This window comes from Chenopodium album, chromosome 1, assembly GCF_948465745.1.
Source record: "Chenopodium album chromosome 1, dcCheAlbu1.1, whole genome shotgun sequence".
Lineage (NCBI taxonomy): Eukaryota > Viridiplantae > Streptophyta > Magnoliopsida > Caryophyllales > Amaranthaceae > Chenopodium > Chenopodium album.
In genome coordinates, this window is record NC_137834.1 from 65,423,410 (window position 1) to 65,495,498 (window position 72,089).

General features: G+C 36.3%; 2 protein-coding genes across 2 annotated transcripts; both read right to left on the bottom strand.

Annotated features, from left to right (window-relative positions):
* Positions 1 to 23,181: 23,181 nt before the first annotated feature.
* Positions 23,182 to 24,569, bottom strand: LOC145634412 (protein FAR1-RELATED SEQUENCE 5-like). The gene is made up of 2 exons (XM_081685836.1): positions 24,446 to 24,569; positions 23,182 to 23,801 (listed from the first exon to the last, which is right to left on the bottom strand). The coding sequence occupies exons 1-2, from the start codon at positions 24,567 to 24,569 to the stop codon at positions 23,182 to 23,184; spliced, it is 744 nt and encodes a 247-aa protein (XP_081541962.1).
* Positions 24,570 to 26,954: 2,385 nt separating this feature from the next.
* LOC145557322 (MLO-like protein 4) lies at positions 26,955 to 51,789 on the bottom strand. Its single transcript, XM_081618515.1, has 15 exons — positions 51,307 to 51,789; positions 51,108 to 51,165; positions 50,373 to 50,599; positions 50,176 to 50,292; positions 49,187 to 49,229; positions 48,547 to 48,638; positions 46,174 to 46,248; positions 45,296 to 45,381; positions 35,150 to 35,199; positions 35,009 to 35,049; positions 34,683 to 34,853; positions 34,563 to 34,598; positions 33,913 to 33,980; positions 33,410 to 33,470; positions 26,955 to 27,490 (listed from the first exon to the last, which is right to left on the bottom strand). Exons 1-15 carry the CDS (start codon positions 51,421 to 51,423, stop codon positions 27,092 to 27,094), a joined length of 1,641 nt encoding a protein of 546 aa, XP_081474641.1. The 5' UTR covers positions 51,424 to 51,789; the 3' UTR covers positions 26,955 to 27,091.
* Between the last annotated feature and the right edge of the window lie 20,300 nt (positions 51,790 to 72,089).

Below are 72,089 nucleotides of genomic sequence, written 5' to 3' on the forward strand. Positions count from 1 at the left end.
TGTGTCATTGGTTAATGAAGTTGGTGCTTCTTTGGCTAAACTTTCTGCCAAATTGGTTAAAGCAAAAGAAATCTTCCCTGAAAACCAATTGGTGAAGAAAGTAGATGAAGTGTTGGGAAAGATGGCACGAGAACAATCAATTCTCAGCCAAGATGAAGAAATATATGGGTGTTAAGTAATTAGGTTTTGATGATTGTAAACTAATGATGATTATCTATCTAACGTGTTTGTTAAGTTATGCATAGAAAGAACAAGTTATTCTTGGAACAGGATACAAGGAACCTGAGCAATGTCACATATATATATATATATATATATAAGGAACCTTAGCAATATATGATAAGCAATAGAGAAACAAGAACAATGATGAGTGTTATGGTTGATAAACATGATGATGGCTAAAGAACCATGAAGGTAACTATGTAAATAGGTGTTTGCATATGTTAGCTTCATAAGGTAAGTACATTATGCATACATGAGTTGTATATGTGTAGGAGTATTTACATAAGCTTTAAGTTTAATTAGTTCTCTCACTTGAAGTTTGTTTATGACAAACAAACTTCAATCTAATGTTTCTCTTAAGTGTTTATGTGAAGACAGGAACTGACTTAGGTGAAGTCAATGGGTTGGAACATAGAAGACTTCAAGAGGAACAAGAGAGAATGAATGAACCTAAAGCAGGTTCTCCCACAAGAACCAAACCACGAAGGAACCAGAAGATATTCTTTAACGAGATGCAGAAGGAACCTTTGGCAGGCTTTGCCACGAGAGTCGGAGCATGTTCCCTAACAGGTACATGAAGAGTTCCATGTTCCCTAACAGGTACATGAAGAGTTCCCTAACAGGAACTTAGTTCTCTAACAAGAACTATCTAAGTTCCCTAACAGGAACGTTCCCTAACAGGAACTTAACGTTGCCCCGAGATCTAGAATACATCAATACTACAAGATTCCAGAACAAGAGCTTCAAAGAAACAACATGAAGACGGAGAAATCGAAGTATATCGCTCTAGGATTCATGTAAGTATGTTGGACATAAAAGTCAGTCTAGAACAAGTTTAAAGAACCAAGGTGAACTAATGATAGTCAATGACATTAGAGTTACTGACTTGTCAGGAACTCAGAGACTGTCAGAGTTCCGAAACCTAATCGAAACTTAGGTTTGCACGTTGTTAAAGGTCGCAGGTCGAATTTAATGATATAAATATTTACCTAATACGTGCATATATTTTAGGGATTTGGTTTTACAGAATAAAAATATTTATTTTCTAATAAATCCCTTTTGAAAAAAGATAAGTTATTTTTGGAAAATATTTTCAGTAAAATAAGTTTTAAATAAAATCTAATTTTATGGAAAGTATATTTTTTGTTAAAAGATATGGTAAATATATCTTTTGTAAAAAGATATGGTAAGTATATCTTTTATAAAAAGATATGGCAAGTATATCTTTTGTAAAAAGATATGGTAAGTATATCTTTTATAAAAAGATATGGCAAGTATATCTTTTGTAAAAAGATATGGTAAGTATATCTTTTGTTAAAAGATATATTAGTATATTTGGAAAATATAAGATTTAGATAAAATCTGATTTTATGGTAAATATATCTTATTATTATTGATAGAATATATTCTTAACAAAAGATATATTTTTGGAAAACTTATTTTTGGAAAATATCTTTTATGTCTATCTTTTAATAAAACTTATCTTTTACGAAAAGGATGATTTGGGTGTACTACAAATATGCTCATATGTATTCATTCAAAGTCGAGGCTGGTGAAGCTTAGTGGTCGTGCTTAACGGTTTCATCCTTCACCACGAAGCTAAGTCAAACCTCCAGGTCGAAGTTCCAGTCAGGTTTCGGTTACATTTCGTCCAGTAAGTTCCAGACAGATCTCGAGTGTCCAGCATACTAGTTTTATCTCTTTATTCATTGGTATGTATTTAGAGTTATTCTTTGAGATCTTGTAATTGGGAAAAAGGGTTTTGAGTGTTTTATGTATTGGGGTGTGAGAGTTCGTGAGGATTCTCGTTATAATTATATCAAGAGTGCAATGTGTGAGCTTCTAGGTGAAGCTGTGAGTTTTGTACTTAGGTGGTACAAGTATTTAGTACTTTGGCAGTACGTGTAGTGCTTTGGTGGTACGAGTGAGTTTAAGTGTGGTGCTTAGATTGGGTAGGATAGTGTCCTATCAAGTAGCAAGTCCAGTGAGGAACTTGTGAAATAAAGGTCCGTGTCTAATAGGTTGTAACTTGGTGTTTGCCCTATTATAGTGAAGTGGTTTGTGTTTGAAATCCCTAAGGTAGGGTCGAGGTTTTACTTCTAGTTGGGCCCTGATGGTTTCCTCGTAAAATTCGCTTTGCATTGTCTAAGTTCCTAACAGCAATCAGTTTTATATTCCGCGAAAAGTAGGCACTAGGAACATACTACAATTCACCCCCCCTCTTGTAGTATATCATCCGAAATAACAATGGGTCAGAGGATTTTTTAAATGCCATTGCACAAATTGAGAGGGACCTTATAGAGGCAAGCAAGGCAGAAAAAAGGAATGAAGGAAAGGAGAAGGAATATAATATAAGAAAAGCATTCAGTTTGGGCTTGAACTTGACTCCCCCGACTCCAACAAATGGTAAATATATTACTTGAAACTTTAGTAACTAATTAATACATTAAAAACTTTTATTAAGTTTGAATTTCTTTGATCATAGTAGCACAAATTAATCTTGGAGCAACAACTGATGCAGTTATTCCTTCTATGGAAGTACGAAGTAAGAAACTTCTATATAATAAATGTATGCTAAATATAATATTCATTTACACTAATAACTTATTGTATATTAATCAGCAGAAAAAGTTGAAGGTTCAACTTCAGAAAAACCTCAAGATGGAGGAATTTCAAAAGAAGGTAAAATGTTCACTTATATAGTATCAAATGTACATATTAATCTTTAATAATATTAAATTTTTGTATGATTTAAAGCAATAGGCAAAGGAGAAGGTTCAAAATCAATAGCAGCAGAAGAAAATATTCAAGGAATTTCAAAGAATGGTACAATGCTCACTTATAAAAACACATATAATCATATTCATAAATACAATGTTCATTTATAATTATAACATTTTTTTTACAGCATCTAGTTCAAAAAATGATGCAAAAACTGATGATCCCAAAACACCATCTGAAATGGGAACTGAAAGCAGAGAAGCTACTGATGATTTTTCTAACATCTTAAAATCCCCAGCATGTCCAACCATTGAAAATGTGTTGGATGACTCAACCAAGAAAGGAGGAAGCAAGGGGTAAAATTTGAAGATCTGTCTTTTTAAGAATTATGTAATTTTGATGGACATGTAGTTTAAAAGAAGAAATGTAATTATTTTGGACAATTATGGTTATGTAGTTAGTAATGGACATGTAGTATTATTTTGGACAAGTATGTACTTTATGTATATTAATTTAAGTGTGTTAGTAATATTCTAATTGTTAATGATTTTTGATATTGTTTTAAAAGGAAATAATTTTAATTTTATTTCTCTCTTCAATACTAACCATGATTGATATTTCAGAGAACAACAGGAGAAATATATATTTGCTTCAAATGTCAAGGACAGGTAAATGATCATTACATAAATATATATATGCTCTTTTTTATTAAACTAAATAATCATTTATAATATATGTTATATTTAGTGAGTCAAAGAAGGATTCAAAAAAAGAAGAAGCAGAGAAGATTCAAATTGCCAAAAACTTAACAAATCAAAGGTAAATATTCATTTTATCTATATAAAGGAATAATGTTCATTTTATCAATAAATTAAATGATCATTTATGGTTCACAATGTATTTATTGACAGAGAAAAGACTTTGGAAAGCAAAAGGTCAGACAAAACTGAGAAAGAAAAAATTCAAATTGAAAAGGAAAAAGAAAAAAGGTATAAATTTTAATTTACAAATATTTGTTCATTATATTAAAGTTCATGTTTAAATTAGTAAATGTTCAAATTAACTCTAAACTATGTCCCATGAAAACAAAAGACCACAGAGGGAGACCTAAAATATTCCTCTTGCTTTCCGATTTCCGTACATGGTCAAATACAAGGATTTGTTCAAAGATGAAAAAACAATGAACAAACTTGTAACTAACTTTCCTTTTAGTGGAAAAGATCAAAGGTAAAAATGATTTACTATCATGAAAGTTATAACATTATGTTTGTTGTATAAACATATAATTTTAAAAATGTAAATTTTGCAGTGAACTACTATACTACGACGGATTGAATTTGATCAATAGGGGAGAAATGAAATCTCTTGAAGGTGATACAGAAGTAATTAATAATGTGATTGATTCATGGGCCACAATACTGAATCAAAAAAGCTCAAAAAACAAGATCTACTTCTCAACATTTCCACATGTAAGTTTCAATTTTAATGGAATATATATACATTTTTACTATACAAAATGATCATTTTCATTATAATTATATAATATTTTAAAATGATCATTGTCATAATATATATGTACATTGTTAAATATATTAAACTGATCATTTTCATTATACTAAATGGTCAATATTATATATTAAAATAATCATTTGCATTGTTTGCAGCAAATTATGTGTGCAAATACAGTTTGTCTAGAAGGATCAACAATGGAGTTTAGAATTGAATACTTCAGAGAGAGAATAAACAATGAGTTGAGGTTATACAAAATCAAAAGCATTGTTGGATATCAACAGGTATTAATAAATATATGCATTAATAATATGTTCATTTACAATAACGAAAGTATATAATAATAATGCAAATTATGTACAGATTTTTTTTCCAGTGGCCATATACAGACATTTCTATCTTCTATGCATTGATCATGTCAATGAGACAATGCATATCATTGACAACAGAAAACTACCACAACATCAAACAATTGTCACAAAGTACGAAAACCAACCACAATTGGTGGTAAGTATAATTATTACTTTTTCTAGTTATAAAAAATACATTTTTGGAATATCTTTTAATAATTATTTATATATGTTGCAGTTAAAAGGATATGCTGAATATATATGAAGAAATTGGGATATGAAGATGCAGATTCTATTGAGAAATATAAAGTGGTATTGCAAAAAATGAAGTGGAGAAGCAATGAAGATCACACAAATTGCGGAGTATACATAATGAAACATATGGAAACTTTCACTTGTGATCCAAATGAAGAATGGATTTGTGACTTAAAAGCAAACAATGTAAGTAAATTTCAACAAACAATATGAAAAAACTTTAAAGTCAGTTAGTATGACATAATGATCATTTGTGTAATAATTAATGTTCATATCTATTATGGAAAATTTTCTGAATCAAGTAAACCAAATCAGGAAGCTCATAGTACAATACACTGCTCAACTAATGCTGAATGAAGAAAACAAGCTGTAGGGAATAATTTCAAGCGTTAACCCCCTAGCTTGAACCCCACTGTGATCATACACTAAAGTACGGTGGCGTCCAAAAGGGAAGAAGATAGAGCAAAAGAGTCGCCAACAAGTTTTAGGAACTTGTAAACCGTTCACAGGGTGAAGGTTACACCCCTTAACGATCTAAGAGATCGTCAACTCCATAAGGTCTAGAACCAAATAAGGGTTCGGGGATGAAGGTACAAATCCAACCTAAAAAAGATTGAACCTGCCCTAATAATAGGCCTCTACTTTATTCAGATCGTATTCATGTGCGCTTTCTGATTAACATACAATCAATAGGATTAACCCTAAACCTGTTTATCTATGTTGGTTGAATATTAATGCACAAATAAACTATTATTGGTGATCACTTGAATTATAATCAAATTAACCCTAAACAAGATTATTAATTATCTTATTAAGCGTGATTACAAATACCAATTCCCTTTAAACATGCATAAAAAGCGTGATCAAGCAATAACAATAAATATCAAGCAACATAATAATAATCATAATTATAATTAAAATAATTATGATCATAAATTATAATAATCATAACAACAATCATATTAATCATAATAATAATAGTTATAGCAATAATAATCATAATAATAATAACATTCATAATCATCATAAATTATAATCATTATAATCATTATCATGTTCATGTTAATAGTAAAGCATAATAATAGCAAGATCCTAGGCATGATACTAACAAGATTAATAACAAACCCTAGCATGTCACTAAGCAATAAAAAATCAAATCTTTAACCTTAACATGATACTAGCAATCATAAATATTAGGAAGAACATAAGAGGCATCGTAACAATCATATTTAATATTAAAATTACCCTAGACATGATACTAGGAATATCATAATAACAATGTAAACATGATTTCTACATCATAACATCAATAAAAACCATTAAAGTACTTACTTTGATGCCTCGTATCTCTTTCTAATAACAAAATACACACGTTAGTAACTTCAAGGTAAATAATAAACAAAACAATTAAATTAAATAATTCAAAGAGAGATTTGGGACCAAACCTGTTTAGGGTAAAAATACCCCAGGTACGTGGCCCAATCTCATAGTGACACGTGGCCCAATAAACAGGTGACACGTGGCCCTATGAGAATGTGACACGTGTCCACTGGTCATAGTGACACATGTCAGCCATCTCTAAATGCCCCAATGCTAAAATCAGAAAGAGAAAAGGGCCCTGATGACCTCAGGCCCAAATCCCGAGAAAACCTTGAAAGCCGTAAAACGGCGCCCCTTACGACACGTGGCGACTTCTGATTGCGCAGCCAATCATGTCACGAAATTCTAGGGTATAAACCCTAGAGGGGTACATGTTCTCACCCCTATAAATACCCCAATCATTTATGATGGGAGGGGGATTTTGCGACATAACATAAATACAGAGCATCAAAACGCTCCAACTTCTCTCTACTTTCTCTCTCTAGCCTTTTCCGTTTCCGTTCACTAACTTGAGCGTCGGAGGCGAATATTCCGTACACCGGAATATTCGTTATTTTGCAGGTGTCCGAGTCTCATTGCCAGCAGAGCGTGACCAGTATCCGAGGGAATCACAAAAAACCCCGAAACATCTGGCGCCGTCTGTGGGGATACTCGTCCGTTATGGCAATAGACGGTCAGGCACCTAATTCTGGACCTCGTCCAGGCGAAGATGGATATGTAGAGGACATACATACTACCATACACTCAAGCAATCCTTTGACCGCCTCATTTGAAGAGGCCGAACAACCTTCCCCGGCTGCTTTAATGGCCGAGCTGACTAAGCTCCGCAAGGAGTTAGCGGCTGTCCAGCAAAAAGGGGGAGGAAGTATCTCTAAGAAAGCAAACAACAAGACCAATGCAACCGATGCTGGTAATACCCCATTCCGTCGTCCGCACGGAAGATCTCCCCGAGTCCCTCGGACCAATTTCTCTGACCTGCTGGCGAAAACACAGTCGGCTGGGGGGAAGGGCAGACAGCCAAAAAGAGTAGAGGCTGAACCGTCCCAGCGTTTTAAGGATGCAAGGGATTACATTCGGCACAAACAAAGGGAGAGGGCCGCATACTCTGACACGGCCTCTACCCCAACCATGCCGGAGGGAGTCTCCAACCAATCTTTCTCCCAATACACCAACACGGCTGCTTCTAGCAAGAGTCATACTATTACTCCCCGACCAGTTCAGCCGTTGCCATATCAGCCCCCTCAGGTACTCAATGGGTGGATGCAACCAACTCCCCAAGTTTTTGGGCAAAATGGGCCGTATGGTCAGATGTTCGGCCAGACTCCCTACCTGGCTGGAACGTCCGCTCAGCCTCAGCCCATTGACTGGCAGATGCGTTTGTTGAATTTGGGAGATAAGCCGCCTCCGTTTTCGCAAGACATATTAGCATCTCCTCAACCAGCAAAAGTCAAGAGTGTACTAGTGGGTGCCTATGATGGTACGGGCAACCCAGAAGAGCATGTTACCTCGTACAGGAATCTGATGTACTTGCAAAGTGTAGATGATGCTACATGGTGTAGATGCTTTCCGGCCACTCTCAAAGGGGTAGCTCAGGATTGGTTTAACAGCCTCCCAGCCGGGTGCATCAATTGCTTTACCACCCTCAGTTTGTTGTTTGTGGGAAACTTCTCATACAACATCCCACCAAGAAAGACAAGTCTCAACTTGGCTACAATTGTCCAAGAAAAGAATGAAGGACTACGTTCGTACGTCCAAAGGTTTAACCAAGAAAAAGCCCAAATTCATAATCTTCCGGACGAAATGGCTTACTCAGAATTTCTCCGGGGATTAAGGCATAATGGTTTTAAGTTTGATTTGGTAAGAAAAAAGATTCGGTCATACGCAGGTGTATTGCGGGAAGCCGAAGCCTATATTGAGGCCGCGGATTTTTGTTCGCTCACCAAATCAGAACAGCCGGCCAAGGGGGCTGAGAAGAAACAATCTTCTCGGCAAGACTCGGCCGGTCGAAAGAAAGAAAGAAACAAAAGAAAAGAAATCTGGGTAGCTGATGACCAGCAACCCAAGTCAAAGAAAACCAAGACATACGAGCCTCAGTATGAGTTCAACAAGGATGGGTACTCTATTTTGATGGAGATAAAAGACAAGTTTGAGTTTGAGAAGCCTCAGCCTCTGAGAGGCTCAGCCCAGTACAGGAACAAAAACAAGTATTGTCATTACCACAAGGATGTGGGTCATGACACGAATGAGTGTATCAATTTGAAGAGACTGTTGGATAAGTTGGCCGACAAGGGTCTACTGAAACCCTATGTGACCAAATCCAAATTCACCTTCAAGCGGACAGACAACATGTCCGAGAAAAAGCAACAAAGCGAAAAGAAAAATGACAAGGAAGATGATGGGAATAGCACTGATTCAGGTTTTGTGGCCGTCATATCAGGAGGCTTTGCCTCAGGCGGCCCTACCATGAAAGGAATCAAGCAGGACGCTCGAAACCTGTCAAATGTGATGCAAATGGACGTTGTTAAAGCCGAGCCATTTCCTGAAGTGATCATAAGTGAAGCTGACCGTGGTGAGGTCAGAGCTTTGCACAATGATCCCATGGTCTTTGTAATGAAAATAGCAAATTTGAAGGTGGGACGGGTATTGATTGATACGGGCAGTTCGGCCGATATCATAAGTCTCTCTGCCTTGAGGAATTTAAGCTTCCCAGAAGATGCTCTCCAAGATATAACTCATCCTTTAGTAGGATTTGGGGGGAATATCATTCATCCAGTCGGACGGATTGACCTTCCCATCCGTTTCGGGCAGAAGGGGGAAGGAAGAGACATGGTCGTCCGTTTCCTTGTGGTAAAAGAGTTGACTGGGTACAACGTAATCCTTGGCCGCCCTACTCTCAATGCAGCCAAGGCGGTCATAGTGCCTCACTTGATGTTGCTCAAGTTTGAAAGGTCAGACGGAAAAATCGGAACAATTCAAGGAAGTCAGAAAATGGCCAAGGAATGTAATCAGCTGGCCGTGAAGCCAACAGCACGCGGCCCAAAGTTGTCCGAGGTAAAGGAGGAAGGAGCCTCACTCCCAGCATACCAGGTCGGCCAGAAGCGTAAGGCGACCAGGACAGAGGAAGCCTAGCAACTAATGACTGTCGGCCGGCCAGATGAGTTGAGGCCCCAGCCGACCGGCAGCCACCAGGATATAGTGCTTGACTCCAACCACCCAGAACGGACAGTTAGTGTCGGCACTATAGCCTTGGAATTGCTTGGGGATGAGTTAGTGCGGCTGTTAAGAGAATTCAAAGATGTGTTTGCATTTGAAGTTGGTGAAATGCCAGGAATAAGCCCTGACCTGGCCGTGCACAAGTTGGCCGTGAATCCTTTGATAAAGCCTATCCGCCAGAAGAAGAGAAATCACGGAGAAGAAAGGAATCAGGCGGCCGCAGCAGAGGTAAAAAAGCTGCTGGACGCCGGTTTCATTCGGCAATGCTTTTACCCAGATTGGGTGGCCAATGTAGTTCTTGTGAAAAAGCCGAATGGGACTTGGAGGATGTGCGTGGATTACACGGACTTGAACAAGGCGTGTCCTAAGGATAGTTTCCCCTTGCCTAAGATCGACCGCTTGGTTGACTCTACAGCCGGACACGCCCTCATGAGCTTCATGGACGCATACTCCGGATTCCATCAAATTCCTTTGTGGGAAGAAGATCAAGAGAAAACAGCGTTTGTGACCGAGCAGGGGTTGTACTGTTACAAGGTTATGCCATTCGGCCTCAAGAATGCCCCTGCTACATTTCAGAGGCTGGTTAATACAGTCTTCAGAGACCAGATCGGCCGTAACATGGAGGCGTACATTGATGACATGATTGTCAAGTCAAAAGAGCCGGCCGACCATCTCAAGGATCTACGAGAAACGTTCGCCGAACTCAGGCGGCATAAGATGATGTTAAATCCAAAGAAGTGTGTATTTGGTGTTGAGTCCGGCAAGTTTCTCGGATTTTTGATTGATCAACGTGGAATCGAGGCCAACCCTGAAAAAATTCAAGCCGTCCTTGACATGAAGTCTCCAAGAACAGTCAAGGAAGTGCAAAGACTGACCGGTTGTTTAGCAGCCCTTGGAAGATTTTTGTCAAGGTCAGGGGATAAGTGCCGTTACTTTTTTCAAACCATAAAGAAGAAAGCCATGTTCGAGTGGACAGAGGAGGCCGAGGAAGCATTTGTACAGTTGAAAAATCACTTGCATACATTGCCTCGCCTCGTCAGTCCGTTCAAGAATGAGAAACTATACATCTACCTTGCCATCTCTGAACACTCTCTAGGTGCCGTCCTTCTCGCTGAAAGAGACGGCCATCAGGTCCCAGTGTATTTTATCAGCCATGTACTTCACAATGCTGAGCTGAAGTACCCTCCAATTGAAAAATTTGGCCTGGCCTTGTACATGGCATCTAAGAAGCTGCGGCCATATTTTTTAACACATTCAATCGTGGTCTATACAGACCAACCCTTGAAGAAGCCGTTCTCAACTTTGGAGGCGAGCGGCCGCATGCTCAAGTGGGCCTTAGAGCTCAGAGGTTTTGACCTTGTATTTGAGCCAAGGAAGGCAATCAAGGGGCAAGCCTTTGCAGATTTTTTGGCTGAAATGACACGGCCTGATCTTCAGCCGGCCGGGGACCGAGTTTGGAAAGTGTTTGTGGATGGTAGTGCAACAGCGACCGGGTGTGGCGCTGGTATTATATGTGAATCTCCTGAGGGAGACAAGTATGAGTACGCGTTGAGGTTTCAGTTCCAAGCGTCAAACAATGAAGCTGAGTACGAAGCATTGTTGGCCGGCCTAAGGATGTGTAAAGCGGCCGGGGCAACCAAAATTGAAGTATGCTCGGACTCCCGGCTAATAGTCCATCAGGTCAATGGTGGCTTTGAGGCCAGGGAGCCGGCCATGTTGAAGTACATGCAGCTAGTTAAAAATGAGGCCGAAGGCCTAGAGCTTTTCTCTCTCAAGCAAGTTCCCCGTTCAGAGAATCATCAAGCGGACGCCCTCTCCAAATTGGCTTCCTCGGCGTCATGTGATACTCCTAGATCAGTGTTTTGGGAGGTAAAGGAAAAAAGGAGCATTGATGCCGAGCCCGTTCATATAATTGATAGAAGTTCAACCTGGATGGACGGAATCATTTCCTACTTAAGGGATGGAATACTTCCGGACGATCCGAAAGAAGGTTGGCTATTGAAGAGGAAGGCGGCCTGGTTTGAGATGAAGGACGGAGAGCTATTCAAAAGAGCCTTTGTGAAGCCTTACCTTAAATGTATAACTCCCGAAAGAGGGCATGATGTGTTGGATGACCTTCATAAGGGGCATTGTGGTTCGCATATTGGAGGCCGAGCCTTAGCTGAAAAGGCGACACAGTTGGGATATTACTGGCCGAGCCTAAAATCGGACGCCATGAAAATGGTGAAAAAATGTGACAAGTGCCAGAAATTTTCAACCCTTATTCATCGTCCAGCAAATAGCCTATCAGCCATCAGTAGTCCACTCCCCTTTGCCAAATGGGGCATGGACATTTTGGGACCGTATACTCCTGCATCCGGCCAGAGACGGTATGTATTGGTGGCAGTAGACTACTTCACCAAATGGGTTGAAGCTGAGGCCGTCCGGGGCATTAAATGGACGGATGTGTCGGCCTTCATTTGGAAAAGCATTATCACTCGGTATGGGGTGCCTCAGTCAATGGTGTTCGACAATGGACCCCAATTTGAGACGCGTCAACTCAAAGAATGGCTGGGCGACCAAGGCATTACCCATTGCTTTGCCTCGGTCGGCCGACCACAAGCCAATGGTCAAGTTGAGGCCTATAACAAGTTGATTGCAAATGGGATCAAGCGCAGGCTTGAAAAAGCAGGCGGCCTATGGGCAGACGAGCTGGTCAATGTACTATGGTCCATACGGACAACAGCAAAGAGTTCTACAGGGGAGACTCCATTCTTTTTGGTCTATGGAGCTGAGGCCGTACTCCCAATTGAAATGTATGAGCCCACTTTGCGGGTAATGCTTTATGATGAATCGGCCAATTGGGAGGCCATGAAGACCGCCCTAGATTTCCTTCCGGAAGCTAGGGGCAATGCGGCGCTTAGGCATGAAATTTATCGCCTAAGGATGACAAGGGCATATAACCGCCGAGTGTCTAAGCGGCCGCTCAAGATGGGGGATCTAGTGTTGAGAAAAATGGAAGCTGTTGGTCGTGCCAATGAGGACGGCAAGTTGACTCCAAACTGGGAGGGACCGTACAGAATCAGGGAAGAAGTCCGAGACGGCACATATCGCCTTGAGGCAATTGATGGCCGTCAGATCCCACGGACATGGAACACTGATAACTTGAAAAAGTATCATGTTTGAGCTTGGTTTCTTTAAGTACTTAGCCAAAAAGCTGTTTATACAGCTAGGTCTACTGACCGAGCCTTGTAATTAAAGCCGTACGGCCACAACAATGTACTTTTGACAAAAATTAATGAAAGTCAGGCATTGTTGAATTGTTTGGTGTTTTTATGTTTAAAGGCCGAGTTAATAAGGAAGCAAGGTTGCTTCCAATAAAGTAACGCGGCCTACCATTCTTTTTGAATGGCCGAGTTAACAAGGAAGCAAAGTTGCTTCCAATGTAGTAACACGGCCTATCATTCTTTTTGAATGGCCGAACCAAAAAGGAAGCAAGGTTGCTCCCAATATAGCAACTCGGCCACACAAAAAAAAAAAAAAAAAAAAAAAAAAAAAAAAAAAAAAAAAGAAGAAGCTGATTTAATTCAGAGATCAATGCGTCCGCCCAAATCTAGGCGGACGATTGAGGCAAGGTATCCCGAACTTGTGTAGAGAACAAGTGTCCTTTATAAATAGGGCAAGGGCATACCTAGGCATTTAGCCCGGCCAATCAAGGAATCTCTGAGTTGAGATAATACTCAGGATTTCTAGGGTAAGTCCGAGCGATAGATTCAACGGACCACTCGTACAATGATAGCCGAACGGCCGATTAAATTAATTCGGTGCTTCACCTAGCCCAAGGGCAATCATTACTATGATTTGATTAACCTGCTAGCCGTCATGCCCTTTTAAGGCATAAAAACTACCAAGTTAATCAAACCACTTAGAAAATGGACTAGGCGAACACCGAATAAAGGGGCATACCCCTAGAAGCGTACGAAAAGGCATAATACTGAGACGTACGGAAAGCTTGCAAAAAGCATAAAATTTGCAAAAAAATTGCCAAGTATGAAACAGAAGTAAGAGCCGCCATAAGGCGGACAAAGCTTTCATTAATAAGACCGCACAAAGGCGGCCGAAATGCTTACATAACCGCTTGTACAGGCGGCCTCAAAAAAAAAAAAAAAGTACAAAATAAACTAAGTACACAGTAAGCTGAAAAAGAAAAGGAAAGCTGAGCAGACGGCTGCTGGAGAACCTGAGCTCTACTTAGCCGTGTTATCTGTGGCAGGCTCCTCCGCTATCTTGGCGTCCTTGGCCGGGGCAGCCTTCTTGTCCGCCTCCTCCTCCTCCTCATCCCCGTCCTCTCCGGACTCGGGGGAAGTAACTACTAGTTCTGGAGGAGGCATGCCGGCCTTCCTTGCCTCTTCTTTAAGGCAGACGTACTGAAGCCGCTTTTTGAAGCGTTCCTCGTAGTAGGCGGCTTCACCTTCGTCCACCATCAAGTTGAAGGCATCATAGAAGTATGCCTTAAGCCTGTCTTCTGCATTTTGCTCGATGCGGATGACTTCTTCAACGCTGATCGGCCGAGGAGTTTTAAGTTGCTCCTCATAGTCCGCAAGGGACTTCTTTAGGGTTTCCACCTCGGCCTTCAACGCGTCCGCTTCATCTAGCGCAGACTTAAGGTTGGCTTGTGCCATCTTCAGTTCGCTCTTCAGGGCCTCGGACGCCTCGAAGCCCAACCGCCATTTTTCCTTTTCCAGGACGGCCTCGTCCCTCTCAACCCTCATGGCCTCCCTGGCCAAGGACTCCTGTTCGAGTGCCTGGCCCAGTTTGACCAGGTCCTCTGTTTGCCGCGCCGCTTTGTCGGACAGCGCGGTTATTTGGGTCTCAAAGTGTACCCTTTGGACGGCGGCCGTCCCAGTTACAGCGTCCTCAGCTTTCCTGATTTCAATCCAAGCGTTCTTCAACCGTTCATTCTCCTTGTCCTTCCAATCTAGGAAGGCGTTCAAACGGAGGAAGAGCTGCGGACAGAAGGAAGAAACTCAGTCAAAAATATAAAAAGTTGGCTAAGTGTTGGAGAGCAAAAACATAAGGAGATAGAAGTCTACCTCGGCACTGCAGTTCAGCATGGGGCCGAGGAAGCCTTCGTTGATCCCCCGCAGCTTATCACGCTGCGCTTGTGGGACCGCGCGAACCATGGCCTCGCGCATGGCCTTCCTGTCCGCGCCAGTCAGTGACTGGCCGGGTACCCTCAACTGCATCTCCTCTGATATATCTGCGGACGACCGTGTAAGAGAAGTTAGCTGAATTTTACAACAGACTTATAAAAAGTGAGGAAAAAGATGGCTAACCAGTGGAGAAGGTTGGAGGAGAACGGTTGGTGGGAGGAGGCGGTAAAGGAGCTTCCTCCTCTTCCGGACGGCTCCCTTCAGCGTCGCTGGACGGTGGGTTGACCAGCACCGTCCCGATCCAGCGACCGGTCATTTGTTCTGGGGTTAACCTATCCCCACCGTCCGAAGGGACGGACTCCTCACGGACCTGACCAGCAACAGGTTCCGTGGGCTTGGAGGCCCCGCTTTGTGTCAGCCGGGGTTGTTCTCCTTTAGACTGCGTTGTAGCAGTCTGCGACTTTGCCATGGCCGCTGCTTGAGAAGACGTCTTGGAAGCAACCGTCTTTCTCCTCTTGGATGCGTTCGCATCAGGAGTGGACGTGGCCGGCTGCTTCCGCCTGGCCTTCGGGGTGGAAGAGGAGGTCTGCAAAAACACCAAGTCAGAACAATTTGATGGCGTCCGTGCGATTTGGGAAAGGAGCTCCCTGTCAGCATGCATGAACGGACATAGAGCGTCCGTGCAAACTCAGGAAGTAGGCTCCTTCCAATATAGCAGAGCGGACGCATTAAGAAATGAGAAATTCAAAAAATAAGCTAAGTGTTTACCTCTTTGAGTTGCTCGTACATCTTGAAGCGAGCCTTGTATCTGGCCAAGTCCACCTCGGACATCTCAACCTCCGCTTTTTGGGCCGAGTCAAGCATAGCGTACGCCTCCGCTGCAAAAACAGAAGGCAAAAGTGTTAGAATATTTTTCTGAAGAATTCTATGTGCGTACAGAAAAGTTTATATATCTAGGTGCCCACCTTGGGGCATGTTCTGGTACAGGCCGTACGCAGACATGAAGATAGGGTCCCTAAGCCAATTGGCAAGTGGAACCCAATGGCTAGGGACCCGTTCAGTTTTGTTGCCCCGCCTGACTCGATTAACTTTGAAGTACTCGAGCTGGTGTTCGTGGCTTGGGTGGATGGGCGGCTTGTCAGGCTTGAGGTCTCCGCGTCCGAGTTGAATAGGCTCTGGACGGCACCTGTTCATGCGGAGGTTGAACTCCGCGTCCTGAGTTTTGATACGGTAGAAACGGTGCTTCCAGTCCCTCCACTTACTGACACGGTCGACCACGACCATGTAATCCCTGGTTGCACTCAAGATAAGCCAACCATCCACCTCCTTTTCCAGCCGAGTGAGTGAGTGCATCTCACAAAAGACCGCAAAGTCTGGTGTAAATTTCTTAGCGATGCACGTCACTAAGTACCCAAAGATGTTCAACCAACTGTTTGGCGTCAGTTGGAAGAGGCCGATGTCATACTCGTCCAGGACAGTCCGGACGAATGGGTGAAGAGGGAAGCGGAGCCCTACATCAAAGGCGGCCCGGTAAACGCAAAACGCTCGTTTGCGCGGCTTCTCCTCATCCCAGATAGCCACAGCAATGGCCTTCCTGGGGACTTGAATCTCGAATCCCTCCCCCAAATGGAGGGACTCCTTATACTTCTCAAAATCTTTCTTTAAAAACTTTAGGGCTGTCTCCCCAATTGTACAGGCGTACGGGTCCCTAAAGTTATCAATGTTGGCGACGGTCTCTTCGGCCGCCTCCTCGCCCTCGGCTGTCTCACCCACGGCCTCTTTTTCAACTTCCTCCTCTTCCACTTGGTGAGAAGGGGCACTCCCAAACTCTGAAGACAGCACTCTGTCCAAATCTGCTGCCTCGGCCGAGCTTCGGCCCCTTGAGCTTGGGACGCCCATCGAAGAAGGAACGTCCTCCTCGACCATTGGACGCTTGCCTTTATCCTTGGCAGCGTCCGCCCCATTTCCCGAAGGAGGGGCGTTGCGAATAGGCAGAGCGGACGGTTCACGGATTGAGATTCCTGTCAAGGGTCTGTCCGCCCCACCCAGTTGAGGCCGAGGTTGAGAAGAAGGGACGGACGAACCAGAAGCGTCCGCCCCCGGGTTGGAAGGGTTGTCCATACAGGCTACCAGTTCAGCCCCATCCATGACTGAATTGGCAAATTGAGGGAACCTAAGTTCCGGAGCGGGTGCGGACGAGGCGCCTTCAGCTCTAAGACGTTCCTCGAAGGAAGAAGTGACCTCCACGGCCAAGTGATGAGAGCCAGTGGAGGCGGTCGTTGTTTGGGCGGTGGAGTCAGTCTCCACCATTGTACTTGGATCACTAGGGTCATAAGGGACCCTAGGATGAACCAGACTTCCGTCTGGGTTCCTGGCCGCGTTAAGCTCACGCGTACGCATGGTTCTCGCCATTGCCTGTTGGGACAGAGAAGAATAAGTGGGGGTGAGTATGTACGCATCAGACATAGACTCACTCCAGGGAGGAGACAACTCTTCTCCGTCCACTCTAGATTCCTCAGTCCCAGGCGAACGGCCGGCCTCATGAGAAGAGTCGGACGAAGCCGAGTATGGATCCAGAATTGAAGTAAAAGAAAAAGAAAACTAGTAAAAGAGAAGATGTAGACGGCCTACCTCTGTACGTTCTGAAAGTTCTGAAGGTGGTGGTGAAGTTCTTGAAGATTGACCGGAAAGCTCAAAAATGCCCGGAAAACTCAAACTCACGGCGGCGCTCTTGAAGATTAAGGGAAAAATAACTTTCTCTCGCTAGAACGCTCTGACTTCTCTCTAGAATTCACAATTGGGTAAAGTGTGAAAATGAGAATTCACCTCCCATATTTATAGAGTGAATTCAGGAGGGCAAAATGGTAAAACCATCTTTCCCGCCTAAACACTCAAACGGTAATTTCTTGAGAAATCACTCGAAGAAAGGGCCAGGACGACGTTAGGGTTCTGTTAACTTGTGAAAGAGACCAGATGAACAATTAACACCTTCAGCACTTAGTCTCCAAAAATTGAGAAAATCTAAGAGGAAAAGCGTCCGCCCAGTTCTCAGACGTACAAAGCATGATTAGAAAGCCAGGAAGTACATCTGAAATCATGGAAGCCCAGATTACCCCAAAGAAGATATATGGTCGTTCTGGTCAGTTAGGAGATCAACTCCTCCCAGAGTACCAGGACGTCCAGTCCCATTAAAGTGGTCGTTCTGGTCAGTTAGGAGATCAACTCCTCCCAGAGTACCAGGACGTCCAGTCCCATTAAAGTGGCCGTTCTGGTCAGTTAGGAGATCAACTCCTCCCAGAGTACCAGAACGTCCAGTCCCATTAAAGTGGCCGTTCTGGTCAGTTAGGAGATCAACTCCTCCCAGAGTACCAGGACGTCCAGTCCCATTAAAGTGGCCGTTCTGGTCAGTTAGGAGATCAACTCCTCCCAGAGTACCAGGACGTCCAGTCCCATTAAAGTGGCCGTTCTGGTCAGTTAGGAGATCAACTCCTCCCAGAGTACCAGAACGTCCGGTCCCACTAAAGTGGCCGTTCTGGTCAGTTAGGAGATCAACTCCTTCCAGAGTACCAGGACGTCCAGAGTGCAAGATCAGAGGAGGCGGCCAGTAAGTGTACGAGCCACCCCCTCTGAGGGGCAAATGTTTAGGGTAAAAATACCCCAGGTACGTGGCCCAATCTCATAGTGACACGTGGCCCAATAAACAGGTGACACGTGGCCCTATGAGAATGTGACACGTGTCCACTGGTCATAGTGACACATGTCAGCCATCTCTAAATGCCCCAATGCTAAAATCAGAAAGAGAAAAGGGCCCTGATGACCTCAGGCCCAAATCCCGAGAAAACCTTGAAAGCCGTAAAACGGCGCCCCTTACGACACGTGGCGACTTCTGATTGCGCAGCCAATCATGTCACGAAATTCTAGGGTATAAACCCTAGAGGGGTACATGTTCTCACCCCTATAAATACCCCAATCATTTATGATGGGAGGGGGATTTTGCGACATAACATAAATACAGAGCATCAAAACGCTCCAACTTCTCTCTACTTTCTCTCTCTAGCCTTTTCCGTTTCCGTTCACTAACTTGAGCGTCGGAGGCGAATATTCCGTACACCGGAATATTCGTTATTTTGCAGGTGTCCGAGTCTCATTGCCAGCAGAGCGTGACCAGTATCCGAGGGAATCACAAAAAACCCCGAAACAAAACCCTCAGAAATTAAACCTTTCACGTCTAGGGCGAAGGCAACTTCGAATATGGCTAGGTGTTTCTAGATCTTGTGAATGCGGAATTTTGTATGTAAAAGAAAGTTGTAGAAGAAAGAAAGAAAGATGAATTGATTAAGGAAATCTTGATGAGAATTAGCGAATGAAAACTGATTGTAGGTGAATGAAAACGGATTTTTTACGACGTTATTTATAGAAAAAATCAGCCAAAAAGATAAATTAACAAAACAGAGTCCTGGCGCAACTGAAACAGAGCTAGCGCCAACCCTAGCTAACTGGCGCCAGGCGCCAACACTAGCGCCAGGCGCCAATGGTTGGCGTCAGGCGCCAGGCCTAGCTCCAGGCGCCAATGCCTGGAGCAAGGCGCCAGGCTTATTTTTGACGCGTTTTCGAAAATCAAATAAGTTTTTCCGTACTGGAGGATAAAATCGTATATTTTCCTCAAAAATGCTATTTGATTTTAATTAAAACTCTGAAAAGTCAACAAAAGTCAATTTATCAATGCTAATTGAATTAGGAATGAAAAGAACCTTCTAGAAGAATCTAGAAGACTAAAACCATTCCTAATTGCATTAGGAATGATAAATCATATTAGGTCCTCCTCTAGATCATTGGGCCGTATATAAGGCTCAAATCGGGCCCAGTTTGGTAAATTGGCCATAACTTTCTCAATATTCATCGGAATTGAGCTTATAATATATCGTTGAAAAGCTCTTGTCAAGCCCCATCCAACTACACTAATATTGGACCCATATCATGGACCAACCAAACTGGATTGGCTGTTTTCTTAAAATAAGTTTTCAAAAACAGAGAGAAGAGAAAAGAAATTAAAACTATCCGCAACACTAAACTTTCCACACTTTCGCTTCATTCGATTATGATTCGACGCGAAAGGTACTCATTACCGGGTTTGGTTTTGGGGAGACACAAATGGGTGTCTACACAAGCAGTCTCAGAATAATAGAAGAGTAGCAAGAAGATTTGCAACAGCTTAATGCAAAATGTTCACATATAGAAAATTATATGTTCATACATGTTTGATGATTTTTATACACATAATTTTTTTTATTTTTTTATTTTTAGTAAAGATTGTTCATGTATAAACAAAATTTATTAAGTTTTTAATTTTGAAGTTTTTAATTTGTGCTTAATACATGTTTCATGATATTCAAGTTTTACATAATTAATCCAACATTCCACCTTAAAATTGCAAATTTTCTATAAATGATCATTATCAAATACTGTAATAATCAAATTTGATGATTATCAAATAAAATGATCATTTTTAAATAAAAATGATAAAACTAATGACTATTTACGAAATTAAATGATCACTTACACATACTAAATAATCACAATTAGAAAGCTAAAAATAGTTTTAAACAAAAAGGTTCAAATAACAATTTAAATCAAAAATAAAAACAACTTGAAGCAACAAGCAACTTGAATCTCTTTAAAGTTGAGACAATTAAAAATATTTAAAATAGTATACTGATTTACTCTCCTATTTCCCATTTGTAGCCAATCTCTTAGCCACACTTGTATCAAGAAAAGCTAATAACCTATCATATTTAGATGAAATATGTGGAGAACCGCCTTAAGTACTTCTTCGAACAGTAGGAGCATCATGAACATTTCTTGAAACACTAGGAGAAACTTGAACATTCCAAGAACTGCCTTGAATACTTATTGGAACATTAGGAACATCATGGACATTTCTTGAAACATTAGAAGAAGCTTGAACATTCCGAAAATCTCCTTGGATACTTCTTGGAACATTAGGAGCAGCTTGAGAATTCCTTGAAACAATAGGAGGAACTTGAACATTTCTTGAAGCTTTTGGAGGATTTTGAACAACTCTAGAAATTTTAGAAGGAGCTTAGGCTTTGGTCTGAGCATGCACAACTGTGGCAAAATGTACATTTCTTGGTTTCTTTGCTGGAAATTGAGCATTATTTGGAACATTTTCAACATCTTGAGCAATTGCAACTCCTTCACGAACATCAATATTTTTACCCTGACGATCAAAATCAAAACACTTAATGAACACATACAAGAAACTTAATAAACTTATACAAAAATAAAACGTAGATAAATAATATTTCACCTTCACAATAGAGGATATGTCTGGATCAACAGTAAAATTTGATTGCATAGAATTTTCTCCATATTCCTGAAAATATTATAAGCGCAAATTAAAATAACTAAAATGTACAACTACGAATAAATAAATAATCATTTATATAATACCTGTTCAAAGTCATTTGATACACTATCATCTGAAGAAGAAAGGATATATTCTACAATAACTGATTTTTTATTACCAGCCTTGAAAATAAAATAAAATAAAAAACTTAATTAAAATAAGTAAATATAAATAAAAACAAAAATAAAAATTAAATTAAAATGTATCTGACCAGGTGGATTTTTAATCAAAATTAACTCATTCGGATCTGTAAAAGAATTAGCATAGGAGATAGGACACCCATTCTCATCCAATTCTTGAGGTAAAACAAAAAATCTCAATTCTTGAACATAAATAATCAATAACAAAAACACTAATATTCATTATTACCTGAACAACTGCTTGACCTTTAAATCTTTTATAAGGAGTGTATACTGACTTTTTCTTCATCCACTGACCCCTGGCTTTGTTGTAAGCCTTCTCTAAATTACTCTTAGGCCTATAATTCCTCTCACCAGTAGGCCTTGATTTTGGCGGATTCTTAACTTCGTGATCAACAATTTCAATACCTTCAACCGGTTCACCAAAATCAATAACCCCTATAACACTCTCAATCTTTTCTTTTAAAAGATTCAAAAAACATTCAACCTCAGCTCTAGCATTCAAAGAATGTTGACAACTTATAACCAACTTAACAACTTTCCTTAGTGTTTGTGACCTCCAAACACTTGTGGATACTACATTAGACTTCAGCGTCGGTTCATCAAGACCATGACTACACATAGTAGCCTTAGTCCACCTGTTACATATATACTCATCTAGAATCTTAGGAACACAGTTCATGTGATATATCCGAAGAGCATGAGAACAAAGCAAACCCATCTCACTAAACAACATGCATGTACAACATATTGCATGTGTTTCTTTATTAAAAACAACCTCGTGCTTGATTATGTCTTTCCCAGGTCTCCACAAATGATAACTATATTCAGGAAAATTCAAACCAACATCCTTATGATCACAAGCAGTACCCTTAATGAACTCTTCCTCAAAAAGCACATAAGCTTGAATTGTATACAATGATCTAGCATGAACAAGGATCCCAATGCATGCAAAGGCCAAATGACGATTACCTCTGATTGTATTATAATTTCTCCCTTTTTCCTTACTTCTCCACTCTTGAACCACATCAAGAAACACTTGATAGAAATCACATAAACCTTGTGTCTTGTTAAGCCTTTGAGAAACTGATTTATTAGTTGTCTCACTACGTTGAGAAGAGAGAACACCTCCAGACCAATGTTGCTTTGAAAAAGCTGGACACCACATCTCTTTAATCTTATACAAATCACTTAACCAATCAAACTTTGCACAACCATATTTCATCAACATTCTGTATACAAGACATGATCATTAAGTATATCAATAATGATCATTACAAATAAACATGTATAAACCACTAAATGATCATATCATATAAACAAATATAAAAATTATAAAATAGCAGAATGAAGTACCTTTTCCAATAATGCTCAAATTCAGCTGGAGTTTCACAATACTTCAGCAAATAACCAAATAAATCGGTGAAACCATCCAAAGCTCTCAATGCCCCAATGTGTTTCTTGGAATTTTGTTCAATATGCCAAACACATAATCTATGATGAACACTTGAAGGAAAAATATTTCTTATACCAGCTGCAATTGCTTGAGCTTGATCAGTCATTATCGTAATAGGACATTTCCTTCCCATAGAAGTTAAAAAAGTATCAAATAACCACTCAAATGATTCTATTCTTTCATTAAGTACAAATCCCATGCCAAACATAACATTATTTGCATGATGATTCATACCAACGAATGGAGCACAAATCATCCCATATTTTTTAGTCCTATAAGTAGTATAAAAGACTAACAAATCACCAAAATAATGATAATCTCTCATCATCCTTCCATCTCTCAAAAAAAAACTAACCAATGCACCATTTTCATCTTGTTAAAAGTCTGCTTCATCAATTTGTCTTTTTGCAAAAAATTTGATTAGTTGATTGCTGTCCCCTCCCTCAAATTTAGCTCTCTTTTCAGCCGAAATAGCATTATAAGCATCAGGAGCTGTAAAACAAAGGTTTGGAGACCCTCCAACCTCCTTCTTCAAAGCTCTCAAATAATCAGAAACTTTAACTCCACTCAATCTAAGTGTAGAAATGAAATTAATGTGTTCCTTAGAAATATCCCTTTGAGACCTTATTAAATGTCTCTTGTCAACAGGAATCATTTCATGATTATGGACTATTTCATGTCTTGTACATGTATATACACCTAACCGATCAATACTAAACTGAATAAAAGCTAAGCAACCAGTCCTTATATCAATTCTCTCATAGGATCTTTTATTCCTACACTTATCATCTTTAAAACCCTCATTAGTACAAACAAATCTTTTCATAGAAAATGAATCATCTCTTCGCCTCTTACTTTTTCCAATTCTAATTCCAAAGCCCTTTCTAAAAGCATATTCATTAAATAATTCATAAGCCACATCTTCAGAAGGAAATTGCTTCCCAAAAAATTTAGAAGTAGTTGCTTCTTGAAAAATAATAGCATCCTTTTTTTCCACTGCAATAATAAAAAATATACCAAATGAACATATACAATAGCAATAATGTTCAATTACATTAAAGAATATTATAAATAACAAAACAATAAACACATGTAAAATGTTAATGATTATGTATCTTTACATAAATGAACATATTTTTAAATGATAATGAAACATACAAATGAACATTTATAATTACATACATAATTATAAATTACATTTACTACACATATAAACATAAATGAACATATACATAAATGAACATTACTTTTATACGACGCGAAACAATAATGAAATCAATTGAATAGAAATTTTTATAAACTATACATATTCATTAAAACTGGAAAAAAAACATCAATAAAATAACAACATTACAATTAAAAACAATAAAATCAAAACAATACAACCAAAACTATAAATTAAAAAAATTACATAAATAACAATGAGATCACAAATTATAATCAAGCATTATATAAGTTATAATGCATACAATTAGCAATAACAATCACCAAAACTATCAGATCCAAAATTATAATCGAGCATAATATAAGATAAAGTTCAAACAATAAGCAAAACTATGAAATCAACAATTAAAATTGAACAATTACACACGAAAAACAGAGCTGAATCAAATCCATTAATTGAGTGACAAATTACTCACATTCATTCGTAAACGATTCGAGTAAACCAACTCCAGGAGGAAAAATAGAATCACACTCACGATCAAACGCAATTGAGCTTGAATCACACTCACGATCGAACGCAATTGAGCTAGAAAAATCCATGGAAGCAGAGAGAGAAAATTGGGGAAAAATAAAAAATGTAGGAGAGAGAAAATGAAATCAGAAATATAAGAATGAAAAAAAGAGGAAATTAGGTTAGGAAAATCATTATATAGTTGCTTGAATACAAAGTTAACGAAAATGTAATAAAAAAAAGGTACAAAAATGAAGAAGATAAAAAACGACGTAGTTTCATTGGGGGTGTAGGGAAAGTTCACTAAACTAGAGTCTAGGGAAAAATTTGTACCTCATTATTCATCGGAATTGGGCTTATAATATATCGTTGGAAAGGTCTTTTCAAGCCCCATCCAACTACACTATTATTGGACCTATATCATGGAACAAACTAAACTGGAATGCATGTTTTTCATAAATAGGGTAAGAAAAGAAATATTTTCAAAAACAGAAAGAAGAGATATTTTCATAAAAACATCCTCATCACTAGACTTTTCACACTTTCGCTTTGTTCGATAATCAAATGACATGAAAGGTATTTATCACTGGGTTTGGTTTTGGGGAGACACATATGGGTGTCTACAGGCTTCATAAAGTTTTTTCTTTTGCATAACCAAATCCACGTTTTTGGAAGAAAGTTGTCAATCAATGCAAGCTGATATTTTCTTTGATTGCCTGAATATTAATGTTTATGCAAGTTAGGTGTAAGTGTTTCTCTTGCAAATAGTATACATATATATATACATACATGTATGTAATTACATACAGTTGCAAATAGTAAATGCTCCTGAAAACTTTTCCATTATTATATGCATATGCAATGTTAAATTACTTTTGTTAGTATATAATATGTGCTCTAATGATTTTTGGAATAATATTTAATCTATTCCTAATTAATTTTGTGGATATTTTTGCAATATTGCATTGTTGAATAATTGCATAGATGTTTCATGCAGAAAAGTTGTGCAGGAAAAAACGAAAAGTTTAAACACAACCCAATATACACATTCCATTAATTTATCAAACTATTTTCCCTAAAAAACCAAGGTCGTAAAAGAGTTTAAACACAACTCAATATAAACATCAAGAAAGGGCAAGTCACTCCACGTGCATCGCACGCGTTGGCTGCCCTAGTAGATAAAAAAAAGTTTTATATGATATAATTCATATTTTTGGTTTTTTTTTTTGGTACATTATATGTTCCGTGTATGGAGAAATGGAACAAGTAATAAAATACGGATGGTGTACATATTTCATTCGTTTTTTAGATGTATCATTTGTAAAATTATGAAATTTTAGACAGTGTTTGGAGATTTGAGAGATAGAGATCGTGGGAGGACCCATGTAGTATGGATTAAAAGAAAAGTAATGCACCTAATTTGAAAATTTCTTATTCATAAAATGGTTCATAAAAAAAAAAAAAAAAAAAAAAAAAAAAAAAAAAAAAAAAAAAAAAAAACGGCGGATAGAGGTGAACCTAAGAAGGCACAAGGGTCTCTTTGATTCAGCCATAGCGACTTGATTGTACTCCACACCAACTGCCGGTGCTTTTTTTTTTTTTCCTACTTCAACTAAAAGAGATCTGTTGTGTATGTAACAAGTCTCTTGTTTTTTTTCCCCCTACTTTCACCAGAACGACCCTCTTAGGGTCTTTTTTTTTTTTTTTTCCTGCTTCCCTTTTGCTTCTACTGTATGTGTGTACAAATATATTAATCATGCATTCAATTTTTTTTTTTTAAAGTCTCTCATTAATTATTTATGAAATTTTTTATAATTTTTAAGTTGTAAAATAAATATATACTCATAATTTAATGATATAAATTATAAAGATTTTATTGCACATACTTTCATTTCAATACATGTATTTTAAGTACTTTATTTACTATTTAGTTTTATATATATGAGTAAAACAATAAAGAAAATTTATAATATATACTTGTACAAATTACCATATACAAAGTACTAGTACTAGATTTTAGAACTTTTATTTTATTTTTGTATTTTTTATCTTGTAAAAAAAATAAAAAAAATAAAAAAATAAAACTTGTGAATGTTAGATGCGGATTACGTAGAAAGGTACTTTTTGAACATGCAAGTACTTTAAAATTTGATCAACCAAAATAAATGTTTAGAATATAACTCATTCTTACCCTTTTTTTCCTCTTATTATTCAATGGCTCAACGCTGCCCTTAGCTAAAATTCCTGGATTTGCTACTGACGGCGGAAGTATATATTAATGTGTTACCTTCTTTGTTATAAAAGAATTCAATTAAAAGATTGGACACAATATAAGAATTAATGAAAGATGAGAGTTTAACATATCACTAATTCAACAACTTATTTTGCAATTCTCTGAATGCAACTAAACTTCGTTGGTAGTTGTATCAATATTATTTCAAAAAATGAAAAAAAAAATATATATATTAAAAAAAAAAGTTATAAATTTTCAACCTGGTGGTTAATACATTTGAGCTAGATTATACGTAGTATAAATTATGTGCTACTCTAACAATGAAAAGAATTACAAAACGAAATGTAACAAGCATTAGAAGAACCACAACCTCTACATTCAGGTTTTTTGTAGCAAATCTGCAAGAGTCTCAGCCTTTCCTTCATTATCATTACTTAAGGGCTCGTGATCAGGTGTATCTAGAAACGTATTTTCAGCTGACTGAGAAATATACTCTGACATACGGAATGAAAGCTCGTCAGGGACAACTGAATCTTGCGGTCCTGCTTCATTTGGATGCTCTACCTCTGTAATTTTGACCTCATTTAAAGAAGCAACAGAAGAGCTTCGTGATAGCGTGAGGGATGCAACTGTCGTTACTTCATCAATGTCGTCAAGGGAGCAAACTGACCTTGCTGCAAGTGAACGTCTTGACTTCTCCTTAACTCTTTTACACCAGTTGTGCAAGGAATCTCTCACACTTTCTGCAACCAAGGCTTTCTTGCACTTAGATCCCATCTAGCATCGTCAAAGGTCAACAAAAGAATTAGACTATTATTCTACCATTTATATTAGTTAAGTGGCAGTGAACAAGTTATATTGTAGTTTCAGAAACCATGTTAGTGAAGTCGAGAGAGTATGGCTAGTTCTATCATAATGGGGTTCGGAGTCTGTTCAATGTGCTGTAGCAGCAGAAAATTTTGGAACAAATTGCATGTTGTACAGCTAAATCGATTGTTGAATAACATGACATGTAGGCAATTACAATCACATTAAAGCAATAGCCTTGGTTGTAATAGAACTCGAACTCACTGCATCACTAATGAAAACCTTTTCCAAAAAGTTCTATATTCAAATAATTTTGAATTTATTTATTTATTATTATTTTTTTTTTTAAGGGTAAGTAAGTAGTTTTATTGCTCCAAAACTATTTTATAAACCAGTCCCTAAAAAGGGAGCAGAACAAACTGCCTAGAAAAACTCGGAGCAAGCCTATACAAATTGCTCCTGTAACCAATCCCTATCTACACTATTGATTCTTTTCGACTTTACACTTAACAATCTATCTCTAATTTCTATTTTTACAAACTTTACAACTGCATGTATGCACAACACCTTGGACTCCCAATGTGCAGTATTCCTAGCCTTCCATATCCAATAGACAGCTGCTAAAGTACAAACTCTCAGCAGGCATTGCTGAAACCCAGGCTTACAGCATCTTGTTCTTCTCACAGCATTCTACAGACTATATCCTAACATTAATCCAGCTACTAATCTCATCCCAGATCCTTCTACTATACAGGCATTCAAAAAATAAATGAGCATGAGACTCATTTTGAGCCACAATAGTAAACACTTAGTAGAGGCAGTTACACCAAACTGCTGCAACCTGTCCCTAGTCAATAATCTGCCCTGAATAGCCGGCCATGCTATGAAAAGATGCTTTGGGATAGTCAATCTTTCCCAAATTAGCTTATCCCATCTGCATCTTTCAGCATCCTACATCAGTTCCCTATATACCCTGCTGTCTGAAATCTGCCTTGCCCAAAGGAACTGACAGAATATACACTCTTGAGTTTATCTTTCACACTACAAATCTTCCTCCAATACCAACTAGAATCCATACCAGGCTGATAATTATACCAGTTCAGCTCTTTTAAATCCACCACACTTATCCATTTTACCCAAAGGTCTCAGCATCCTACAGACCCAAACCTCCCTATGCTTTCTTTCTACAGACTTTATCCGAAGCAACATAGCCAGGATTATGATGCAAGCTCCCATGCCAGAGAAAGTTTCTACAAACTCCATTGATCTTCTCAAACACAGCTTTAGGCAATATCATGATTTGAGCCCAACCTGAATACCCATTAACACTGAATTCACTAAAACTGCTCTGGCAGCAAAAGAAATATGTTTAGAACCCCAAATTCTAATTCTTGCACACATTTTATCTACCAGGTGCTCACACTCAACAATAGTAACCTTTTAGAACAAATGGCAACACCCAAGTATCTAAAAGGAAGGCTGCCTTTACTAAACTCTGTCATGCTCAGGACTTCTTGCAAGACATTCTCAGTCATTCCAGCATGATAAACAGTGTTTTCTAAGGGTAAAGCAGTATCTCTTGAGAAAGCATTAAACCCTCTCATCATTAACTTCACTGATTTTAGCTCACCTCTACAGCATAGAATCAGATCATCTGCAAAACAAAGGCGAGTAAGACCAACAGCCTTGCACCTTGGGTGAAACTTGAAATTGGACTTAGTGCTTATCACTTTCAGAATCCTAGACAAGTATTCAATGCATGAATAAACAACAAAGGAGAAAGGGGATCTCCTTGCCTAAGCCCTCTTTTTGCATTGAAAAAACCATGCATAGATCCATTAATTTTCAGTGAAAATTTAGGAGTTCTCACACGGTCATGACCAGCAGAATAAAATGCTTAAAGAAGCACGAATCATTCATCATTTCTTCAAGGAAATCCCATTCAACTGTGTCATATGCTTTATTCAAATCCAGCTTGATAAGACAACTAGGTGCTGCAGAATCTCTCCCATACTGTCTTACAAAGTCTTGACAGACCATGATGTTATGCACAATGTGTCAGCTGTGTACAAAGGCACTCTGGTTCTCTGCAATAATCTCAGGAAGCACCATCTTCAATCTGCCACACAGAACCTTTGAAATGCATTTGTAAATAACATTACAGCATGCCATTGGTATGAACTTTGTCACATTTACAGGACAATTCACCTTTGGAACCAAAGTAATGGCAATGTTGTTAATTTCTTTGCATTTTCCCAGTCTAAAGAAAATTAAGGACTGCTCCACATACTTCATTGCCAATTATATCCGAGGTAACCTTATAGAAATTGCTTCCAAATCCATCTGGACCAGGAGCTTTATTTTCATTCATTGCAAACATTGCTCTTTTAACTTCATCCTGAGTAAAAGGAGTAGTCACAAGGGAACCCAGCTCCATAAATCACACCAGTCTGAATAACAGCAGCATTTGCAGGGATCTTATTATCACCACTTGTTCCCAGCAAGATATTACGGGGACTTCACTCATATCAACCTTGTCCCCATTAAGGGCCTGTTCTCTTTTACTGAATTCAGCTGAACTGAACTGAACTGAGCTGAGCTGAGCTGAGCTGAGCTGAACAGAACCGAACTGAAATGAATATTTTATAAGAGAAGGAAATTAGGAGCTGAGCTGAACTGAACTGAATTGAATTTCAACGTATGAGAACAGACCCTAAGGTTCTTTATAGTGTAAACCTTGTTCTGCATATTCCTTTTCCTGGGAGCTCTATGCAATAATGCTGTATTTTGATCACCATCAGCAATCCGATCAGACATTGCATTTTGTCTCATAAAGGAACAATAAACTTCCTGAGCTTGAGAGAATAATTCTCTAGCTTTCTGTTCAGCTTCTCTACTTGCTAAATCTCCGGGGTTAGTGGGTTACTATGAAGAGCACTCTGGCAAGAATCTAGCTTTTGGTTAGCTAGATTGTATTGGATTTCAACATTTTACATTCAAATTTATTTAGCTCAATCAAGCTTTTCTTCACAATCTTCAATATTCTCACAACTATATACATAGGTCCCTTCCACTTCATTTTGCCAAGCTTCAAGCACCAGATCGCTGAACTAAAAGGTTTCTTACTCCACATATTGAAATACCTAAAAGGTTTCTTCCCCATTTGAAATACCTAAAAGGTTTCTTCCCCATTTGTTGCTCAGGATACACATGAAGGATACACACGATCAAAATCCCCTTCATTACTGAAAAACATCCAAGAGGAACAAATTGCACCATTTATAGTTCACTAAGCCCCTATCTAACTTAGAGAATACTCTGGCTTTCCCAATCTGCTTATTATTCCAAGTGTAAAAGTTACCACTATACTTCATGTCAGCCAAGTCACAATCATCAATACAAGCTCTAAAATTAGCCATTTCATTCCAACAGACAAGAGCTTCTATTCTTTCTTCTGCTTCCAAAACACAATTGAAATCCCTAAAGACAATCCAAGGACTATAAATTGAAATACTGAGAGTCCTAAGATCATTCCAAAGAGTCATCCGTTCAGAATTAGTGTTAAAAGCATAAATGAAAAAGCAATGAAAACTCTCATTCCTGCTTTTAACATTGACATAGCAATGAACCAATTGACTAGTGCACTCTATTACATGGACTCGGCAAAAATCATCACGTACCCGTGTCGACACGACACGAGACGAACACGGGTGCGAAATTCGGGTCCGACTCACCTGATTGCACTCAAACACGGCAGTTTCAGTTGACAACTTGAGCTTCATGTTCTTGAAGCTTCAAAAATGGCAGCAAGCTTGAGCAAAAAGACCGTTCAAATTTACTCCATTTTAGAGAAGAGATAGGAGAGAGGAGAGAGAAATCAGAAATTTATGGTTGAAATTAAATGTTTGACCGACACTAGACCCCAAATAACTTTCTTTCTTTTTTTTCTTTACCGTGTGGACCCACACTCCACTATCTCAATTCAGTTTTTTATTTTTAATGTACTCCCTCATTCACTCATTGTAATACTTGTATTCCTTGTATCTGATTACACTACAAATTATTTTATTTTTTGTTCACTGTTGATAAAAACATATAAAACTATAATTTTTTTGCAAAAAATGTAAGTGCCGTGTCCCCGCACCCGTAGAAATTGACGAATTGGACACTCGGACACGGACACGTGTCCGACACACGTACCCGAGTCCATGTAACATAGCTAGTGCATAGCAAGATATTTACATCAAACAACTGAGATTTCCAGGTAACAACAATTCTTCCCCTAGGATGCTTACTATTGTTGCAAGTAAAACTCCACCCTTCAACCACACCAAGATAAAGCTTCCCCATATTGTGAGACTTTACCGTAGTTTCTAGGAGCCCAACTAAGCCACATTTATTAGCAACAATGAATTGCTTTATCTTTTGCTTGCTGGCTAAGTTGGCTCCCCTAACATTCAAAGAAAGGACACTATCCATGACTGTCAAAGGGTATTCCTCCCTCTGCAGCATGAACATGTTCAACTTCTTCTTGACCTATGCCATCCAAGATAGCAAAAGCATTCTTAGTTGCCACCTTTTCCACCTTATGTGGGCTCTTCCTAGCTAACAAGTTTCTGGAAGACCTCATTCTAGTTTGATTCAACCTCATTGACTTCTTCCTAGCTAACAAGAACTATTGCAGTACTAGCCACTGTCACCTTCTCATGATGGACAGTTTTTGGGATCAATTTTGCTTCTTCCCCCTACACTTCTCAACGTTATGCCCAAGCTTCTTGCAAGTGAAATACACAACTGGTCTCCATTCATACTTCACTACCTTAATCATGACTAGCATATTGCAACTTCTCCCTTCCTACAGTTGCATTATCCATTTTCACCCAATTCCCTAGTTTTCCAACTTTTTTTTTCATCAATTTTTCACCCCAATACTTCAAATCCAGGTTAATGAGTTGAACCTAGATAGGAATCACCTTTAATTCTTCCTGAGTTATAACCAAATCAGCAGACCAAGGTTTCAGAAATACTGGTTTATTATCGAAGAACAATTTATGTCCATTCAATACCTTGTCTCTGTTTTCCATGGTAGTGAATCGAACTAAGAAAATTCCCTTATCTTTCAAAGACACCTTATCTACCCCCATATTCCTCCAAACCCTCCTACAGAAACCCTCCATGCTCCATTACAGCTAAAGGTGGGTTAGCAACACAAACATAGCAAAGAACCAGAAATCAATTTCTTCTTGAATATCATCCAAATCAATTTTAATGCAACTAGAATCATCAGAATTAACCCCAATTTCATTATTATCAACAATGCCCAATTTATCATCGAATTTTTGCAGTAGATTTTTAGAAGCCGAAATCGCATGCAAAACAGGGGTTCGAGTATCTGGGTTACCTTGCAATTGCGACGAGATCTTTGTACTCCCCTTAACTGCACTAACCAAGTCTGAAAATGTTTGTCTCACCCTTTCCCTTCTCCAGATCCTCCAGTGAAGCTCGAGGTGAAAGAATTTGCTCTTCCATGAACTTCTCAATTCTGGGTTTCCGTTTCCACCATCTTCAATCTCTTTAGTTCCATGCTTTTCTTTATTCTTCTTACTGTTTTTAAGTTTTTGTGAGTATTTCTGTTTGTTGTGTCCAATTTCCGAGGAAGATTGAGTACGAGTACCCACTGCCAAGGCTGCCAAGGTCGCACGCGCCTTAGAGAGAAACCACACGCTCAATCTCCACCCATTCGATCTTCCTCATCCTCATTTTTCTTATTTCAATTTTTAATTTTGAATTGTTATTAGTTCCTTTTATAGATGAATTCAATATAAAAGATGTAAAATGTCCTCAACATAGGGGAAATGAAAATCCTTCTACAAATTGCAACGTGCTCACCTGTGTTATAATAACACTAAGAGGGACAGTACTGTAGCTGCACCAGATTTGAATAAGAACTCTGCAGTTAAGATTGTAAAGGTAGATAATAAGAATATACGACTTGCAGTATTTAGTAACAGCATCAATGAATTTTTCAGAATAAACCAAACGTTCACTTTAATTTTTACAAGTGTAAATTCTTCCATGCGCCAAGAGAACATAAGATCTGGCTATAAGACACCCAAAGTGTCACAGTCTGAGTACCTAAATCTCAATAGTTTGATATGATTAACTACCTTATGTCCTTATATGATTTTGTTCATTGGCCAAATGTATTTAGACAGCTTCTATGAATTGAAAAGTCAACGCAACTGCCCAATAATTGTGGAGTGCATGACTATTTTTTTTTTTAATAATTCTAGCTGTCTTGGCATATGAAATTACAGAACAATATGTTTCCATTCTTTCTATAAATGAAATGTGACAAGAAGCAAAAGGAATGACATTTATAATTTACATACCCAGAAACCAAACGGATGATTACCATAGCATGGTTCTTCATAAAACAAGACCGCTGCTCAAATCCCCACTGCAAAGGGAGAAAAAGATAACCAGATTATCATTCAAAAGATTGCAGAGGGGTGATTGAGTTGTTCCCAAAATTGCTCGTGAGATAAATATCTCAACGTAAAATTGTTATTCATAGAGTAACACTCACTTCTAGACTTCTTATATCACAGAAGAATTGTAAGAATTTTTGTTCGAAGAGACATGATGGATACATGTCGTATCATTGATCGTGAATTTATAAAGTAGCATGAATCAAAGTCTAGAGTATTGTGATAGTCTTCCGCGATTAGAGAAGAATCCTTCATTTTTGTTCTATCTCGTACTTGATCTTTTAGTGTCTACTCGTTGAGCATTGCAAGAGCAACACCATAAGATAAATTTTATCCCAGAAACATATATGACGTTCTCTTTGCACTGGTTAGAGGCAGATCTAGTATCTGTGGTGAAGGTGTTCTCACATGCCTCAATATTGTTTAATCGCAATTTCCCTCTTATTCCTCTGAATCACCCCAAACACTAAAACAAATTATAATAAAAGCATACGTGTACAAACATATATTGCGTGTGTGACAAGAAGTGGGGAGTTGGGAAGAAAACTCACCAAGGACCAGAGAAAAGTTGCCATTTCAAAAGCATTCTGCATGTACCAAAGAAAACAAGCTGTAAGGATGTAGTAATACATAATATAAATAGCTAGAGAATAATACTGAGATCAAGTTACCTGGAATGAAATGAACTGAATTAACCATAATATCATTTCTGGCTTCCCAAACCAAAATAGCTCATCACGTGGCTTCACCTGAGTCCTGGTAGATGGACATGTTGGTGCTGCAATTTCTAGTGCCAAAAGGGAGACGACATGCTCAAGTTTTGTACCAACCAGCATGACAAGCTATAGGGAAGAATGAAAGTATACATATATCCATTATCCACAATTTAAATAACATCAAAAAGGTGCTCATAATTTTCTTAGGAAAATAAGCAGATAGAGACAAAAAAAAAAAAAAAAAAAAAAAAAAAAAAAAAAAAAAAAAAAAAAAAACTTACAATTACAGGGATGAATGAAAGCCAAAAATAAATGTTCAGCCCTGCATATTACATCATAGATTAAAGTTCAAAGAGAATTATAATATAACAATATGTAAGAAATTGGGTTAAAGTCTTATCTTCTTCAATTAGAAAAAGTACCGTGAACATTGAGCAGGATGCATAGTATTGCATAACCCCATAATGGCCAACTGCAAAATTAAAGATATCTAGCTTAAGATCTTAAAATAACATTCCAAGAAAAGGGAAATTATTAAGCTTCATTGTATTAGACGTTCCTCTTGGACATAACCATAAAGCATTGATATACATTTAACCTTAGCTCACCGTTAATGTTCCAAGGATGACAACTTCAGAGAAGTTTTTCTGCTTAAACTTGTTACAACTGTATTCCTATAGTCCTATTCCTCTCATACACATGCTTATGTTAAAAATCAAGATCAATTTTTATCAGCTAGATTTGAATGCTCAAAGCTCATATCCAAGGTCAACTCAACTTATAAGCTCAAAAACTTGAAGTTTGACTCAAGCTTGAGAGTTTAGCCTGATCGACTGAGGCAGCATAAGTTTGGCTCAATTTAGGCTCAAAAGGTGAAATGAAATGTTGCTTATTATTTTATTAAAAACAAAAAAAAAAAAAAAAAAAAAAAAAATTAAAAAAAAAAAACAAAAACAAAAACAAAAAAGTTGTTGAAAAGGATTAAAAAAAACAATCATCCACCTTTTACAAGAAACTATTAAAACCTTAAAAAATCTCCTCATAAACATACAGGATACAAGATTACATTAATGTGACTCAAATTCACATCAGTTTTAAGGAAACTACCAGTTTACACAAAATAAGTCTTGATAATGAACACTATGGATTAATTTCCATGTCACTCCTTGTAAAATAAATATATAAATAAAACAGCTTTTTTTTAACTAATTGTAAACCAACAATATTAAGACTCAACTTTAATTATTTCATGATTAAATCCAATTGAGCTGTCACTTTGTCGATTCTTTGGAAATATTGTAATAATGATTTCCTGAGGTTGATTTCATCTTTTTTTTTTTTTTTTTTTTTTTTTTTTTTGCCTTTTCCGGCAAAATATCAGGATGTAAGTAGTTACATTTCTATTAAAGAAAATAACATATAGTACCTAATGTATAAAGAGTGTTGAAGACAAAAATAAAATAATAAATAAATAAATAAAATAATAATAATAATTGTTGACACCGAAATTTTGTTAATTATTAGGTGTCAGATATATGTAAATAAGGAGATAATATCAAAAATTATAAGATATTTATCTTCAGAATCTCATAGATTATTATCTTTTACTCTACGACACTCTATATAAAGAGGGTCATTTATAGGGTTTAATTAGGCTTAGATGGAATAAGTCACAAAGACCCCATCTCCTCCCAGTCGTCGTTTCTAGGTTTAAGGAGACTCAGATGGAACAAGTCACAAAGACCCCATCTCCTCCCTACTACCAAACATTGACAATTTTCGCTCTTCATCTCCGCTCTCTAAATTTCATCTCCGCTCTCTAAATTTGTAAACCATAAAAATTCAAACCTGCAATACATAATTAAAGAGGTTGAAAAATAGACGGGAACAATTGTTTCATTGATAATTTATGGGTTACAACTTTCGTAGATTTCTTGATTCCTCTCTCCAAAGGGCTAGGGTTTGATATTTGTTTATAGTACGGGGCCTTGTCGGCTTAAATCCATATTATGTACCTACAATGTTTGGTAGTAGGGAGGAGATGGGGTCTTTGTGACTTGTTCCATCTGAGCCTCCTTAAACCTAGAAACGACGTCTGGGAGGAGATGAGGTCTTTGTGACTTATTCCATCTGAGCCTAATTAAACCCTATAAACGACCCTCTTTATATAGAGTGTCGTAGAGTAAAAGATAATAATCTATGAGATTCTGAAGATAAATATCTCATAATTTTTGATATTATCTCCTTATTTACATATATCTGACACCTAATAATTAACAAAATTTCGGTGTCAACAAATGCCCCCTCGAGACCTGTTGTGGAGATTTGATATCGGATGCAACTTGGTCTCGAAATTTTCTTGTAGAATTTGAAAGCAAATTTGGTATGCCCCCATTAAATCTACGAATTTTGAGACTTGAAGATTGGAGATGAAGAGCGAAAATTGTCCCACCGAGCGTGCCAATTTGTAAACCATAAAAATTCGAACCTGCAATATTTAAATAAAGAGGTAGAAAAAATACAGAAACAATTATTTTTATTGATAGTTTGTGTATTGCAACTCTCGTAGATCTCTTGATTCCTCTCTTTAAAGGGTTAGGGTTTTGTATTTGTTTGTAGTATGGGGCCTTGTCGGCTTATTCCATACTATGGACCTACAATGTTTGGTAGTAGGGAGGAGATGGGGTCTTTGTGACTTATTCCATCTGAGCCTCTTTAAACCCTAGATTCAACCCTCTTTATATAGAGAGTCGTAGAGTAAAAGATAATAATCTATGAGATTCTGAAGATAAATATCTTATATTTTTTTATATTTATCTCCTTATTTACTTATATCTGACACCTAATAATTAACAAAATTTCGGTGTCAACAACAACAACAACAACAACAATAATAATAATAATAATAATAATAAAAGGACTCCTCAAAAAAAAAAAAAAAAAAAAAAAAAAAAAAAAAAAAAAAAAAAATAATAATAATAATAATAATAAAAGGATGTAATAAAAAATAATGAAGTATCCTTACCTTATATCTTTTTACTCCATGGAAGGATTTACACTATTCACCTTCATCTATGCATATATCGACGTTTGTACATTCTTTTGAACCATACAAGCATCTATAACGATCCACTATAATGACCGCCAGTACTAAAGGTTGCCTTATACGCTATAATTGGAACAATCAATTTTTCTGCCAAGTTTAAAAAAAGAAATGGGAAATACACTGGATTTTCCTTCCACCAGGGCATCAGATTTAGCAGGTTCTCCTTGAAGATCAAATCATCTTGTCCTATCCTTACCTTATTAAGATTCAGATTTCTTAGTTTCCACTTGTCCTATCAAGTTCAAGTTAGAGATACTCCATACCTTGTATGAGTCGTATCAAATTTACAAACTCAAAGCTGGTATACCATGTACTATGTTTTTTCCATAACAATTGAAGAAACTAAAAAAAAATTACATCAAGCTTTCTTTCCCGGTTGAAGAAGAATGCGACTTGACATAATCACCATTAAGTTGATTATAGATATGAGGTATCTCTAACTTATTGTTCTCCTCATTTACATATGGAGCAAACAATTTGTGACACGTAATCTACATAATCCTGTAATTTAGGGTCCAAAACTGCTATAGCTAGAGTTGACAAAAGCAAGCATGACACAACACAACCAGAACCTGACCTTGTAAAAGTTGGATTGGGTTTGGTTTATTAACAGATTGGCATGAATGACCTATCTAATAAATGGATTAGGTGAGAAATGAAAATTCCAATCAAAAAATAACCAACCTTAATTCATTTGACTCACTCAATCACCAATTTATTCAAAATAAAATTTAGGAACCATTACAGGAACTTTGAACTCATTTGTTATCAACACGAAAACAAGCTAGACCTTACATGACTAGTTTTCCAACTCTCGATGCTAGCATATTACATGCAATGATGCACCCCAATACTGGAAAATAAAACAAATGCAGCAGGAAATTTTTTTTCAAGTCGGACCTGGATTTAGAGCTTGACTTTTTTTTTTTTTTTTTTTTTTTTAATCTATGTCAAGCTTTTTTTTTTTTTTCATCTATGTCAAGCTTGAGTATGCAACTTGTGAGTTCAAGTCAAGCTTAACGGCTAAACATGACTTATATATCATCAAATCAGTTCCAAATATCTAGTAGTAGAGAACAGACAGTGAGAAACTGTTAGCAGATTTAAACACGAATCATGATGTTATGGACTGACTTCCGGTCACCGGAAAACGAGTAATAACTGTAATAATTATATAGAAGGAAGGCTTAATTCTTGATTAATTGATAATAAAGGAAGGTTACAATTGATAACTTGAGGCTATCACTCTCTAAGTAGCTTGAGGCTACCACTCTCACCAAGTGTTTCACTCAATTTCTGGATAATCTCTCTCTTGCCAATACAATCATATTTAAACTAAGATGGTCAAGATGACCTTAAGGATACATGTGATACTTAAAGCTAAATTAAGAAAAACATTGATAAAGCACAAAGAAACTAGTTGCCTTCCTTTCCTTCCTTGATCTTTAATTGCTTTTGTCATCTTGTTAATTGGAGTTGACAAAGCATGGAGTATCCCCTGCTGCTGCCCTTGGTTGCTCTTGATTAACTTTCCTTCTCCGTGCATAGACCTTGATTGGATGTTGACCCGCATTGAGACTCGGATTATTTGGATCCGTGACAATACCCCGCCCCAAAAGACTTACCTTGTCCTCAAGGTGGAAGTCGGGAAATCGCTGATTCAATGCCTCGCCATCTTCCCATGTAGCTTCAAACTCCGGCAGCCCTTTCCATTTGATGAGAACTTCATAGCCTTCACCCGCGTTGACTTCTCTGACCTCCCTGACGGCTTCGGGTTCGACCACCAATTCAAACTCTGCATTCAATTGCTCCGGTATGGCAGGATTAACCATGGCGTCACCCACCGCGCGTTTCAATTGAGAGATGTGAAACACGGGGTGAATTTTGCACGAGGGTGGAAGATTCAATTTATAAGCCACCCTTTCGATTCGTTGAACCACCGTATAAGGCCCGTAGTACCTAGCAGCTAGCTTCTGAAATGGCCGCTTCGCCAATGATTTCTGGCGATATGGTCAGAGCTTCAAGAAAACTGCATCCCCAACTTCAAATTCAGCGTCTATTCTCTTCTTATCCGCAATTTCCTTCATCAATTGTTGTGCCTGTAACAAATTCACCCTTAACTCATCGAGCACGAAATCCCTCTCGCGCAACCCCTCTTCGAGGCTGCTGACCGGTGTCTAACCAGCTCCCAACCGCCAAAGCTTTGGTGGTTCCCGGCCATAGACCACCTTAAAAGGGGTCATCTTGGTCGACGTGTAAGGCGATGTATTATAAGAGTATTCCGCCCAAGCCAACCACCTTGCCCATTGCTTAGGATGCCCTGCTACGAAACACCGAAGATAAACTTCAAGCCCCTTGTTTACTATTTCTGTCTGCCCATCAGATTGGGCGGTGCTCCGTTGAAGTTGCGTTCCTTAAAGTCGAAAGAGCTCTCTCCAGAATATACTCATGAACACACGGTCACGGTCGGAAACAATGGAGGATGGAAACCCGTGGAGGCGCACCACCTCCTTCATGAAGTAATCCGCCACTTTCAACGCATTGAAAGGGTGTTTAAGCCCTATAAAGTGGCTATATTTGGACAATCGGTCCACCACTACTAACACCGAATCAATGCCCTTAGACATTGGTAGTCCTTCCACAAAATCCATGGAAATATCCTCCCAAATTGTCGTCGGAATCGGAAGCGGTTGAAGGAGGCCGAGGGGGTGTCGTTGGACCACCTTACTCCGTTGACATACCTCACACTTGCGCACGTACTCTCCGATTTGCTTCCTCATCCCTTGCCAATACCAATCGGCGGCTAGTCGGAGATACGTTTTGACTTCACCGTCGTGACCACCAACGGGAGTGGCGTGATACTCTTCTAGCAATTTAGGGATGAACTGTGAATTTTTAGGCAATACGATTCTGTTCTTGTAAAGCAGCCTGCTTCCCTCTAACGAAAACCCACTTGGACCATCTCCACCTTCAAGGCCCTTTTTAATGTGGCCCAATCCAACATCAGCTTCTAATTCCTTTTCCAAGTCAGCCCACTCTACACAATTTGTAGACACCATTGCCGCGAATTGGGCTTCAGGGACGGATTGGCCCATTTCCCCTCCAATTCGAGATAGAGCATCGGCAACCCGATTAGAAGCTCCGGGTTTGTATTGTACCTCGAAATCGAACCCGGCCAATTTTCTTAGCCACTTTTGATACTCGCCTCCGACTTCCCTTTGTTGCGTAATGTACCGGAGACTTTGTTAATCGGTCCGTACCACAAAGTGTCGGCCCATTAAATAATGCTTCCAACGAACTATGGCTAGACAAATGGCCATAAGTTCCTTCTCGTAGATGGACTTGGCTTGAGCTCGGACTCCCCACATCTTGCTATAATAAGCTATGGGTCGACCCATTTGCATGAGAACCGCCCCTAGCCCATAACCCGAGGCATCGGCCTCCACCACAAACTCCTTGGTGAAATCCGGCATGGCTAGCACCGGGGCGGTCACCATAGCCTCCTTAAGTCGCCGGAAAGCTTGCGTGGCTTCTTCGGTCCACCCATAACAATCTTTCTTGAGCTGGGCCGTAAGTGGGCTAGCTATCATGGCATATTGGGCCACAAACTTTCTATAATAGCCCGTTAGCCCTAAGAAGCCTCTAAGCTCCCTCAAATTTCTTGGCAGGCCCAATTCAAGATGGCTTGCACCTTCTCATTGTCCATGGCTACACCATGGCAAGAAATGAAATGGCCCAAGTAAGCTACTTGTTCTTGCCCAAAATCACATTTCTTGAAATTGGCATAGAGTTTGTTCACTGCCAACTTCTCAAACACCTCCTCCAAGTGTTGGGCATGTTCACTTTCATTCTTGCTATATACCAAAATATCATCAAAAAATACTAAGACGAATTTTCGTAAGAAAGGACGGAAAATGTCATTCATCAAAGATTGAAATGTGGCCGGAGCGTTAGTGAGACCAAATGGCATCACTAAGAACTCGTAGTGGCCCTCATGAGTGCGAAAAGCGGTCTTGGGCACATCTTCGGATTTAACTCGAATTTGATGATAACCCGATTTTAAATCGAGTTTTGAGAAAATTCGAGCCCCATGAAGCTCATCAAGAAGCTCGTCGATCACCGGAATAGGATATTTATCCGGCACCGTTTCCTTGTTCAACGCCCGATAATCCACGCAAAACCGTCAACACCCATCCTTTTTCTTAACAAGCCAAACCGGGCTAGAAAAAGGACTAGTAGTGGGCCTAATAATTTCGGCCTCGATCATCTCTCGTATAAGCTTCTCGATCTCATCCTTTTGGATTTGAGGGTAGCGGTAAGGTCGAACACTTATGGGGTTGCTACCCTCTTTAAGTGTTCTAGCATGTTCATGCTCACGTTGAGGAGGAAGTCCCATAGGCATATGGAATACATTCTGAAATTTTGCAATGAGGCCTTCTAAGAATTCTGGTATGGGCCTAGTGGTTTGGGCCTCTACCTTTTCAATTTTGTTGACTTCCACAAGCAGCCCACACTTCTCCTTACTCAAACTTCTCACCATTGCTTTCAAAGAGACTTGAGACTTCTCAAGGGTGGGGTCGCCCACCAATACCACCGGAGCTCCGGCGACGGAAAATTTCATGACGTAGGTTTTCCAATTTGTGACCACCGATCCCAATATTTCCAACCATTGTACTCCAAGAATCACTTCGGTATTGCCAAGGATAATGGTAAGAAATCCTCGGTAATGGCCACTCCCCCGTCAAGCTTGATCACTACCCCCTTACATAATCCACGTCCCTTCACCGTGTCACCATTCCCGAGAGCGACATCAAACTCTCCTTTTTCGGACAACTCCAACTTCAACTCCGACACTAGTGGGTCCGAGATGAAATTATGGGTGGTCCCCGGATCGATCATGACCACCACATGACGCCCCTTCACCTCACCGCCAAGTTTCATAGTCTTTGGGTTTGAAATTCCCACAACGGAGCACAAATTTACTCCGATGGCGGTTTCATTTGCTTCCAACGCCTCCTCCTCTACAATTATCTCACTATCATCCTTGTCTCCATCCCCGTCTCCCGTGATCATGAGTGTGAGCTCCTTCCGTTTACAACGATGTCCAACTCCCCATCTCTCGTCACACCGGAAATAAAGACCCTTTGCTCGTCGTTCTTGTACTTCCGAGTCGGTTAACCGGCGAATTGACCCCACTGCCTTACTGCCGAAAACGGAGTTGGGTTGAACTTGGTTGACAGAACTTTGAGATGCTTCAGGGGCCTTAGGCCACGTTTTTGGGCCCAAATTACTTGGCAGCCCATACGTCCTTATGAGCCCAAAACCTCCACCACTCTTTTCTGTTGGGCCGCTGCTTGACCCACCCACATAAGTTCCACTCCTCCAACCTCCAGACGTCTTCTTCTCTTGTTGGAACCTATTTCGTTCCTCAATCCTCCCTGCTACCTCCATAGCTTTCTCCTTGGTGGATTGAGCAACCGCAACTCCGCCTTGATATCCTTCCTCAACCCATTAATAAATTGCCCCAGCATAAGGCTTTACGGCACGTCCTCGAGCGGAGCCGCCATCTCTATGAACCGCCGCCGATACTCCATCACCGTCCCTCCCTCTTGCTGCACAGCCAACCATTGCTCGTGTAGGGACCCGGAATGGGATGGCCTAAATTCACTCAAAAGTTTTTACTTGAGGTCCGGCCACCCATAGAAGGACCGGCGTTTTTGCTCCCACAAAAACCATTTCAACGCCGCTCCATCCATGGCCACCACCGGCGCTTCCATCTTCTCCCTCTCGGTCAATTGGTAGACCTCAAAGTACCTCTCTGCCCGAATTACCCAACTATCCGGTTCGGCTCCGTCGAAGGTGGGTATCTCCAGTTTCCGATGCTTCCATCGGTTTCCCCTGCCACCGCCGTCTCCGCCACCTCTCCAGTCACCGCCGCGCCATCCGCCTGGTTTAGGGGGTTGCCACTCCTCCTCCTCATACGGCCTTTCCTCGTTAGGAGTTCGCACGTGCTCTGACTCTGGGTGCGGCCTATTCTCACCAACAATCGGAATGAACGGAGGTTTCGTTGGTTGTCGCGATTGGGCTTGTTTGATTTTCTCCAATTCTTGTTGGAGTTTGGCGAAGTTTGCACGGTCAATTGCCCCTTGAGTGTCGATGTCTTGCCTGAAGCGGTCAATGCTACCCTCCAAACAAGTGGTGACGGCTGTCACCACTTCCTCCGTTTTCTTTCGTTCCTCCTCCATAGTCGTTTTGACGGTTGCTGCCACATCCCCTGCCGCAGCATCTCCTTCTCCTCTTGGCTGCAATTTCTCCTCTATGGAAGTAAATTACGCCTTAAGGCTAGTGAGTATCTCTTCCACCGCGCTCAGCCGTTGCTCGGTGTTGGCTGCCATGACCGTGCCTGCTCTGATACCAAGTTTGTTATGGACGGACTTCCGGTCACCGGAAAACGAGTAATAACTGTAATAATTAAATAGAAGGAAGGCTTAATTCTTGATTAATTGATAGTAAAGGAAGGTTACAATTGATAACTTGAGGCTATCACTCTCTAAGTAGCTTGAGGCTACCACTCTCACCAAGTGTTTCGCTCAATTTCTGGATAATCTCTCTCTTGCCAATACAATCATATTTAAACTAAGATGGTCAAGATGACCTTAAGGATACATGTGATACTTAAAGCTAAATTAAGAAAAACATTGATAAAGCACAAAGAAACTAGTTGCCTTCCTTTCCTTCCTTGATCTTTAATTGCTTTCGTCATCTTGTTAATTGGAGTTGACAAAGCATGGAGTATCCCCTGCTGCTGCCCTTGGTTGCTCTTGATTGACTTTCCTTCTCCGTGCATAGACCTTGATCGGATGTTGACCCGCATTGAGACTCGGATTATTTGGATCCGTGACGCATGACCTCATGAATTAATAAGATATTAATACATTTAGGTCACATATAGTAAGATAGTTAAAAAAAATAATACCTACCAAATTAGAGTACGAACACAAGATGTATGATCACTGATAATTGATAGATCATTTAGAGGCCAACTAAAATAAATTACCGGACATTCCTCCTAAAATCAGAGGACAAGGCCTCAAAACTTTTCAAAATTCTACTTCATACTTCCACCAAATATGAGCCCGTAAAGGTAAATATCGTTATACAACAGAAACTATTCTGTGAGAGGTATGCTGGACCCAATAAATAGATGTCAAGAAGTGCTAGCCCGAGAAATATTTCTTAACACAATTTGTACATTTTCTGTGTTCTAAATGCCTAAAAAAGATATGTAATGTCTTTCCAAGCTAATTAACTCAAAAGGCACAAGTATTTGTGAGGTATTAAAATCAAATTTGACATTAGCACCATAACAAGGGACTGTAAATTATAAAATTTCTGCAATATGGGACATAGAGTTAAAATAAACGAATAAAAAATTCTCTCTAGTCAACAAAGAATTGTATACCTGATTCCCACTATTGTGTGAAATTCATCTTCCATGCTCCTAACCATGTATTTGTGAAAGTCATAGAGTTGTGGTAGTCTGTGATTCTGCAAACAAGTTTTAACGAAACATCATCAAGTCAACTACTTAAAGTGGAACCGTTAATCATACAATGTGAGAAATTTTGCAACATGAAGATATGTTAACAGTCGCTGTCCTGACACATCTCATCTGAACCTCAACCACACAGAGAAAGCAGCTATAAATCACATATTATAGAATCAGCTGTTATAAGATGGCTGTGTCAATCATACAAGGTAATTTGAAATTGCATCAACCAAACTAGAAGAGAAAGCCGGCTATAAGATTGTTATGGATCATAATAGTTCAATTTTCTGGATGACGTGGACATGTTTTCAACGCAGAAATTTTACTGTTAATCTCTGATGTCATAGTAATCAAGGCTGGGTATTTCACTTCTTATAAAAGAAAGGAAATCTAGGAAAAGATGAAGAAAGAGTTAGAAGATGTAGAAGAATGAGTGTAGCAGAGGTGCACTGCATTCAAACAGATATATACTGAAATCTGAGTTAAATATATTAGAATTTCAGCAGTTGTTTCTCAGCATTACATCTGACTATATGAGAAAGAGTCATCCGTACTAAGACTTCCAAGCACAAGAATAACAAATACAGCGCAAAGTGCTTCTTCCAGAGTTAACATCATACATAGGACAAAAATTTACTGTCAGACACATAGATATAAAAAATTCACAACATTAAGCATTCAGGCCCATCCAGCTATGAAACCAGGATAAGCTGACTCACCTTCAAAGAAATAAGCAAAATATAAATAAAAATGAACTATTTCAAGGACAGGGATGTCAAAGTGACACTTACGGTTATAAAACCCAAACGCAGTGCCATATAATCTGACTTCCGTATAGAACTCTTGAATTGTCGAAGAAAGCATAGCTGCATGAATAAAGAATAGATCAGCTTGAGAACAAAAGTAACATTGAATGAGTCATATATTGCTTAATCTCTATGACACGACAACACAATGTATTATCTTAAGAAGGAATCCACATAAGCTAATGATAATTATGTAGCCATAATAATGTACATCAAGATATGTCCATCTTTTTATACTTCCTCCGTTCCTTTTAATTGCAATGTGGAGGTGATGCATGGTATTTCATGAGAGGAGAAAGATAGAAAGAGATAAAAAGAAAGAGCCATGTGATAAAAGATAGAGAACATTAGCCAAATAAAGAAATGCTGCAATTAATTTGCAACTTCCCAAAGAGAAATACTTTGAGATTAAAAAAAAAGTAAGATGTTGGCTTTGCTACCTTCAATCTTTAATAAATCACTACACATAGATTGATAATTAATAAATAGAAAATGCCCTCTGACGAAAAAGGGTTATCAAGCGGATTAAAATAAACTATATAAAATAATTATTACAGAAAAGAAAAGGTTGTCAGTATCACAAATTCTTGATTAAGGTAGACTTTAAGTCATTGTATGACGGTCTGAGGTTACCCAAAAAGTATTTAAAGTTACCCTTATATACTATAAAAGTTATTGTTTTCCTACAAAATTTTTACCTTTAAAAAACACTTATAATATAATAGATTAATTATATTAGCCTTCATAACATGTATCCATTACAAAGTACACATATATACAATCAAATTCATCATAAATTAAAAGTTAAACTTAAAGTGATTAAAGTTACCTTAAAATTGACCGTCTTACAATAAAATTAACGTAAGTTCGCCTTATACAAGACTTATTTATCACTATAACATATGTCTGAAAGTTACTCAACATAATTTAAGACTACCAACTATTGACACGAAATGAAGTTTCAACAAGTACTCCAACCAACAGAGCCAAAATGACTCCAACCAAAAAAAAAAGGTGATTTGAGCTGTTATAGCCTTATAGGACTTGACAATTGACCACAAAAGCTATATGTCTAAAGGCATTGCTCTTTTTTGCTTCAGTATTTCTGTTACCGCAATTTTATCCTGATCTTGCCAATTTTTGGTGTACAGCCTACTCTTCTCCACAACCCCTCTCATAGAAGTAAATGACAAGAAATAAAAGGGAAAGAAGTCAAAGAACCATAATAATTAAGTCTTATTTTTCTTGTTTCAAAAAAAAAAAAAAAAAAAAAAAAAAAAAAAAAAGTCATATTTTTCTTTATGTTCCTCATAAAGTTTGTTTTTATTCTGTTATCTTGTATCACTATGATTGATCCAAGATCATCTATGATCGATAGAGTCAAGATCATCTATGATCAAGACAAAAGGAGCTTTGGTGCAGCTTAGTGCAGGCTGCTGTGGCTATCCTTCTGCTGCTGTTTATAATCTAAGTAGTACAGCCTAGAACTGTTCTTTTGTTTGTATAAACTTTATATGTATTAGTGGTAATGGTGGACTATTTTTTGCAATGATCCAGATTTTCATTTGTTCAAAAGAAGCATGTTTGTAACATATACTCTTATTCTAATTAAGTAATACATCCCCAGTCTTGTGTTGAATAAATAAATAAATATATAAATAATACTCTTAACACAATCTAAGGCCTAGTAATCTAAGTTAGTTTACGAGTTAAGTAATTATTTGGGTACTCAATTTTGGATTCAGTTGCAATTTGGGTACTTGAAATGAATGTTAGTTACTTCTGTACAACTATTTAAAAGGAAAATCAAATTAAAAGAGCTATAAGAAAAAGTTAGGTAAATTAGTTAATGTGTATTCATCTCAAAAAAAAATGAAAGCATGTTTCTCTTTCCTCCTATCCTCCATATTATATCTCTATCCATAATCTTCCCACATCAAGCCACCACCGCCCAAACAAATTCTCCCTCTGTCGTACATTCAATCTTGCCAGAAATTATCAAGTGATAAAGATCTAAGAAGCCTAACTGATGAGTTCTCATATAATAGAGACATATTACAGTATGTTTTTCTTTCTGTTTTTCAATCTTCTAAGAATTTTCAAGGAATGGCCTTTGCACAATAGGCTAAGATTACTTAAAGGTGCACTGGTGCAACGAGAATAAATGGAAGATAATCTTGATTGCTTGTGTTACAAATTATATAGAAATGTTCAAGCTCAACACGAAATGGATCAAGACTGGCTTTTCAAAATACTGGCTTTTCAAAATCTCACAATTTTAAGAAGCAAACAAGGTCATTCAGAGAGCAAGGTAACATTAAATAAACAACGTGTCACACAAAGAAACCATCAAATTACCATCCAAATTAGAACCCGGTTTCTGCTCCAAGGATGTGATGCATGATGGAAAGCAAAGGTGGTTTGTCGCCTCATCACCTTGTTCCTTTTTGCTGCACAGTAGCAATATTAAGTGAAAAAAGGCACTTGAAACATACAGCTCTAACATTTCCCATTCATGGGAATTTAGATATTGAGGTTTTGTTTGGTTGACCACAAAACATAAAAATGTGGGAATTTCCAATTCCCACAAAACATGGGAATTAAATTACCAAGTACCCCCTTGGTAACTTGAAATTCCCATGATTTGCAAATTCCTCCATGAATAACAAACAACTTTCAACAATTCATGGGATTTCTAATGTGGGAAGTTAATTCCCATAATTAGTCAATTCCGATGGGAAGTTATTTCCCTTGTCAACCAAACGACCCAATATATTACTTGAATTAAATATCATATAATGGACAAAAATGCTCTTGCTGCTAGAATATAAATAACTGGATGGGAAAGATGTCAGATAATTACTCCAATGATAGATAATGAAAACGAAAATAGAAATAGGCAAAATTGCGATGCATTCAGTAGTGTAAGTACACACCATATAATGAACATCAAAACAATTTTAATAGTTGTTTCATAACAATTCATTCCTTCATTTACCTTGCAAAATTGCCTGGGCTTCCCATTTTCTCCAACTGTATATCTACAAGATACAATCAGAAGAAGATGAATGATGCATGCTTTAATAGTAAAAAAAGTAAAAAATAAAAAAATAAAAAAAATAAAATAACCTATAATCTGAACAGATATATGCACTTCTATTCATATGGGATTCCAAGGTAATCCTTCACGCTATTTTCACCATTTTCAAGATTTTCAATTAGCTTCTAATCTTACTTATAATTCGCAGTCGAAAACTTTCATATATTCTAGCTTGTATATTTGTTAAGCAGCCTCTCAACAAAACCCATGCATCAAAGACCCAGTCTCCTGTTTAATTTTTGTAAATTTTTAATGGTTGCTTAGTTAATATATATGTATATTCTATGTTAATCGGATACGGCTAATATCGCGAAGTGTCCGTGTCGACACAACACTTCACAGACACGGACACATGACACGTGTCCGATCCTTCACTATGCACTCGGACACTTCCATTAAGAGAGGAGAGGAAAAAAGAGAAGAAACATGAAAGAAAAATATATCTTGTTTGAAAACCACCATTAATATAGAAAAGATGTAGATAAGAAGATTCCCATTTATTAGCAGAATTTACCGAGAAAAGAACAAAAATAAAAACAAAAAATAGGGTAGACTAATGAAAATTTTAATCTTTTGTAATATACAATTATTTATATAAATTAAAGTGACGTATTGACGTATCCCCGTACCCGTGTCAAAATATCAGATAGAGTGCCCGTGTCCTAAAATTGGAACTTGCCGGATCGGATACTTGGACACGTGTCCGTGTCCGGCACCCGTTCCGGAGTGCATGTAACATAGTGTATATTACACATACATATGAAAACCTCACATCTCAAATAATTCTATTGGCATTAGCATAACTTGCTTCCAGCATGTCCCGTTCATGAATTAATAAGAATTATTAGTATCAGCAAATAAGCTTGTAAATGGATGTGAAACTATACCTTTATCATAGCCAAACCAACAGCAACACAACTATATAGAACATGGGTAATACCGAGCACAAATAAGAACCGGTGAAGCTGCTCAAGACCTTCATAAGACACAAAAGGTTCGCGACCCTGCAGCAATCAGAAATTTATAATTCGAAAAAGGTAACTGCGTGCCTGACAAGAACTGGAGTGTAAGGGAACCAACGTACTTCAGGACATCGATGAGAAACGGAATTGAACAGTCCCTTTGGAGGTATATCAGTCTCATTTGAAGAGGGAAATGATTCTTTAATAAAAAAATTCTCATGGGAAGTGTAATCTTCCTCGGAACAAGCATAAAATCGACTGTTGAAAAGAGACGAATCTACACATATCTCAGAAATCCATCTAGCAAATTGTCCTAACAACAAAGAAATAAGGCCCAACAGCATAAGCTCTGCACAAGCAAGAGAAAACAAGTTACACCTCATAGTGGGCAACTACTCACTGTCAAGAACCATGATATTTCGACTTCTAAGAATTTGCTAGCTTCATGAATGACTTGTATATCATTACACATTAGTCGTTGCTATAATAAAAGTATACCAAAGAACAAACATGAGCATCAAATCCAAAGATCATTGTCAAATATACTGAGTTATCACATCTCCAAACCACACTAACAGAAAACACAGCAAATTCTAAAAGTTACAAGCTTGATCGCCGGTACATCATGTTCTCGAGTGTATAACCTAAGAATTGAAGCATGCTTATGATACCAACTCGACTACCAATAAGCAAAATAAGAAAGCCAGATAACAGATCACATAAGGTAGCAAATACACAAGATAATACCCAAAAAAAATTAAAACTAAACAAGTGAAGCAACTAATCTTACTATTATACATTCTTAACTAGAATTTACAACAAATTTTAGTTAATTACAGGCTTTGAAGTCAAATTACCTTCTTTAATCTTCTCTAATGAAGCATACAAAGCCTTCCTCCTAGTTTTCTTCAACCACTGCAAATTTAAAATTAAAAATAAAAAACCTCAAAATTTCACTTCAAAAGAAAAACTTTTAAAAAAAAAAAAGAAAAAAAAAAAAAAAACAGTTACATTTTTCATCAATTAAAGTGAGAATAATGTATTCAAAGTTCTCACCTTGCCAAACCAGTAAATGCACCTTTCTACAAGAAAACAAACAAAAATCATAATTGAAGTAACAGTTGCAACAGACCATGTTGGACTTTCTGCAAGAGATTTTCCTTCTCTTAACATTTTTTACAGCAATCTATTGCACAAATTCAATTCATAGAACTTCAAAATTATCTCTAGAAAATTGTGGGTATACTTATATTGTGAAATAAGATCCAGAAAATATGGAAAGAACTGGGTTTTATTAGTTTTTTTTTTTTTAAATATCTTTGAATGTTAGTATTAACAAAGAAAAAATTAATGTTATCTTAATTATAGTGAAATTGATACTGTGTATGAAATTTTCTGGGAAATGCTAGTTGGGACTTGCGATGGGATCAATGGAAGTTGAATTTTTATTAATTGTTCATTGCTATTAAAGGGTTTTCTTGTCCCCCGGTTGGTTCAGACAAATAAACAAACACTACACGTGCATTGATTTCAACTTGAAATTATTTTTAGGTGTTTTTTGGTTCACTTGGGAATTAGAACTTCCCATGAATTGTAAATTTATGGGAATTAAATTCCTATAATCAAATTCATGGGAATTTTATAAAATTGTTTGGTTAAAAATGAGGGAAGTAACTTTCATGGGAATTTTCACTTACCTAGGGGGGTTAGGTAAGTAAGTTCCTACATTTTGTAGGAACTCAAAATTCCTAAGAAGTTCCACTTCCTCCATTTCACCAAATTATTGTCAACCAAACAACACACTAAAATTGCAATTCCTAGGAAGTCTCACTTCCCATGTTTTTTTATGTCAAACAAACAACCCCTTAGTCAAATTTTGGATCAAAAGTTAACTTTCCTCATAATGCATAAACACTCCGGGTACTACTTCAAGGTTATTTGTAACTCTGGTCTAAAGGTGATCAATTCAAACCGAAGTAAGAAAATAAGCCCCCCGAGTTGTGAGTTCAGGCTAGGTCAAACTTCGGGCCAGAATATATGTACACAAATATACCTAATTCCTCATGACCAGTGGCGGATCTTGACAAATTTCTTTCGAGGGCCAAATTAAATATTCAATTCATTAGGTCATAAACCTTGTCATAGTGGCCATAATATATATATGCAAAAAAAAATATCATATTAAAATTTTCACAACTAATCCTAATATGTTTTTAATGCAAAGACTAATTTTTTTTAATAAAAAAATAATAATATTTATACTAATTTCATACTCCGTACCGTAAATAGCTAATTCATACCTTTACTAACTCGTTGCACAAATAAAACAAAAAATAACATACTACTTTTTAGTTTATACAACTGTAAAAATTCTAAAAAAAAATGCCTCATAAAAATTAAAAGAAATTAAAATATGTTATAAAATATCTATATGTGGATGACTATTATCCCATGTACCATCTAGAATACTCTAGAGTTGGGTATTTAATCTTATCCATTGATGTAGTTCTAGATATTATACATGTATATATATCCTGTACTGGATGGAGGAATATATAGAAAGTAAAAAATATTTCTCTCATCTCTCTTTATTTCTCGGAAAATTTGTTAATTACTACCTCAGAAAGAGCTCCCTTGTTAATTACTACCCGTAAAAAAAAAAAAAAGTTTCTAATTACTACCCCACATTCAACATAATTGCACCGATTACTACCCAAGTGCTATTTTTGGTGACTTAACTCAACATATGACGTCATAACCCAATTGTAACCACACACTAACCTAACTAAAGTTAAATAAACCTAACCCAGCCAAAATTTTTAAAAAATTACCCCCCACTTATTACCTCACCTAACTGGCGAAAAAAAAAAAAAAAAAAAAAAAGGTTAATTCTTCTTTTCTTCTTCTGATCTCTTCTTCATCTTCTTCCTTAGCAAAACTCCATTAAGACCTAGAATTACAGTTCGTTTGCGAAGCAAAACCAGTGAAAGCTCACAATATTTTCCCTAACTAACAAAGTAATCTGGTTGTGAACTTGGGTTCCAATTGAATTTTGCAAAAAATACGGAAGAAACCCAATTGAACTTGGTCGAGCAAGTTGCATACTCATCTTCAACCTAAACCAATTGATATTGAAGGTTAAATTCTGCTCAATTGTTCAATTGTGTAAAAAACCCAAATTTACACACAAAACCCTAAATAATTTGTTTAATTATCACAAGATTAGGGGAAACAAATCATTTACCTTTTTAAAAGTGTTGCTTTTGCAAGCAGAAATGCGCGAATCACCAGGAGGATGAACACTTACGTGATTTACAGAGGAAAGGATGAGAGGATTTGGGTGAAAGATCCGTTGAGAAGTTCAGTTGGCTTCTCTCAATTGATTTTATATCAACTGAGTTAATTTCTTAGTTAATTTGTGTTAATTAAGGTTAATTAGGGGGTAAAAGGTTATAATTTGGGTGGGTTAGGTTTATTTAACTTTAGTTGGGTTAATATATGGTTACACTTGGGTTATGACGTCATATGTTGAGTTAAGTCACCGGAAATAGCACTTGGGTAGTAATCGGTGCAATTATGTTGAATGTGGGGTAGTAATTAGAAACTTTTTTTTTTACGGGTAGTAATTCACAATTGAGCTCTTTCTGAGGTAGTAATTAACAAATTTTCCTTATTTCTCTTCCATATTTAACACTTTATCAGCACCAAAGCTCTACATAGTTGAATTAAGTTATCCTACTCTGAAATCAATTAATCAAGTACGTTTAACATAACGTAACTATTATACAGTTACCACATAATTCATTCGTATTAGTCATAGCAACAATATTATGCAGTTTTTGCATTCTGATTTGCAAATAATCTTTTATATGAATCTGTTTTGAATTATTCATTAACTTTGTTTTAGTTATTACCAAGCTAGTATGTTCTGCTATACCTTTTTATACTTTAATAATATTTATTATGCTTATACATTTAATTTGGAATTAGGATTATTTGACTACGAGAATGGCTTATGCAAAGTATATAATTTCATTGCTTTATTGACTTGTGTGCACACTACTAATTCTATTATTCATCATTTGATAGTTTCGTTTTAACAAATTATGTATAAGCATGACTTTGTTTAGGAATATATAATCACCGCCTTCAATTTTTATTAGACTCTGTTGTTTATGGGGGTGTTTGGAAACCAGCTTTTCAGCTGGCTTTTGGCTTTTGGCTTGTTCAAGTTGGTCAAACAGCCAAAAAACATGTTTGGTTAGTGCCTTTTTTAACTAGCTGAAAAGCTGGCTTTTAAGCCAAAAGCCAAAAGCTAGTTGGAGCAGCTTTTGGCTAATGGTTTTTGGCTTGTTGACATAATTAATAATTAATAATTAATAATTAATAATTAATAATTAATAATTAATAATTAATAATTAATAATTAATAATTAATAATTAATAATTAATAATTAATAATTAATAATTAATAATTAATAATTAATAATTAATAATTAATAATTAATAATTAATAATTAATAATTAATAATTAATAATTAATAATTAATAATTAATAATTAATAATTAATAATTAATAATTAATAATTAATAATTAATAATTAATAATTAATAATTAATAATTAATAATTAAAAATTAAAAATTAATAATTAATAATTAATAATTAATAATTAATAATTAATAATTAATAATTAATAATTAATATTTGATAATTGATATTTGATATTTGATAATTAATAAATAATAATTAATAATTAATAATTTATATTTGATAATTAATAAATAATAATTAATAATTTTTAATACATAATTGATAATTAATAATTAATAATTTATATTTGATAATTAATAATTAATAATTAATAATTAATAATACATAATTGATAATTAATAATTGATAATTGATAATTAATAATTATTAATTTACAATTAATAATTAATAATTATTAATTATTAATTAATAATTAATAATTTACAATTAATAATTAATAATTAACAATTAATAATTAAAAATTAACAATTAATAATTAACAATTAACAATTAACAATTAATAATTAGTATTTAATAATTAATAATTAGTATTTAATAATTAATAATTAGTATTTAATAATTAATAATTATTATTTAATAATTAGTATGCAATAATTAAGTATTATTATTATTATTATTATTCAATAACTAGTTTTTAATAATTAGTATTAAAACGGAGTAATATTAGTAATTTATAGTATATTACTATTGATAATTATCAATTTATAACTTATATACAATTATTGTTAATTAATAACCAATAATTAATTTAAATTATAACTAATTATTATAAAATTATTGTAAACTTATTGTAAATAATTAATAATTAATTTACAATTATTATTACCAATAATTTATTATTTTAATTAATATTAAAGTACTATATTAGTTCATTAGTGTTGATATTGTTTAACAACAGCTAGCACCCAACAACCAATTTACCAAACACGTACTACAACTCTAGTAAAACAGCCAACTCAAAAGCCAATCAAAACAGCCAGTCAAACCAGCCAAGTAAAACAGCCGACAGCCAACAACCAACAGCCAATTGCCAAACAGGGCCTATATTTGATAATTTTTTTTTTTTTATCGCAATCAATTAAAATAAATCTCATCAACAATAAAAGGTTTGCATATACTATATTATATATGTGTTATCTCCATTGTATATAATTAGTATGAATATTCTAGATGTTAATTATTACCGATAATTTACATTAGATTCTATGAGAACAATTACTGATTTAATTTTGTTTCATATTGTAATCTGATATAGTTTATCATGAAACAATCATTGATTTGTAATTATTCCATATGAAGAGTTTGGCCGATTAGGTGTCAGTTGGTTTAGATAACTTTATGTACATGTTTCTCTTAATTTGATATTTTTGCATGATAATTCTTTTTGCATGACATAACCGATTAGGTGTCAGTTTTAGCCACTAAAATAATTATCTTTGCATGGTCCTTTTAGCATCATGATAATGATAATTCTTTTTGCATGTTTATCTTAAGCATTAATATTACATACTGTGCGTGTTTGCCTCTTAAACAATTTAACGATTATCTTACATACTGTGCGTTTTTGATAGCATGTTCATGATTAATACTAGTATTATAAATTTTATATCTAATTAAATAGTATTCTATTTATTCGGTTTGATCAATCAGACATGTATATTCTCCAAATATCATAGATAATCATTATGGTACAATGCAAGTATGTTATTTTTAAATGCCCTCCTAATTTATAATATTGTTTTATATATCAGTTAATCATGTCAAACCTTACAAAACTCGAATTTGTTGCTCTTGATATTACTAGAAACAACTATCTGTCTTGGGTGTTAGATGCTGAAATACATTTAGATGCAAAAGGACTTGGTAACACTATCAAAGAAAATAATACAGCAACAAGCCAAGACAAATCTAAAGCCATTATATTCCTTCGCCATCACCTTCATGAAGGCCTTAAGGCTGAGTACTTGACTTTTAAAGAACCACAAATCCTTTGGAGTAATCTTAAGGAAAGGTATGACCACCAGAAAACAGTGATATTACCAAAAGCTCGTTATGATTGGTTACATTTAAGATTACAAGACTTTAAGTTTGTGAGTGAATACTGAAGGAGTTCTGCCTTCGATAAGTGCAAATACTAGATATATCAAGGATCACTATTATGGAGATAATAAGTTCGTTCTTTTGGGTCGTCATTATCTGTTGCTAGACTATGATAATTGATCTTTGGGCTAGTCAAATATTCCAAAGCCCACTAGAATGGATCCTATGAGATCACACAACAAAGGTATTGGGTTAAGCAAGTTAGAGGCCCATTTATGGGCCTCATGAGCAATTAACTAATCATGAAATGGATTGGGCTAGCATAGTTAGATGAGAATTAGGTTTTGGGCTTTTGACATGGGATCTTATTTAGAGATGAGATCTATAAATAAGATCCATGCCTAGGGTTGCTTGCAAGCAGTCATAATTCACACACAGTGTATTTTGACATCAAGGCAACCAATCCCAAAACCCTAATTCCTCTCTCTATCTCACGGATATCTCTCTCCTCCCCTCGTTCGTACGGCCGGCCACCCTTGGTGGCGCGTGTGGTGGTTCGTGGTGTTTCATAGTGGTTCGTTGCTCGCTCTTCTCCATAGAAGGTCAATTGAAGGGTTCAATTGCAACTAACTAGCAATAGTGGAGGTCTTAATCTATGCCCGTGGACCAAGTAGAGGAATCACGCTTGAGGTTCTGTATCTCCCATTGTTCTTGCTCGATCGCACGTGGAATCACGCTTCAAAGGTACGATTATATGTTCTTTATGTGTTATGCATTAGATCTTGGGATTAGGTAATGTATGAATATAATTCATGTTTTTTCCGCTGCGTAGTACCTATATAACCCTACAGTGGTATCAGTTAGCCTATTGCATTTACGCATATTGACTATAATTCTTTGATAGTCCACAATTTTAATTCAATTAGGAGGGAGAATAATTTAATTATGGGTCAATTATTATATTAAATGTGATTTAACTCTTGGAATTGATTAAATGTGATTTAATAATGCTCAAAATAGTCATGAAGAGATCCGAATTTTGCCTTAGATTACTCGAAATTTTTGAACCCCCCACCCTATTTTTCGAAAATTTCGAAACCCTAATCCTAAATTATGAATTTTGTGTTTTGGTTTTGATTTAATTCGTTTACCACGTAACTAATGATTTTAATCTATTTGATTTCATGATAAATTATGAATTTTTCATGATCAAATCATTTAATTTAAGAGTTAAATTAAATTGGGGATTAATTTCATGAAGAACCCTATTTTCAAGATTGAATGTGATTTAATCTTGAAATTAATTGGACCACATTAACATTAATTTAATTTTACAAAAGATGTTTTGTTTTATTTAAATTAAAAAAAAAAGTTTTTTTAGCGGCGGCAACCGCGACTGGGTGGCGCAGCTACAGCGGCTGCCGCTGCAGGTGGTCCGGAGGGAGGGGCGGGTGGGGCAAGAGGACGGTTCAGCAAAGGCAGCAAAAGCAGCACCGTGCAAGGGTTGCACGGCACTGCTGCTGCTGTTGTGCACCGCTGCAGTACACCTCACGGTGTACGGCCACCGTGACAAGCTTCGGCTGGCCACACCACGGTGGCTGGTGCATGATTTTAAAAAAATTAAAATTATTATTATTTATTTTAAAAATATTTCAAGATAAATATGATTTATTTTGGATGAGATAAAATATTTTGAAAATATGATCTTTTATTTTGAAAGATAAAATCAGTTTTATTTAGATAAAGTCTTTTATTTGGGATAAAATCAAATCTTTCAAAAGTTGTTATATTTGATATTATCCATATTTAAAGCTGTTAAATTGGTAATTATCCATAATAAAAGTGGTTAATTTTGGATAAGATTTGTTAGGATATTATGAGCATATTCCAAAAGGATAATAATTGATTTAAATAATGTGATTATCCCATAATTAATTTTGGATATAATTGGTTTAAAATTTTTGTGATTGGCTAGTAATTGGGATAGAATTTCCTAGCTTTGTTAGGATAATTTTTGCGGATAAATATGATTTATCTTTTAAGATTAAAATAAGATTTGATTTTTTCTCATGATTAATTTAAAATATACGATATTTTATGGATAATCATGAATAATATATGATATTATCTAATTGCATTAATTAAAATATGAGATATTTAGATGCCATGTTTCCTTAATTATGATCATTCGATGTTTTAGTTTAGGAAAGCATGATGAGTGATTTATTATGTGGCACTTTATAATATATGACATTATTGACTGCTATATAATGACTGGCATGGCCCGGTAGATTACTAAATACGATCTGCGCATCGTGATGTATTTTTGTAATCTTATTACGGTCCGTATCGATAAAGTATTTTTGTAATTTTATTTCATTTTATTTAAGTAGTAGATAGAATAGAGTAAAATTACAGGATGTAGTTAATCCAAGAAGCCCATGAAGTGAAGGCCCAAAGGAGCAAGGTGGATGAGATCCATGAAGGTTCAAGTGGGAGTTTTTTGCTTTATTAGTTTCTTAGGATTAGGGGTCATGCTATGTCTTGTTTATGCATTCAGTTTATTATGCATGTTAGATTTTATTGATGTTTTGTGATGATGCGCTAGAGTTCACTAAACAATCACAACATAATAAATCTATGTCCCGGTAATATTGAGGTTGCTTTTCCAATTAAAAACCCGATGAAACCTTCGATATTTATGATGGGTCATGCCTCAGCTGGGTGTCATATTATATCTCAGGGGAGTGGGGGTAAATCACGTTTTACAATTTTAATTGGTTATACTCAACAAGGTTACCTAAAGAGTTTAGAACCTTGAAGCAAAGGGTAATAATTAAACATATGATGATTAATTATTCAACCAAGAGTTACAAAGAGTTGTAATCAGTAAAGAGTTTACTCACCTTGAAAATGTAATGCTTGATGGTAGGGCCTCAGTCCGGTTAATTATTGCACAAATAAAGGATCTTGGAATCATTTTATTCAATTGGGATCAAATTAAAATTGAATAAATGCTTTAAAGTTACCAATATTTAGTTCGCTTATGGTACTTTAAATTTTATTAAACATAATTGAATTTTGCGTTTACTTATAAGTAACATGTCGTTCTAATTTCATTTTATATATAATCCCCTCGATTGAAAATAAAGTTGAGAAACGTTCTCAAAAGGTTAAAAGGTAATTCATAAACCTATATTCCAATTTTGCTAAGATGGTTCTAAAAGGCAAGTTTTAAAAACCCATGTCAAATGTCTAAGGTTAGTTTTATTCAAAACTTTTGAGTAAAATGCCAACACATCTTCATTTTGAAAAGTGTTTCAAGGGATATAATGAGATGGGAGGTACAAACCCTCTAAAAGACAAGCATAGAAGTCCAGTAAAATCTCTTATTTTCAATATGATTGAATATAAGAAAGTGATTGAAAATTTCTATGATCAAAAGTTGATCAAATGACGCTATTTTTCATCCATTTTATATAAGAGTTAAATAGTTGATTAAACTCTAATATGAATGATGACTTGATAGACTTAGTAAAATCATGAAAAGTGCTTAAAGTAGTTAAGCAAAGTATCATTTTGAACCAAAGAGAAGTGTTCTAAGCGGCTCATATGGGAAAGGTTTAGGAATATATGAGGATTGCATTAAGAAGTTATAGGCCAAGAAATGCAAACAAGTTGCTACTTCTCAAACCTAGAACTACTTACATGCTAGAAGTTGTTATGAACAACAAATGTTTCAAAATTAAATGGACCAATTCCAATTGATTAGAAACTACCTCATATAGTTGGAAGGTAAAAGAATGGAAATGTTCCAATTTAAGAAGTATATTATAGAAATTGATTTAGCACATTGCTACTTCTTGGACATATGATGTCTTGTTTAGTTCTCTCTCATTGAGAATGAGATTGAACTAAATGAATAAGAATGGCTAAAGGAGAAATAAATCTACAAGTTTAGAAGCAAATGTTACTACTTCACAAATAGAATCTATGAGTCTGGAAGCAAAAGTTGCAACTTTACAAGTAGAACCTATATTTCACCTTACCTTGTTATTGGCTAGAATTAAATAAATGTTATTCATTCTTACCATCATTAAAACACCATTCAATGTTAGTAGTGACTAAGCATTGAAGATTCAAAAACGCGGAATAAATGTTATTCTATGCTTCATTGAGTCATAATGTGTTTTGAGTTGCTAAATAGGTTCAAAGTTCTATATGATAGAAATAATTGAACCATTTCTATATATATATTGTCTCTAAAATGTCAAATAATTCGAACAAAAATGAACATTGCATGCGAAAGATCCAAAGGGATGGACTTTCAATATCATTAGATTATGAATCCATTGATATATGTAATTATCATTCTAATTTGAAATTTTGACTAAGTCACTATTTAGAGAAATGATGATGAGAACTCAAGGTTGAATACATATCGATGTAAGAAAACCAAAGGTTCAAAGACTAGAGACGCACAATAAAACTTCATTTGCGATATGATCACTATTTATGCTTAGTTGAAGCATGGAAGTGAAAATTTTGAAAAGTTCAAAATGTTCAATATGAAGTTCAGTATCAACTTGATAAGATAATGATTACATTACAATATGATTGTAATTGTGAAAATTTAAGTCAAGACATATACTTGGCAACACATTCAAAATATTGCAATATGATCTTAATAATGAGAATTAAGCCAAGACCTTGATAAACATCCAAGAGTTGTGAAATCGTTTTACGACCAACACCGAAAGAAAATCTTGTGAAGTGTTTATGAAGGGAGCTATCAATCTATATAAGATATATTTTGATAATGGATGAAAATTACCTATCTTCCAACCATTGTTCAAGGGATATACTTTTAAGATAAGCTACAAAACTAAATAAATTACAAAGGTCAAATCAAAATGTAGCAAAGGTTTCATATGTGATATGTATAAGAAAAGTTCTTATAAAGTCTTTCTACAAAGCAAGGAATAATAGATGTATTAAATCGTTTAATGCACGATCAATTCTTATGCAGAGCACATGGTACTACTACACAAATCATACTTAGCACAAAATGTTTGTTGCTCAAGTAGGTGCCCTTATGGAAATTGTTCCAAAAGGTCAAGTGGGAGTAGTATAAATCTCAAAAGAGTTCGAGAAAAGCAACAAACAAACGTGGTTCAAACCATGATTGGTTCACCCTATGCTAAATATGCCTCCTCAAAAAGGCAAGTGAGAGTATAAGAATCTCGAAGAGTTCGAGAGCCTTGAAAGAGTTCAAGAAAAGCTAATTCGAAAATCTTGAAGAAATTCGAGAAGTATTTGAATAGAAGCAACAATATGAGCATGATCCACCTCATGTTACAAATGACAACGCGTGGTCTCATTAAGTGTAATGGGAATAATAACCATGTGTAGAAGGTAGTACATTCCAAGTGCACATCCTCAAATTGTCGTTTCTCATTGAAAACTAAACAAAGTTGTTGTATGAGTTTCAATTGTTGCATTAAACCCACAATGATGACTAGCATATGTAAAACTTAGTCAAAGAAATATGATTTCATATTGATTAAGAGTTCTAAAATATTCATTTTGGAACATGATGATTATGCAAGTAACAAAGATGATTTGACAAGTTATGACTCCAAGTGGTTTAAAAACCAGGAAATCTGAAATAGATTCTAAGTCTGTAAGCAAGTGTATGACACTTAAATAATTTGCTTAATTGGGTGAGACCCATTATAAGCAAAATAGACAAGATAGAAAAAAATGTTTTCTAACTAAAGCAAAGACTTGTTAGAGGATTCAACTAATTCATAGTATGACTATGACTACGATGAAACCTTTACATTAGTCATGTTGCAAAGATCTATTAAAGATATTTTAGTGATTACTACCTTATGAGATTTGGTAGATGGATTTCAAAACACCTTCTTGAAATTGTTCATGAAAGAAGATTTGTATACGATACAATCAGAATAGTTTGAAGAAACAATAATCCTATGGATGCATAAAAGATCCTTAATGGATTGAAGTTAGCATCATGGAGTTAATGTTCTTAATTTTGTGAGTTAAATCGTTTGATGTTCTCGTAAAATGAAGAAAAGGTCTTGTGTATACAAGATGTTTAGTTGGAGCTATGAAGTCTTCTTGGTCTAGTATAAAGATAAATTATTCATTGCTTGAAGGGTCAAGTAATGGCTGATGCATTTTGTATGAAAAACCTTGAAGAGAATGATGAGTACATTTGGGATTCAAAATCTATAGAGATAGGTTTTGATAGATGTTTGAGTTTGGTTAATAAGCTTATATTGATAAGATTCTTATAAGGTTCAACATTATATTGAAAGGAGTTTCAATCCCATGTAACATGGCACATTGCTTAATGATTCAATACTTTGAGAAAGGTTGATGAAACTAAGGTTTTGAGTGCTGATCCTTATGCAATTCGCAAAGGATGCATCGTGAATGCCATGGACTATACTCTTCTATTTGATTCACATGTTTTAAAGAACAAGTGATAATATATTACAATCAAAATCCAATATAATGTTGGAATACAAATTAGAAATTCCAAAGTTCCTTGCGAAAGGGCGAAAGAAATTTTCTTAGTGTATGGAGATGAAAATGATTATAAGATTTAGAAATTTCAAAATTCATGTTTATGAGAATGTCTCATGAACTCTAATTAGTAAACCCCTTCCATTTCCAAAGCATGAGAAACATGCAAATGAAACTGGATTGAGTCAAATGATGTAATTAGAAGTTGTATTTGTTATTGGAGAAAAACAAGTTACATATGTAATACATTTATTTGCAGAATTATGTTTATCAATTGAAACAAAGTTTCAATCTTATTTAATCGTGGTTTCAAGATTAAATAAAGTGTCCAAAATAATTATGGATTGATGGACTCATCAGGTTAATTTATTTAAATAACCTGGTGAATGAAACCCCATAGGTGAACAAAATCCATACATTATTCCAGTTCCTAGTCTAGAGTCATTAAAGTGGACATAAATGATCTCTTTAAATGGACTAGCATGTAAGATTGATTGGATAGCGCTGTTTCTTGGGCTATAGGAGTGTAGTGAAGCTCGGTCAATCACATGGATATGCATGAATGATGCATGATCAAACTATAGCCCTACTTTGAAGTTCAAGTATAGAACTTCCGGATATATTAGTGGATTCCTTTGACATGAGTGGAACATTGATTTCATTCAATGATTGATGTAACTATGTACATTCAAACGTCTTCTCGTAATTGGAGATTATAAAGGGTGTTTCCTGGTTACCTCATGATTTGAGTGGGAGCCTTGGTTGCCACAAGATTGGATTGAGTCTACCTATTAAATAGGAATGTGTCTTGGCCCCTTTAAGAGGGAGAATTAAGAATATGCATGGCCGTGCTCAAATGGATTACATAGTAATCATTTGTTTTGTAATTCTAACTTAGTTTTCAAGAAAAGATTTGTAGATTAATATGATCACGACATGAGATGCAATCATATTATCAAATCGAAAAACATTGACTTAAGGAATTTCAATATTGTGTACTTGTCTCAGACAAGTGGGAGATTGAAGGAGTTCTGTCTTCGATAAGTGCAAATACTAGATATATTAAGGATCACTATTATGGAGATAATAAGTTCGTTCTTTTGGGTCGTCATTATCTGTTGCTAGACTATGATAATTGATCTTTGGGCTAGTCAAATATTCCAAAGCCCACTAGAATGGATCCTATGAGGTCACACAACAAAGGTATTGGGTTAAGCAAGTTAGAGGCCCATTTATGGGCCTCATGAGCAATTAACTAATCATGAAATGGATTGGGCTAGCATAGTTAGATGAGAATTAGGTTTTGGGCTTTTGACATGGGATCTTATTTAGAGATGAGATCTATAAATAAGATTCATGCCTAGGGTTGCTTGCAAGCAGTCATAATTCACACATAGTGTATTTTGACATCAAGGCAACCAATCCTAAAACCCTAATTCCTCTCTCTATCTCACGGATATCTCTCTCCTCCCCTCATTCGTACGGCCGGCCACCCTTGGTGGTGCTTGTGGTGGTTCGTGGTGTTTCATAGTGGTTCGTTGATCGCTCTTCTCCATAGAAGTTCAATTGAAGGGTTCAATTGCAACTAATTAGCAATAGTGGAGGTCTTAATCTATGCCCGTTGACCAAGTAGAGGAATCACGCTTGAGGTTCTTTATCTCCCATTGTTCTTTCTCGATCGCACGTGGAATCACGCTTCAAAGGTACGATTATATGTTCTTTATGTGTTATGCATTAGATCTTGGGATTAGGTACTGTATGAATATAATTCATGTTTTTTCCGCTAGGTAGTACCTATATAACCCTACAAATACAACTCCGCCATGTTTATAATTACGTCACAATTAAAATTATGTGGAGAGAAAATCACGGATGCAGAAATGTTAGAAAAAACATACTCTACTATTATGCAAACAATGTTGTCCTATAGACACAATACCGTGAAAAGGGTTTTACAAAATATTCTGAATTGATATCTTGTCTCCTTGTGGCTGAGCAAAATAATGAACTATTAATGAAAAATCATGGATCACGCCCAACTGGCTCTACTCCATTCCCTAAAGTGAATACGGCATCCCATAGTGGGAAAGAGCAAAAGGCTAGAGATCACGCCAGCAGTCGTGGTCGAGGCCGTGGTCAAGGCCGTGGTCGCGGCCGCGGACGTGGACATGGTCGTGGTCGAGGTGGTCATTTTAGGTACTCATACTCTCACCAGAAGTGGGACAATAAAGATGGAAATAAGAATGAGAAGGATAAAAATGAAAATATATGCTACCGTTGTGGAGGAAAAGGTCATTTGGTCACGTGTGTGTCGCACGCCAAAACATCTAGTAGAGCTTTATCAACAATCAATCAAACAGAAAGGAAAGAAAGTGGAAACAAATTTGGTGTACGAAGATGGCGAAGGTGATTTTGATCACGGTGATTCAACTCACCTGGAAGCAGCTGATTTCTTTCCTAATCCTAAAGAAAACAATTGAATAAATTTTGATCCATTGGCGAATAAACTCTATTAATTAGCTTGCATTTATTTAGTTTTTAAAATTTTATCGTAGTACTATGACTTTATGCTTTATGGGACATTTGTTTTTGGACAATTTTATGTTTTTGGGCATTTTTATGTTTTTGTATATTTCATTATTATCATTTATTAACTTAAGTTATTTGATATTGTGAATCTTACATTGGTTCCTTTAATTCTATTAGAATATGAATTCCTTTGGAGCTCAATCATCAACCAATGGTGAAGATTTATGTCTAGTTGATAGTGCTACCACTCACACCATACTTAAGAATAAGAATTATTTTTTGCAATTGATGATGAAAGAAATTAATGTGAGTACCATATCAGGTAGTACAAAAATTATAGAAGGCTCCGGAAGAGCAAATGTTTTATTGCCAAGGGGAACAAAATTGGAAATTATTGATGCATTATACTCCCCTAAGTCTCAAAGAATTTTTTTAAGTTTTAAAGATATTCGATAAAATGGATACCATATTGAGACAATTAGTGAAGGAATTAATGAATTCCTTCAAATCACGAGTGTAACTCAAGGCAGTAAACTTATTATGGAGAAATTACCTACATTCTCCACTGGTTTGTACTATACAAAAATTTATACAATTGAATCACATGCTATAGCAAACCAGAAGTTTACTGATAACTTTAAAGTTTGGCATGACCGGTTAGGCCATCCCGGTTCAATAATGATGTGAAGATAATTGAAAATTCATGTGGACACTCATTGAAGAGCCAGCAGATTCTTCATAATAGTTTTTCATGAGCTGCTTGCTCAATAGGTGATGAGTCTATTTTATATATATTTTTATTCCCCGTCCCATGGTCATATTTGTGCTAATTTGAGCTCTACGGAGCTATTTTTGTTACTAATACACGTTTTATATTGTTTTTGTAGAGTTGGTATTATTTTGTAGGAATTTGCAGATTTATGACAATTTCCGAGTTTATTGAGCCACTACGAAAATATTAGAGTCGGATCGTATTTTATGACTATATATATTAAGCCCAAGGCCGAGTTGGAGAATTTTAATTCGGTGAATAAGGGCTCAATATATGAGAAGGTACAAGATTCCACAAGTTATTATTATGGACTAACCAAGGGAAAAATTGGGCCAAAGATTTAAATAACTCAAGCGTACAGATCCAAGCTTCCAAGAGAAGTCAACTGAGGGCGAAGTTATATAACGGGCCCGATTTAGCAGCCCAATGCCCGATCAGTCCTAGCTCCTAGTACATGTCGGTTGTTTAAATTCTTTTAGAGTTTTAAGGTGAGTGGGATTTGTGGGTTTCGTTCATTAGTGGGCTTTGTTTGTAGTTAAGTCGGTGGGTTTGATATAAATAGAAGTAGTAGTAGTAGTACGTAAGGCAGGAGGTCAGTAGGTAGATTATGTAGTTTTAGTTTTTATTTTCTTTTAGTTTTAGTTTTAGTTTTTCTTTTCTTTTTCTCTCTCTCTAACTTTTCTCTCTCTCCCTTAATTAAATTCTTAGTATTATTTTCTCTCTTGTTTCTATCTCTACAACTCTTGGTTTAATTTCAGTTATTTATTTTCTTTCTTTCATCATGTCTCCTTCAATTGCTTTGTTTATTTTATATTTAATTATGTGTGAGTAATTTCATTCTAGGGTTTATGGGGATCCATAATTAATATGAAGGGATAATTTGTTATTATTGATTATTGGTATTGCATGATGATTTCTTATTGAATTGTTTTAATTCTTTGCAATTAGATTATGAATCGAGCAGATGTTAATTAAAAATTAAAGGCTATTTTCAATAGGAACTTAGATCTAGTAAATTGCGAGAGCCTGTTAGATCTATGTTGATTAATAAATTGCGAGAGCCTGTTAATCATGTTATTTGTGCATTGTTAATTATTAATTACTTCATTTTATCCCGGAATATTAATTGTTGGTGAACCTGTGACCCTAGGCTTCTTTATTATTGTTTCTTTTCTCCCTAAATTTATTCTTCGTAGTATAGATTTTATTCCTAAAAATTTTGGTTACTTAGATAATTTAGATTATAATAATTAATTAGGAGTAAAAAGACTCGTTTCCCTGTGGAGTTCGACCCTACTTCCCTATCTACTTTAGTTAGAGGACTTAGGTATTTACTTTTGATTAGGGGATACGACTTTACCCTGTCAAAATTTGGCGCCGTTGCCGCGGAAACGGTTTTATTTTTATTTCTAATTATTTTTAGAGTCTAGATTATTTTGTTTTATTTTATTTTATTTTATATTTTATTTTTTATGAGTTGAAAATATCCATGCTTACGTCACTACAAGAATTATATAATTTTTATGCAGCACCTAACTACTGTAGTTGTCAACGTCTTTGTCATGAAAATCCTGAATGCCCTTATAGTGAGTTTTTTGTGCGTGCTCCTGATGATTTTAGAGTCTTTCCATATACATATGATCATATTCGGAAACGATTAGTTGCTAATGAAAGTTATTGGAAGGCTCCTGATGAAAAAGTTTATGGACACTATAATAATACAAATGTTATTGAGGATGAAGAACCCGTTATAGAATTTGTGGTTGAAAAATCATTGGTTGATGAATTGGTGATTGGAAAATCATTAGTTGTAGAAACGGTGGTTGATAATTCCTTTGTTGATGATGAGGTTATTTGTGAGGGTAAAATTTTAAAGTCAATATTGAATGATAAAGACAATGACTACCTCCATGTTCGTTCTATTAATTCTAAATTTTTAATGGAGGAAGTAGAAGGTTGTGGTGTATTTTCATCTCTCTCTTTTGATTTTTCTTTCTACCTTGAGTTCTCTTTATATGCTCCTAACCTTTTCTTTGTAGGGATTAATGTGCTTGCAATTAAGCCCTATATAGTGTTTAATGAAATGTTTGCAGGAGCGTTTGATAAGTTACTCAAGGCGTTGAATTCTTCCGATTGAGAGAAGGAGTATGGTCCAACGGGACCTTGATAAACTAGCGCTTTGCGGGAGGCAACCCGTACTTTATTTTGCCTTTTAATTAGTTTAGTTTTTTTCTTATTTTTGTGTGTGTGTGTTTTATTTTATTTTATTTATTTATTTATTTTTCTTTTAGAGAGGTAAGGAGAGTGTAACTTATGCTTTGTGGGAGTTTGTTTTTGTGCAGATTTTGAGCTAGAGAAAGTTTCATTCACGCAGGAACTGCACTCGTATTCGATCGGGCGCACGTACGCGTCAGCAAAACAGCTCAACTTTGACAGGCCATAACTTTTGCGTTTCTTATCCGATTTTTGCGTGTGACCTGTCGTTGGAAAGCTCTTCAAGTCTAGTTTCCAATGCAATTAGAATCACTTTATTATCATTTATATATCAAAAGTTATGATCAGAATAGTGCACCTGACTCAAATTTAAACTTTTTCCCACTAACACTTTATTTCTTTCTTGCCCAATTTTGTTCCAAAGAGATGCATTGCAATCCTCGAGGCTTTGGTGACATTGATGTGGTGATAATGAAGAGTATTCACCTTGACTACTAGCTTCCCTTTAAGACAATGAGGACATTGTCTGATTTAGCTTGAGGGGAGGTTCTCGTGTTCGTATGGTACATCTTTCACTCTCTCTCTTACCTTTTTATTTTTATTTTTCTTATTATATATTTTATTTCTTTCTTAGGTTAGTTTTATTCCAATGAATTTTGAATCATGCTTCCATGTGCCCTTTTTTTTCGAAATTGTTTTGATTCTTGGTTATTAATGATAAATATTGAGGATTAGTTGATCATGATTTGAAGTTTACTTGTTTGGATTCCCAAACATTCGTCAATTTTTCCAACTGCTTGTGAATATAGTGCTTGACTAGTTGATTTGGTTAGGAAATGTGTGATAGTTCCTGGTATGTAAATGAATTTGAGTATTGGTTTGCAACTATGAGTAGTGTTTCATGACTTATTATTATGCACATGAGGAGGACGAAGGCGTTCATTCTTGTAGGTAGCCTTCAGAGTATTTAGATACATTTGTTCCCTTCTTGTTACCCATGTTGTTGCTTGTGCCCTTTTATTATTTATTTAGCCACATTACAAGCCTATATGAGCCCCATTGGTTACTAGTCCCAAGCTTGGCTTGGGGGAGCTATTAGTTGGTGAGGTGAGGTGAGGGAGTTGTGGTGTGCACATTATTTGCACAATGTGGGAATAAAAGAAGAGTGTTTGTTCTCTGATTTTTGATTGGAAAATATTGATATGTTGTGTTTCAAAGTTGAAATTTCCAATATGAGTTAAAAAGAAAAAAAAAAGAGCAAAAGAAAAAAATTTTAATGCTCAAATGTTCTATTTGAAGGTTGTTCAAGAAAAAAAAGAAAAGAAAAAAAAAACTCAAGTTTGAAAAGAAAGAAAAAAAAAGAATGAGTTCAAAGTTTGTATTTCACTCAAGTTCTACATTATCATATTTTTATGAGTGAATTTTGTAAGTAATGGGTTTGTTTATGTTGTTTGGAGTTGTATTTGGTGGATTTTTGTTGGAGTTGGTTATGTTGGAGATGTTGATCATTATTTATTTTGATCATGGGTTTTATTAGGATTTGGCTCCCTTTAAGCATAGCTTTTCTCTCACATATTCCCAAATATTTCCTACCCCTTACCCTAGCCTTACATTAAAAGCTTTAAAGACCTTCCGACCTTGTGCATAGAGTTGTGTAGATATGAAAGTGTTGCTTATCAATGCAAGTTATGACTTGACATATTCCGAGTCGACTATTAGGTTGAGTGTATGTCTTTTTAAACACACGAGTGTTGTGAGCTTGGGAGGGCATTGTTCACATTAAAAGAGTGGTTGGAGAGCGATCGAGTACATCTTTTACTCGCCACATAAATGAGAGTTGAGTGTGTGAGCACTAGTCTTGAATTCTATATGCTCTTGTGGTTTGCTCTATTTGACAATTGTTAGGGAAGATTGGTTGTTGGATGGATTTGATTGGTTGACTTTGATACATGTTTGTCAGATTTACCTTGAATCGTATTTATTGATTTAATTATTATTGGGGTGAAGTATTGATTTATTTATTCATTGCTTTGCTTAGGGACAAGCAAAGGTTTGGCTTGGGGAAGTTTGATGAGTCTATTTTATATATATTTTTATTCCCCGTCCCATGGTCATATTTGTGCTAATTTGAGCTCTACGGAGCTATTTTTGTTACTAATACACGTTTTATAGTGTTTTTGTAGAGTTGATATTATTTTGTAGGAATTTGCAGATTTATGACAATTTCCGAGTTTATTGAGCCACTACGAAAATATTAGAGTCGGATCGTATTTTATGACTATATATATTAAGCCTAAGGCCGAGTTGGAGAATTTTAATTCGGTGAATAAGGGCTCAATATATGAGAAGGTACAAGATTCCACAAGTTATTATTATGGACTAACCAAGGGAAAAATTGGGCCAAAGATTTAAATAACTCAAGCGTACAGATCCAAGCTTCCAAGAGAAGTCAACTGAGGGTGAAGTTATATAACGGGCCCGATTTAGCAGCCCAATGCCCGATCAGTCCTAGCTCCTAGTACATGTCGGTTGTTTAAATTCTTTTATGACTATATATATTAAGCCTAAGGCCGAGTTGGAGAATTTTAATTCGGTGAATAAGGGCTCAATATATGAGAAGGTACAAGATTCCACAAGTTATTATTATGGACTAACCAAGGGAAAAATTGGGCCAAAGATTTAAATAACTCAAGCGTACAGATCTAAGCTTCCAAGAGAAGTCAACTGAGGGTGAAGTTATATAACGGGCCCGATTTAGCAGCCCAATGCCCGATCAGTCCTAGCTCCTAGTACATGTCGGTTGTTTAAATTCTTTTAGAGTTTTAAGGTGAGTGGGATTTGTGGGTTTCGTTCATTAGTGGGATTTGTTTGTAGTTAAGTCGGTGGGTTTGATATAAATAGGAGTAGTAGTAGTACGTAAGGCAGGAGGTCAGTAGGTAGATTATGTAGTTTTAGTTTTTATTTTCTTTTAGTTTTAGTTTTAGTTTTTCTTTTCTTTTTTTCTCTCTCTAACTTTTCTCTCTCTCCCTTAATTAAATTCTTAGTATTATTTTCTCTCTTGTTTCTATCTCTACAACTCTTGGTTTAATTTCAGTTATTTATTTTCTTTCTTTCATCATGTCTCCTTCAATTGCTTTGTTTATTTTATATTTAATTATGTGTGAGTAATTTCATTCT

Coding starts and splice junctions, on each gene's coding strand:
- LOC145634412 (XM_081685836.1), bottom strand. CDS start 24,569: ATGGATTTTTCTAGCTCAATTGCGTTCGATCGTGAGTGTGATTCAAGC. Junction 23,802..24,445: donor CGAATCGTTTACGAATGAAT/GTGAGTAATTTG, acceptor TTATTATTGCAG/TGGAAAAAAAGGATGCTATT.
- LOC145557322 (XM_081618515.1), bottom strand. CDS start 51,423: ATGTTAAGAGAAGGAAAATCTCTTGCAGAAAGTCCAACATGGTCTGTT. Junction 45,382..46,173: donor TGCGTTTGGGTTTTATAACC/GTAAGTGTCACT, acceptor ACTTGTTTGCAG/AATCACAGACTACCACAACT. Junction 33,981..34,562: donor CAACTTTTCTCTGGTCCTTG/GTGAGTTTTCTT, acceptor CTCCCTTTGCAG/TGGGGATTTGAGCAGCGGTC.